This window comes from Stegodyphus dumicola, chromosome X2, assembly GCF_044657685.1.
Source record: "Stegodyphus dumicola isolate Sdum_Otavi_A_Nest chromosome X2, ASM4465768v1".
In the NCBI taxonomy this organism is placed as follows: Eukaryota; Metazoa; Arthropoda; class Arachnida; order Araneae; family Eresidae; genus Stegodyphus; species Stegodyphus dumicola.
In genome coordinates, this window is record NC_140781.1 from 184,042,725 (window position 1) to 184,102,525 (window position 59,801).

Sequence of the window (59,801 nt, forward strand, 5' to 3'; positions counted from 1 at the left end):
AAGTACACGTGTCCTGGTTGATCATAATATTGCTCGGCTTGTTTCCGCAGTTTTGTTATTCATACAAAGAAATCGTAGTTTTAATGATAGAACGGGAGAAGCAGCAGTCTGAAAAGGCAAGCAGAATGTGGTAAAAAAAAAAAAGATAGATACTTTATCTCGAAAGTTGGAATCCGTAGTGATTATGATCTTTCAGGAACAGGAAGTAATTCAATGGACTCAAAAGATCTATCTGTTCAATAAGTTGTTTTGTTTGAAGAGCTAAATGAATAAGTAAATAAATAAATCTTACATGTAAAGGAAAGTGTGAAGCTGATATCTTAGTGTTAAGCAGCCTGTAGTAGATTTCTCGAGAAGATAACATATTATAAAACTCCTTTTAATTGTTGATATTCGGAAAAAAAACTTAAGAATTTTGACAAAACTTAAATGTTGGTAAGCACTTCAAAAATTTAATAAGTGCAGGATCTGACAGAGAGTGCACGAATAAATTCATTAAGAAGCCGTCCTCTGATTTGTATTACGAACTACAAGTCAGTGCATAAAACTTCAGAAAATGACTTAGATAGCTGAATAATGTTATAGCATATAATTTCTAGAAATTGCAGTTTGTAAATCGAAAGAAAGAGAGAGCAATCCGAGAAAAGGTATAACATGAATATTACATGACCGTGTCCATTAAATGTTAGATAAAACTTTAAAGATGCACAATTTTGTAAGAAATGACTTGATACAGGTCATTTAAAATAATTGAGAGATTTAGTCGAATATCCTAAACTTCTAGAGCTTTAAGAGGCACCAACTTCGTGGGAATAAACAGAAAATAAGGTAAAAGGTAGAGAGACTTTGTTAGTTTTAAAAAAATAAACTAGATAACGATAGCTAACTAGCTACACTACACTTGATTTTTCAGTCAAACGAATTTTCGACTATCATAACGAATTCAAATAGGAACTTTATTCGGATAAATTAGACCTTCATTGACATTAATACAAATTATAGCATCTCTTGCTCATTATTACAAGAGGAAGATATGTAACAGCATTCCTCTTGCTAAGAGTGAATGAAAGGCAGGTAGCTCCAGTTGCAAAGCACTCAGTGACATCGGAAAGTAGAATATCCCCAGGGCTCGATTAAGACAGTTTGAGGATTGAGGCGCAGTGTTCTTTAGTAACCTTTAACACTCACTTTCCTTGCTTTAATGCGAGGAAAACAAAGTTATGGAAAATTAGAGCACGATTTTGGAACAGTCCGAAACACTGAGTCCTAAGCCTAGCCTTTTCAGGTATTTTATTCCTGAATATTATTCCTGTTTCGACTCCTGATCCAGTTGAAATTACTAAATGCAAAATTTTATTGTTTCGCCCTTTACTTTTTTAATCTTTTGAGTATATTTCTTATGTTGTGCTAATGACAATAATTACAATCATTTAGGCTTGGGAAGATATGAAAAAATGCTTCTGTTATTACAAAAACTCAATAAAATAATTATATCGTTAAGTCTTCCCCTTAGAAAGTCAGTTTTTTTTCCCGAGTAAAATTTCCCTTTCAAATGTATATGCATAATTAATTATTATTATAAATACTTTGAAACAGCAAGACTTTTTAAACTCTACAGTTTTCTCGTACATATAGTTACACTTAACATACTGCTGGAGATAATTTTGTTAGGCATTTGAATTTAAAGAAAAATTTTAAATGTCTAGAAATCGTGCACTCTGGGAGCACATACACACCTAGAACTATTAAAAAAGTAGCCTGCAGCGGAAGTTTCTGAAAACGTTAAAAATGGTAGCCAGCAGTTTATCATTTTAATGTACAGCTGTCATTAGAACCTGATTGATAAAATAGAAATAAGCAATAACAGGTTTCGGATGATGTATATTAATTGTTGTGTCGCATTTATGTTTTTATTGTCATCGTTTAAATTACGGGCGCCCTAATTACTGTATTGTTTGAATGTGAGATGCTCTTAATTTTAATCACTTCCTCTGAATCAAACACATTTATGTCCGCATATTCTGATTAAATCGTTTTATCACTGCATGATTAAGTGTAATGGTATATAACTTGATTTGCATCTTGCTGTCTTCTGAAAAAAATTTTTAAATTATATTGTTAGCTATTTAAACGGAAATGATTGCACTTATTAATAAGATTGATGATGTACGTTTATAGTTTTTAGAGAATAATTTTATTAGTCTCCAATCGTTGATTTGTAAACAGTGATACTCAGTAGATTTGCTTCCGGTTAAATAGAATATTTTTCTCTAAAATCCCATTTTCTTCAATGATATTGTAATGTCTACTTGTTTATCTTCTGATGTGACAGCTGAAGTACGTGTAAGAACGAAACAGGAGAAGAATAAAAGAACCCTATATTAAAACTCATAAAAATTCACAATGCTTCGACTTGATGCTAACAAACTTAGCCTCATTTGGGCGATAACTCAAATAACAAAAACTAAACTAAAAATTTGAAGATATTAACAAGCAGCAGAATTACTCTACGGGGCTCAAATAATCCTGTTACTTAAAACCGCGTCGAAGTGTAGTGACAGTAAAGTACGCCCTGTTACGCCCTTTCACCAGCAATAAAAACAGAACCAGAAGCTCACGCTACAAAGGTACAGCGCTTCCTCAAACTCTCTCTAACTTTCCCTTCTACAATTCAGTATTTAAACATTTTCTTCTCTCCGTTTTATCACTGTATCATTAAGTGTAATGGTATATAACTTGATTTGAATCTTGCTGTCTTCTGAAAAAAATTTTAAAATTATATTGTTTTAAATTATAATTTTAAAACAATATAATTTTGTTGTTATTAGCTATTTAAACGGAGTAGAATTTGCCTTTCTTCACATGCGCTACCAAATTTAAATATTATGGCACTGACAATTATTGGAATGAAGGCCTTTAGGAAATAAAGTAAACTTAAACTTTAAGTGGTTATTTAAAATAAATATCAATCCCTACAACAAAATTTTGCATTTTGATCAAGTGCGTTTAAGATAAGTAACTGTAATGAAAAGTGGAAGTCTGCTTTCGTAAGTTCGTAATAAATATGTAATTCGTCTAAATAAATGTTTTCGTATTCGTTTCATTTGCTTATTCGACTTACGATGTAAAACAGTCAAATAAAATACTCCCTAAAATTCAAGAAATAGGTAATACCAAAACTAAAAAGATTAATAAACATTTGGTACGAAAATGAGCATGTATTCCGCATTACTTCTAATTCAATGATTTTGAGTTATATAAACTAAAATTTGCACTTTAAGAAACTTTATGCTTTCCTTTCAAGGACTGCTATATATAATCTCAAAAATTAACGTATAATAAAGAAAAAGTTATAGGCACTTTAATTCAGGAGCAGGAGACGTGAAAAATGTGCAATGTCATAGCCAAGACCCAAATAGTTCCGGACCTTCCGTTTGCTAGCCGGTTGTGGTTAAAAGTCACACCACGAAGGCACACGGTATGAAGGCAGAAACTATAAAATTAAAAGTCTACGGGAAAGGCCAGAAGCCATTCGCAAAAGCCTGGTAGTTACGAATTGTTATCCACCAACTTTTAGATCGGGGGCCACTTGAAAAGTCAATGAGGCATTTTGATTTTGGAGCAAGATACGTAAAAAATGTGCAATGCCCTGGCCGGAACTCAAATTCTTGACTTTCCGACAGCTCACCAGACGTGCGTTTCAGTTACGTTACAATGTCATGCACTAAATAGGAAGAAAAATCTTAACCACCTAACTAAATAATTTATCTTCCTTTCTCATTTTATCAATTTTGGACGAATACACACTTCATGTAGTTTATGAGAATGATGTCATGAAATTTCTAATTACAAGCCTATATTATTCTTTATTTGACGTTCAAGCTGAATATTGAAAAAACAAAAACTGTTTACATTGAATCCTAAGATCTCCATATAAACTGCCAGCTTCAGCAGGAGCTTTAGATTGATAAAAAGGTCTATGACTACTGGGAAATTCCTATTCCTTTTCTTAAGTTTAAAATAGTTGCTTCTATCTTTTAATTACTCCAAACTTTTCTTTAATAATAAATTTAATTATTTTTTGAGTTCCTGCCAGATTTTGTTTCTTTATTAGGTTTTATTTATTTATTACGTTAGTATTACAACATACTTTTGCAAGCTTAGTGGTATACTTTGTAGAGCTGTAGGAAACATAAGTAATTAAAAAGCTTACTGAGAAAGAAATTATTTATGAACAATTTAAAAATTTATGAACAGACACAAAGCAATCATTTCAAGGGACAAACGTTAACCTTAATGAGATATTCACCGCAAAGGAAAAGGGTTTTGATTTCAGATTGGGAAGTTGCTATTCTTATACATTCCACACCTCGTTAGTATCTCGTTATAGAAATTTATGATATGTCCTTTTAGCTTAATTTACCGGAGCAAAAATAGCTATAAGAAATTTATCAATTATCTGAAATTTTTCCTTCTTGCAGTCGATATATTTCGTAAGAAGAAGGAGGCACACCGAAAACGTAATGAAAATTTAGGTAAAATTATAGAAAAAAGTTTTTTTAATTAAAAAATCGCTAATAATTATATTTGTAAAATAAACAAATTTTGCAATCAATAACTTGTCCTGCATTTCATCCACGTAATGTTGAAAATATTGCAATTAAACAATCTTATTGACAATAAAGACGGAAAATGCAATAAATTATGCGCATTTATGGTTTCTATAAGGTTGCAAAAAAAAAAAAACAAATTTATTGACGATATGCGTAAAACATAACAAGTGAATACCATGTTTCCCAGCTACAAACCCAAACCCTATAATCTGTAACACGGAGGGAAGTGCCATTATAAATTTATTTGATGTCATTATTACATGCAAATCAATGATAACTTAAAGTAGTTTACTATTATAGAATTTTTAATTCTGAAAATAGATCTGGGTGCATTAAAGTTTACCGTACATTTCGGGTACGGTAAACATACATTCCGATCTTGCAGTTGTATTAATGCTTCATTTAAATAAAAATTTTGCTAAATGCAGCTGCAGAGTGTATAAACAAATCATTTTTCGTTTAATTTCTTGCATTTTAAAATGTTATTTTCGCTACTAGTAACTGACCAGTTACTGTGCTATAGATTTAGTTCTAGAATACATAATACAGGATGAGATATTAGCATATACTCGAGGAACAAAACCGTTTTTATACAAGATTGAGCGCTCATTGTAACTAATTACTACGAATAGATAATTAAAATACACTAACGTGCACTAATTACCAGTTATAGTACTTTCGAAAGCAAGTCAATTTACCAATGTATTGCTTTGAGTAAGTAAATTCTTTGTGTTTTGTGTGATAAACGTTAGCCGTATTTAAATTTTCTGTACCCTTTGAAAGAGGAGAAAGGAGCACGCTCTATGAGTTTATAAGCCATAACAATTAAAATTAAATTAAGTAAATGTCTTCCATTTGGGAATCCAGTAGAATCAATCCTGATCAAGCAAACAGAAAACTGAAAATATATAAAGTACAATAAATACATGTCGCCGAAGACAACTAAACACGCTAGCTTTTAGGATCCGCCAAACCTAAACAGCTTATTTTACATGTTTTAAATTTTTTGTAATAATAATAATTTTGTAATAAATAAAAACTTCTATATCAAAAACTTTAAAATTTATTTTATCGCCTTTATAACTTGTACTTCTTATGACAAATAATTCAGTGCGATATATATTCCAAAATGTTTCCTTTCTTTACAAATAGAACAGGACATCCTTTGTACACTTTAAAGATATATCTTTTGTATGATAAACCCCTTAACGATTAAAACCCTTGAACATTTGAAGAAGTAATCGCAACTGAGTTTATAAAAACAGAGCTCGTAGAATTAAATTCAAATAATCCATAACACATAAGCAGGTCTCTGGGGTCTTAACAAAGCATGACTTTTTTCAGAGACAAAGACGCTTGCAGCAAAATCCCTTTCACTGAAAGATCAACAGAGATTTGCATGGGCATCGAATTCCCTAACCTAGATACCACTTACAAGAGCCAGTAATAATCCTACCAATCGCTGAGAGAAACGGCCGGTTTCGAGGCCGCTATAAAACAACTTCATTTGCACTCATGCGGCTCATTCATCCGTAGGACTGTGGAAAAGAATTCGTCATATTTTGAAGGTATGACTTTCTAATCAATTTCTTCTGATACATTTCTGTAACGCTGTTGTGCGGGATACATTTTTGGAAAGGATACTGAGAAGAAAGATACTTTTCATACGGTGACCACTTCATATCTTCGAGAGTTTCACAGATCTTTGCTAGTCGGGTTAATTGTGAGTAAAGAAAAAATTTCTGTATCACGTATTAATATTTTTACTGGTTTTAAAAGATTATAGGTCATATTTCCCTTTTAAAATTAGTTTTAAATGAAAAAGATAAAAAAAAAATTGGGAATATGAATAACTTTAATCCCCTGAGGGAAATTTTACCTTCGTTGCTTAATTCTTTTTATGGCTTTCTTTGTTTGAGTTCCTTTTTATTAAATGCCTTAATTTTACACGATGCCTTAATTTTACATTGATGCACTTACGTATAGGAAAGTAATTATTGATAGATTAGGTATATCAGGTATACATGTGTTGCGTATTAGAAGCTCAGTGCTTTCTTCTTCACCGTAATCGACCATGACAGCTTTGGATAAGGAAGTTACTTGTACTAATTCAGTATTTATTTTAAGTTATAGGCTTTGGTTTAGATTTAGTTTTACGTTACAATTCTACAGTTTCTGATTTAGATTTATGTTTACTGAATAAAAATAACTGCAGGGCCGCAAACCAAATTATAAGATGTAAAAGATTTAAATTTGAAAAGATAATCATTCAAAAACTGTTTTCACTGCTAATGATATTGAATTAGCAAGATTTAATAGAATGTGCCGAATACGTATCGCGAAAGAAAATCGTAAATTTGCTATCAAATTCTTATTATTTCATATTATTCCTAAATCTCATAATTTTATGATTAAGTAATTAATGCGTTATTGCAAAATTGGGTTTACATCATCTAACACATTTAAAGGGCTTTCTTACAGATGTTCACCCCGGATTGTAATGTTACTCATTTATTTAAGGTCATAGAAAAGAATTTTTTTAATTTAATTTTCAAGAAGGGATTTTTATGATTTAAATGTGTAATTACTATTTAACTATGGTTTCACAATACTGAAGCTATCGAGCTATCGACTTGACTTTAGTAAGTTTTTACATGAGAATGACAACTACGAATATGGAGCAAGTGAAGAGACAGTTATGTAGTACAGCTTAAAGAGTAGGCGTCTCTTTTCTTCAGAAACTGAGACTACTCGATCTTGATGAGTGTAGAGATATTATCCGGCGTTTCTAGATTGGCAGTAGCACATTTTAACAACAGATGTGAATAGTTTATAACTTCATGTAAGAATAAAACCCACGTATCCCAGTCTACAGATTAGTACTCTAAATATAGAGCTACGGAAGCAACTGACCTTACTTTCTTCAAATTTACTTTTCGTCACAGATGATCAGATATATGTACTGTCCTCTTAACTGAAATGCAAAGCAAGCGCTACCTCAATACCAGATTGACAGCCCTACCTTTAAAAAGTTTTACTTTGTTTGAGCATAATTAAAGGATGAACCTTGGACAAAACGGAACTCGAGTCCTCTTAACCCGGAAACAAAAGTTCTGACCATTGAATGTAGAATTTATTTTATTCTTATTTGATTTGCTTTTAAGAGTAGTTGTTGGTGGATTGTGAGTGAGCTACAAATGCACTCGTGAAATATTTTGGAAAACGGCACCTTACTGAGAAATTAGAAAATCAGGTACAAAGTATGACAAGTGATTGGATACCTTTTTAATGTGAAACTGAATATATCCTTATAAAGTGATAATCTAAAATTAAAATAATTATTTGTTTATTTTTTTGAAGCAATGGACTGAGGTACTGTAATAGAGATTTAAATAAAATTTCTCATTACAAGTGTGCATTTAAAGCACAATTGTTGCAAACAGATGTCATCATGCTGTTTTCTGATGAGGCTTTATAGCATGAAAATCACAATGTCTAAACTGGACTTAAGTAAGATCTCCATTTTAGTTGTTGTCTTTTCGCAGAATAGTAGTCGTAAAAAGTTCCCATCCATAAAAGGAGTGTGTTCGTAACTCTAAATGTAGCATATTTCTCGATCTTTAAGCAATACTCCATCATGTTAATTAAATTCTCTTCACTGGTTCCCCAAAGCTGGAGAAGCGCGAGGAAAGGATTTATAAATCTGCATCCTTGAGTTACATATATACGGTCCGTATTACCGCGTCCTTGAATAAAAAAGTATATATATACTTGTTCCTCTATCCTTAAGTTATATATGAAATGTAATTTCTCATACATTATTTGTTTTGTGCAGCCGGGGCAACAGGAATGAGACAAATTTTGGAATATAAAGTGGTAGGTTTATTTTAGCATCCATCTCGTAAGCGTTCTCCTCGTACCTTGAGCAGAAGCCATACTTATACATATGTGTACGTCACGAGGCTCCTCCAATCAGCGATATTAATTGAAATCACGAGGTGACGCTATCTTCTCATCAGGAGTGTTCTTAAGTACTTTATGTAATATGACAGATTTATGAGTTTGGCGATTTGGCGGGCGCCAACAGGTTAATATATTTTATACTAAAGAAAGGATTTCGCCAAAATTTAGGAACAGGGATGCAATTTAGGTAGAGAATCGGCAACACATTATTAAGCAATATTAATAGAATTTAATTTAATCAATTGCTTTAAAAATATCATTAGATATATATTAAGATGTTTTATGTATATATATATAACCTCTTTAATATTTGGTTGTCCTAATATTAGACCAGGTGACTTTAATTAAACGAGATCAAAGTGTTTATAAATAGGATTCTAAATTAAATTTTAAGTGGAATTTGAAAGAGAAATACGATTGGATTAAACTTGAAACTAATAAATAAAATTCCATTCTATCAGAAATTTTTAAAGTATTTTGAAGTATTATCACCTCATTTAAAAATGTACTAAGAAATTCATATTTATATATTATTATGGCCTTTTTGCAATGCTGCATAATCAGTATCTCGTAAGTATGGGAACATTTCAAATTTGCATTCCACTGTTGACACATATAAAATCGGGTTGTTTTTCCTTACTGCAATTTATAAACTTCTTAATTATCTTAAAATACTGAAGCGTTTTAATAAGCATGTTATCTTTGTAAAGTATCATTTAAGTTTCTAACCAATTACTTTATGTTAATATCATTTTCTATCGATCTCGTTGTTCCTATCGATCCTAACTGTTGGCTTTTACAAGCACGAATTGGTGCCGTTTGTTAAACTTTATTTGAATTAATAAAAGGGGCCTTACACCCTTTCCCTGTCTTTGTAGTTTTTACAAGACATAGTGATAATTCCCAGATGCCTAATTTTATGCAGCCTAAAAAGACTGGACTGTATATCTTTACTAACAAGAAAAGTTCGATGAAAAAATAGAAGAAATTATTATTTAATTTACCGGCTTTTTTTACTAGCTTTATTACTTTACCAGTTGACTGACATTTTATTTATAGAAGCGCTGCGATGAGACAGTGATCTACTTAATGTAAACTGCGTGTGCAAGTAATCTTGAAAATGCATATTCTTAATATACGTTATCAGCCACTATGCCCTTCCATGTTTTAATGGAATTTATATACGCAATTTTGAAGAGCAATACGAAGTGTTAATTGTTGCGTTGGGGTAATAAGTGTCGAAAAGATGGTTCTCTGTAATTACTTTTGCAGAACGAAAACATGTTGCAAAAGTGACAAAAAATATGCTATCAGCAGAATAATTAAGAATAGAGAATGAAAACAGGATTCAGTTCTATCAGTTTTTTAACTGCTAGATTATGTTATTCAAAGTACATAGACTGTGAGATAAAACTTTGGTCATCATGGTCTGATAACTGCCGAAAGAAAAATATTTCTTCCGAACTCGTGTAATTAATCTACTGAGAACGTAATTAAAAACCACTTACTTTTAGACCCACGAGACCTAAACCAGAAAAAGAATATACTTATGTGATGAGAAAAAAAAATAAATAATATATTCGTTGTAAATAGAACTGTAGCTTTACTGCTAATTTTAATTTTCCGTTTTCAATTTTGTACATATACAAATTAAAAGGATAAAATGCTATTAATTCTTAAGACGGATTTGTAATCTATTATAATATCTATTTTTTCCTAACAGGATATGCGAGAGTCTGAGACATATAAAAGCCAATGCACACACACACACACACACACACAAAAAAAAAAAAAAAAAAAAAATCAAAGAACAATAAACGAAATGTGCATCTATATCCAACCAATAAATTCATTCGATACAGTTGAAAGGCTATTGTGCTATCAATTGTAATTGTAGTTAGCGTTTACAATTACTGAATATAAGTTCTTTTTAGTCGCTAAGCACTGTACCATGCATAGTTTAAAACCAGTGATGGGCGAATGAAAACACCTAAGCTTAAGATAAAACGTGTATTTGCAAGGTTACCTAATATTATTTCATAAATAAAGGCTAATGTTTAGTAATTATTATATGATTCTAGTCAGCACTTTTTCTGTTAATCGCGTTTTGTACTTAATTTTTAAGTCTTTGACCATTAGGATTTTATCGTGCTATATTATTATTTATTAAAGTTTTTGATTAAAAATAGGCAAATGTAAAAAACTGCCAGGCGGTCCAAATATAACCAACAAATGCTCATGTTTTACCAAGCGTATAATTAAAAAAATATACTGCTATATCATTATTGTGAAAATATCACCATTTGAACTCCAGTTGAGGAAAAGACCCTATAAAGAACGCCCAATGCTATAGGTACATATCATTTATTTAAAATACTGTCCTGCTTACGTTATGAAAATTCTAGAAAAAAAATGCACATCTTACTTTCTAAGTGAAGAAATTACAGAAGATAATTTCGATTATTTTGTTAAGAATCTTTCCTTTTGCCAAATTCAAAGTTTCCGTGTTTCTGTCGTTAATGGACTTGTTTCCGCGCGGCTCATGTGCAACTTGAGAATAAGCCAGTTTTTTCCAAATGGTCTTTTACAATATCAGAGCTGTCAAATACAATAAGCTTAAAATGCTTTTCCTTGACAAATGTCTATTTTAAGATTCACTCTCACGTTTTGAATTACATATTTTATGTTTTTCCTTGATTTAAGATTCATTTAAACTCTGTACTGCTATCAATTAAAAAGCAGAAAAAAAAAGAACTTTTAAAAATTTTTTGAAAAAGAAACTCTGAAGTTTAGAACACTTAATGGTAAAGTACCAATAAGCAATCTAAACTACTTGTATTAGTAATCGACAAATTTTCAATATGGGCAACCATATTTACATAACTTAATTCGAGCGAATTTAGGCTTACGTGTGGAAAAAATCGTAAATAAATGTCTAATTAAGACTGCACGTACTTCGTTTTAGCCATCATTAATTTAACTAAAATGCTATTGATATTCGTAAGCGACTGTTGACGACAAGTTTCTTATATTTAGCTTGAATTCAAGAACAGGTTTTCTTTATTAATATTTCAATACTACGAAGCACTTAATGGCTACCTTTCAAAGAGAATAGAGGCCTTCTTGAAGGATTTATATTGGATGTAAACTGGCTCGTATTCTCGTATGAGAGAAATTATTAAAACATCCATAGAACCAAGGCGTGTTCCAAATCCTGGTCGAATTACGTTGTTACGTATGTTTGTATTATTCACTTAATCACTGGTGTGCCAATTTAAGGATAGGAGAAGTTTCGTTTTTTTGGGGGCATGTATATTGTTTGTGTTAATAATGATATGCAAGCACATTCATCAATGACAGCGCATAGCAGCCATTGATACTTTGAAGAATTTTTGTAGGGGCATGTATATTGTTTGTGTCAATAATGATATTTAAGCGCATTCATCAATGAGAGCGCATAACACCCATTGACACTTTGAAGAAGGGAACTGTAAATTTATAATAAACAATCTGAAAATTCAGTATCATTTGATTAAAATGACGCAAATACTGTATTAATGTGCAAACTTGTTTATATATAATGTAATCGACCGAACGCAACTCGATCAATAAAATTTAAGGATAATTTACACTTAGACCAATGTTGGTTTTATTTTATATGAAGATATTTTCGCACCTTGTAGAAAAACTCTTCTTTAAATAACAAACATCTAAATTATGAAACGCCATTCATGTTTTTATTTATTTACTTTCTATTCCGGTCTTGTGTTTAATGTTTCGTGTAATTCAGTTTTAGCTATTCAATCTTTAGCATATTTTAAAGCAAATTGCGCCAATTGTATATATCAGAATATAATTCCCATGAAACTGTATCATTAAGCTAAGGACCATTGATCGGGAGATGCATCAAGTGACTTGAACAGTTAGCTCTTAGTCAAAATGTTTTACACTTAATATGATCAATATTATTTTATAGTTTTAAGAATATTGAGAAATTTATGTGTTTTAAGTGTGCCACAGTGTAAACGTTTTATGCTATAATGTTGGAGCTATAAAGATAAATATGCTTCCATGCTCTTTGCCTTACTAGGGCCTTTGTTACCAGAAGGAACTTTAAAAAGCATAGGAATGAGCTACAAAACGTAGGTCGCGTGCAGCTAACGCAGAAAAGGAACAAACTCCTAAGTAGCAGAAAGAACTGAATGAAATTTTATTTCAGAATTTCTCCAAGTTGAAGCTGCGGCAGAAGACAGAATAAATCTCTCACAGCAAAACTTCAATTTTTCTAGAACAAAGCTGAATTTTATAGGTGATGACAAGTGTAACTCTAATAAAATGTTTACGAGTAAGAACTCATATATGGAACATTGCGCTGGTTTCCGGTGTAGCTGATTTTTAACGTCTCTTACAAGACATATACAATGTATATTTGTTCAAACTTTCACAATTCTGAAGACTGTATTAAAGATAGAAAGATGACATTGAAAGACAAAGAGAAATCTCACTTTCCTTTCTTAAGTTTTAAAACTAGATTATCACGTTTGACAGCGTAATTCGAAAGGAAGGTGCTTATGTTGCGGTAAGAAACATCACATTTTGTTATGTTAAAGTATCTGTCAAAAACCATCTGCTCTTCCTAAAAACGAGACACAGGCGCCAGAGATCAACTCTCAAAAATGTCAAACACTTGTCAATGTGTCGCAGTCTCCAAATGTAATGTTGCAAATGTTGGTGGTAATAATGCCAAAAGGCGCAAGGCAAGAACAATAATTCATTCTACGTATCAACGTTCGCATTTACTGAAAGTCACTGTTAAAGAGGTAGGATATGAAGCTCAAAGTTATGAATAACTTCAATAGTCACGTTTTGGCTGGAAATAGCAAAGGGGTTAGTTAACACGATGTAATCCATTGTTTTTAACCATGGAACTTATAATTGTAATTTTAAATTCTTTAATCAGCTTCACCTTCGACTGTGCCACCTTTAGCCCATAAAATTTACGCGAAAGAAATTTTAGATAATGATATTTCTATTGCTGATAGCAATCGAAGTCCGACTGAGGTACTTATTGGTGCCGACGTAGCAGGTAAACTCATGACAGGTTGGTTATGAGAGGCTATCGTGAATTCTTAGCTATTGAGACTAAAATGGGATGGATCTTAATAAGACAAACGGCGAAGGACAAATGGTTTATGGATATTAAATACTCTTGGTATTACTGATGCTTCTGTGCAACAAAAGCAACAGCTGAGCTTCATGAGACTACCAAAAGCATTTTTTAGAAACTATTAGTGTATATAATAGTATTTTTTGCCTTTACCCGGAAGAGATCATTATCTTTTGAAGAGTAATTATAATTTAACTCTAAAGAGGCTCAATACTATAGTAAAACGTCGGAAATCACAATCTCGGTGTGAAGAATACGAGGACGTGCTCAAACGTTTTCTGAAGGAAGAAATTGCAGATGAAGTTTGAGACAAGCAAAATGTTCTCGTTCATTATTTGACACATCGTCCAATCGTCAAAGAAACCAGAAAGATTAAAATTAGATCAGTCTTTGATGCTTGAGCTAAGGTGAAAGGATCATATAGCCTTAATGATTGTCTAGAGAAAACAGATCTTTCTGAGTAGATTCCACGCATTTTGACACGTTTTCGGGCTGAAAGGAAAGCGGTTATTGTTGATATGCGCAGAAGTAAATGTAATGTTGCAAATGTTGGTGGTAATAATGCCAAAAGGCGCAAGGCAAGAACAATAATTGATTCCACGTCTCAACGTTCGCATTTACTGAAAGTCACTGTTAAAGAGGTAGGATATGAAGCTCAAAGTTATGAATAACTTCAATAGTCACGTTTTGGCTGGAAATAGCAAAGGGGTTAGTTAACACGATGTAATCCATTGTTTTTAACCATGGAACTTATAATTGTAATTTTAAATTCTTTAATCAGCCTCACCTTCGAGACTGTGCCACCTTTAGCCCATAAAACGCGAAAGAAATTTTAGATAATGATATTTCTATTGCTGATAGCAATCGAAGTCCGACTGAGGTACTTATTGGTGCCGACGTAGCAGGTAAACTCATGACAGGTTGGTTATGAGAGGCTATCGTGAATTCTTAGTTATTGAGACTAAAATGGGATGGATCTTAATAAGACAAACGGCGAATGACAAAAGGTTTATGGATATTAAATACTCTTGGTATTACTGATGCTTACAAATAAGCATTTTACCTGCTGATAGAGATTATAAAGGATTTTATAGCATCACAGTATTGGAGATATAACTGAGTACAGACATTGTCGAGCGGTGTTTTGAGTATTATGCAGTTCCATTCCTTTTAGGTTCTGTTATTCGCTACCATCTGCAAACCTCCTAAAAGAAATACGATCTGGTAATTCACCATATCCTGAAATATTATTCAAAAGTTTCTTAAGAGTTTTTAAACTGACAATTGTGTTACTATTGCGCGAGTCAGATATGAATGCTTTCATGAAAGTTTCAGTTGAAGTAATGGCAGAGAGAAAATTTGAACTTAAAGCATGAGAGCTTATAGACCCTAAAGCTCTTTACGCAGGTGAGACAAACGTATTACGTAATGGGTTTGGTTTGGAATAAAAAATCTGTCAATCTACCTATAAATAGCAGTAACTTGAAAGAGCTGGGCCTAAAGAAATTACAAAAAACAACAATTCTTTCTGCTGCGTCATAAACTATTTGACACATATGTCCTGTGTCTTTGATTATACCTGTAAAATTGCTTCAGAAAATTTGTTGCCAAGTTGTTGCTTCAGAAGATTTTGAAAATGAAGTTAACTCGGGACGATGAATTAAATTCTGAAACAAAAATCTACTTTTTAAAATGAATGAAAGATTTTATTCATTTGAGGAATATTAACATTTGCCAAAGATGAAGGAAGACGTAGTAGGAAGGAAGAACTGAAGGAAGACGTAGAAGGAAGACTGAGTATTTTTCTGCATATTTTTTCTGTGCATTATTTCTACATATTTTATTAGCAAAGATGCATATGCTGCTATAGTATTTCTACGAACAGAGCAAATGTTTATGTTAAAGCTCGATTTTTGCAAGCCAAAAACAGAGCTACCGCTGTAGGAAAAGAAATTAGCATTGCTCTACTTGAATTACTCGTTGCAACTATTGCGTGTCGTCTGCTTCTGTACTAGCTGAATCGAAGTATGATGAAGTTTGCTTTTTGTGCAGAATCTTCTACTGTTATGGCATGGATCATAGGAAAATATGCGTGAGGAAGTTTCGTATACAATATAGCTGAAGAAATTAGAGAATTAACAAATAAATAGACGTGGAAACACATACTCTTATAAAACATCCAGCCGGTTTGTCTAGTAGAGGATGTTCTGCATAGTATTTCCTAAAATCGAAATAGTGGAAATAGGCAGCACTGGTTATATTTCCGTCGTCAAGAATGCCAAATGTTAACTTCGATACGGATGAAGAAAAAATTACTAGACATGGGAAAATGTCAGTGATTTCATCAGTTACAAAATATATGGTGACAGCAGGTTTTGACAGTAACGCTTTTGACTGGTATTACAAATATTTTTAAAAATATAGCAAAACTGTTAATCTCATTGCCTGGATTATTAGATTTTTGAAACACATATCCTAAAGAACTGCCACTCGAATCAAGAGAAATATTAAAAGCTAAAAGCGAATTTATGAAGTTGATTGAAACTGAAGGCTTTCTAAGTGATTGGGATAAGAGATTCAAAGATTTATGAGTTATTAAGAATGAAAATGGTTGTATCAGTCTAAACAACAAATTGAGAAAAATACTTAGTGAAGACTTTCAAATGCCAGAAGTTCTATCACATCATGAGGTCGTTAAAAGATTAATATTTTATCATCATATGAAACATTCTCATGCAGGAATACAGATTCTTCTAAAGACACTAAGAGATAGATTCTGGATTCTTGATGGTAGAACAACACTACAAGATATTTTCTCCTACTTCCAGCATGCCTTCGTGATCTAACTGTAGCACACTTGGCCAGGGAATTGCACATTTTTCACGTCTCCTGCTTCAAAATAACCTAATGACTCTATCCATTGTTTCGAAGTGTGTGATATGTAAAAGGCATCCTTCTATGAAATTGGACACTGACATTGCACTTTTGACAGAGAATAGAAAACGTGAAGCTTCTATTTTCGAAGTTTGTGGAATAGACCTTGCTCTCCCAATACACTTGAAAGAAAATTAGAAATCGTGGATTTGCCTGTTTACTTGTGTGTTTCCACGCTAACACCTTCTATCTTCTATTTAGTATTTTCTATCTCCACAGAAGCCTTCTTATTATATTGAAGATAGAAAGGAAAAATTATCTAATGTGATAATGACACAAACTTTGCTGGAGCTTCTAACTTGTTTCAATGCTCAGATTAGAATCGTACCTCTACTGATACATGTATTCACCAAACAGAGTGGATACTTAATCCACTTACTGCCTCATGGTGGGGTTGGTGGTGGGAGAGATTAATAGGAATAATTAAAAAAAATATTTTTTGTTATTCTTATCAATCTCTACGTTATGCTTTCTTGATGTACGGGGAAATGACAACAACGTCCTGTGACTGTGAGTCAGTTATCTGTTCACTTATGTCACTGAGAATGATGAACTTGTTCCTTTGAATCCTGAAACCTGAAACGATTTTGTAAGAATTCCAGACATATGGAACTCCAGATTGTGATGCGGTGGATTATAAAAGCTTACGCAGAAGGGCAAGATATAGGCAGCGTTTGCAAAACAAGAGCTAAAAAAGCTCTTGTTCAAAAATCAGAGACTAAACATGATCTCAAATAAATATTACGGATATTGTTTTAAATGAAACGACAGCTCTAAACGGATCAGTTGGGCCCTTGGAAAAATTATCCAGATCATGCCAAGAAAAGGTGAAGAGACTGGTTAGATTTACAAACTACACATGGACAGATAATTAGACCGATTCATTGTGTGTATCCATTAACAATATCTATCTCTAGTCCATCTTCTCAAAACGAGATCCGACTTCGGTTGGAGATAAGTCTAGAATATCGGACTATAAAACTGGAAATCCCGCACCAACGATAACCAGAATGGGATGAGTAATTAAGATACCCAAAAGACTGAATTTGTAACTTTAATATTAATACCCAGTTTTACATATTGTGTAAACTTTTGTTTGAGTTATTCTACCTATGTAAAGCGTATGCTTCATATTCGATGTAAGTATTACCAGTAATTTAACTTCATCATGTAAGTTAAGCTTTTGAGGTTAAATGTTAACTTAGATGGGAGGATGTCCGAAAAAGCCTGCACTTAATCCTGAGTAAGTAAAGAACATGGAGCGCAAACGAGAATATACATATTCCATGGTTAAATGATGAGTATATTGAAATCGTCTTGACAACTTCGATTGGCAACTTCGGTTGACTTCTTTTTTGTATTCTAAAATTAGTAGTAAGAGTCTGCATTCTGAGCTGAGTAAAACAGGGATATATTTACGAAAACGTGAGTGTGAATTTTACGCCGAATCCCTATTAATATGAGAATCATTTTAGTTTTGAGAATTTTGAGAATCGTTTATATTTTTGAACAAAATAAGTGCTCGAAGAGTGCCACTATAAATTCATTATTTAGTTATAAAAATTATCTTCTGACTCAAAATTCATTATTTAAGTGGATTATTTTTACCGTGACAGCTGACGTCTGCAATAAATTGTTTAATTATAATAAAATATACAACCTTTTAGATGTCATTAGAGATTCATTTGGTTTTTCGGAACCGGAAACGTGAAAAGTGAACATTGTCCATTTGGGAATTCAAAGCACGAGTCTCCTATTTGCGACCCGGACGTGCTAACCACTTTGCACAAGAAGAGTGGTAATTTCTACCAGTTTAAAATTTACTAAAACACGTAATCTTTTCAAGAAAAACATGTTATGGAAATTGTTATGTATTATTTTGTTGTGTACAATTATTACGTATCATTTTACTGTGCATAGGGAATTCTTAGTGTTTATCATAAGAGAACACTTAATTTTTTTTTTTTTTGTCATGGCACGGAGTAAGAAGTCAGTTAAAGGTTTAATGTAAAAGTAATTTTAATAATATTTATTTTTTTTCTACGTAACAAACATAAAACTGTCAAATTTGTATGTTTAAACACGAGTGAAAACAAGAACTATGAAACAGTTTATATTTGAAGTTACAATAAAAATTAACCCTCTTTTTTGAGAAAAATACTTCGTTTTACATTGCATTTCACTGATTTTGAAGTGATTATGAAATATGTAGATCTTTTTTGTTACGAATTAACTTTATAGAATAGATTTATACTTTGATTTCAAGGTATTTTTCGACAAAATGAAACAAAACAAGATGTTACAATATTTGCCTATTTTTTTATCATAAAAAAGCATTTAAAAGATAAAGTTTATTTAAATGCGCATAATTACTTAAAATATCCCACCTAGCTATTTTTAAAGTATTTGTAAAGTAAGAAAATAATTTTTAAAGAAAGACATTTTGTCCAGATGGAGAAGAGCTTACAATTTTAGTTAAAGTCTACTTTAGTTAAAAAGTACCTGTATTATTGATATAATTTATACTTATTCTTTTACACAAATAAAAACCCATTTCTTTTTTCTTTTAAGAAGAAAAAGGTTTTCTCTCTTTAGTTTTAAGCGGAATATAAAGTTAAATAATGTTAAAACGGTGCTAATAAAATGATTAATGCTTTCTAATAGCAGAATGCTTATATTATACCAATTCTTGCTTATGAAAAATGAACTTCGTAATAAGTTTTTGCGCATTATGTTTTATGTATGTTTTATTTAATTACTACGTCAAAAGATAAATAATCACAAAAGTTTCTCAATATTTCTTGATTGCATAGTGGTTTCCAAGATTTACCTTTTTGTGCAAAGCAAATAAGAGTTAAATTTCTTTTAGAAAATTCTTTACGAAGTTACCTTTTCCCTTAGTAGGTAGTTATGGTTTACATTCCCATGCTCATATAACCTAACTTTATCAGTGGAATTTCAATAGTGAATTCTTTTTTTAGCGAATGCTTCTTTCGAACAGCAATAATTATAATCTTTCCAAACATATGAGTTAAAAAATTAAATGCATAGAACTCAAAAGATTCGAATGGCAAAAAACACTAGACGTTTCGAGTTTTCAGCAAGATTGGTGCAAGATTGGTGAAATTCAAGGTTTCGAATGTCATGTCCTAATTAATTCCTTCTGAAATGAAAACAGTGGAAACATTGTCAAATGAATTGAGTTTGTTGTTTCCTTTCACAAAGAGGGTTCAAAACTCATGAGATTAATAATAGAAGTCAAAGTTAGGGCCCTTCCATCTGGTTTCCATGTTATGAAGAGTAAAAGCATTGGAAATCTGCTTAAGGTTTTCTATGACATATCAAAATATTAACCCTAGATTTTTATCTACAGTTATTTCAGTTTATTTTCTTGAAGCCATATATTAAAATAATAAGGGTAGTTATTATTGATACAGCATATATATGTAAGATATGCGTTCCTGCTGAAAGATATGCAACTATGACTTACTTCAAAGCTTTATAGAAATAAAAACAGCTTTCGTAGCTTCTAAAATTATAAACTAACGATATTTAACTAAAGGAGTATTAAACTGAATTCTTTATTGCAATACAATGAAACAGAAATTTTTTGAACCAGCACAAAAAAATTTCTTAATTTTTCATGAGTATCAGAAATTTTGTACATTGTTGATAATAAAAATGAAACCCAAAGGTAGCATTTTATATAAAATATCAGTTTTAGGCATATTTTTAAGTTTAAAAAATTCTTAATAAAGGAAAGTGTACCTGAGCTGAATAAATATCATAGACTTTTGTATGTTATTGTTTTCTAGGTCAGTTTTATCAAACTGTATTAATTATAAGGACATTGAATAGTTCTTTAACGTGAACTTTTTGGCACTATTTAAAAATGACATGGTTGTTAAATCTCAGAAAATCATACAATACTGCAACGATATTAAGCTGTTGAGAGTAAAAGCGAATGTAATATGACTTTTGCAGTTTCATCGTAATAAAATGTCTAAGAAAAGTTTATCTTCCTTCTTTCTCACATTTACTCTAGTTACTTTGGCATTTTCCTCGTTTCTTTGCAACTGTGTGCCTCCTGTCTTATCCATAAAATCTCTCTATTTAATTGCATTTGATTTGTCTTACGCTTTTCCAAAAACAATTCAAATATTTATCAGCATTACTGCAATATTACTTACCTCTAGAAAGCAATCATTTTATTCAAAATTTGCAATTCAGACTTCTGAATCTCAAAATTTTATTGCTACTGCAGATTTTATATTTGATTCATTCAATCATTTAATCAAAGCAGCTAAAAGTGTTTTATATTGGCACTTTGCATATTTCAAAGAAAATATATAACCTTATTCACAGACACAATCTGAACTTTTTCCTCGTGTCAAATGATTTCTACATAGATTTTAAACTTCCTCGAGTAAGAATAAATTTCCATAGATTACACTCTATTGTGAAAAGAAAAAAAATTAATAGTAGGTTTATTTTGCGGTTCAGTAGGTGTAATCTTGAATTCTTTCCGAAAAAGGGTGAAAAATAACATTTTTCTGGGGTGCAGATCTTGAAGTTCACTACCCTGAACAAAGATTTTGGTGTTCGGCAACAAGTCAATTAAAGTAGACAATAGTAAGAGAGAAATATCCATTAAACCTCTAGCTTTACCTGCTTCAATAAAGGAAAAAAGAAGTGTCTCTGCACATCTATTCACTCAAAGTAGGACGCTTCAATTATCACTCCTATTTCAGAAAAATCGGTGAAGCATTTCAGAAGAAAGTTTTTGAAATGTTAATCTGCTTCGTGTACTGGTCTCACGCAGCATATTTCTCCGTGAGACACTGAATTAAAAATGAGGAATTTTTCTCTTCTTCACTATCAAATGTTATCTACCAAGCAGACACGATTGTTTTTATTTTCTTCATTACACCAAGAAATCTGGTACATGAGTAGCATATTTTAAAAGCAGATCTATATAAATAACAAAATGTAAACTCATCAGTCATATTGTTTATATTCTAGTTTAGGAGGATTAATCGCTTTGACTTTGCAGAATTAAAAAAGACAATTAATTTTTAACATGCTATTTAATGCCTTAATGCCGCTTATCGTCATGCTAACTCCCTGAAAGTTAAAATACGGTATTATCCCCCTCCTTTCCGCATGCCTTCATGGTGTCATTGGAAGCATATTCGACGCGTATTCGAGAGGTTCAGGGCTCGAGTCCTGGATAAGAAGTGTAGAAGGCTCTGCACATTCTTCACGTCTCCTGCTTCAAAGTAACATAATGACTCTTCAAAATCTTAAAAACAAATTATTTTGCCTGTTTGCCTCAGTTCCGCAATCCCGATAGACAATGAATCCATATGCTCATCTTAGCGAACCCGTGTTCTTACCAAATCAGTAATCTAAATTCCTAAGCTTGACCCGGGTAAATTACATTTAATGATGAACGATTGATTAATTAATACGAAAGTAATGTGAGTAGATTCTCCAATTACAAGCGTTTCTGAATTTATTCTACCACTTTTCATTTCTTTTTGTTATGGTTTTTGGCGTCGTTTTGAAAGCTATGTAAGTTTTCGGGGTATATTCTTCCTCCTTCCGGCTTGCCTTCGTGGTGTAACGGTTAGCACACTCGGTGCGTATTCGAGATGTCCAGGTTCGAGTCCCGGCAAGGGCACTGCAGATTTTTCATGCCTTCTGTATAAAAATAACCTGGTAATTTTACAGTGGCACTAGAACTAAAAAGGTGGTGGATGACGATTCTTCAACACCAGGATTTGGCGATTGGGGCCCCTAATCCCCAGTCATCTTTTAAAAGGGGGAGTATATAAGGTATTTTCTCCCTTCTTTCTTCATACCTTCGTGGTGTAACGGTACCACACCAGAGAACCCTTGCGTATTTATTAGCATTATAAGGTATGTTTCCCGCCTTCTTAGCATGCCTTCGCCAGCACACTCGGCGCGTATACGAGAGGTCCAAATTCGAGTCCCGGCGAGGGCTTTGCTCATTTCCATGTCTCTTGATTCAAAATAAACCTAATGACTCTACAGTGGCGCCCGAACTAAAAGATGGTGGATGATGATTCTTCACCACCAGGATTTGGCGATTGGATCCCCTACTCCCCAGCCGCCCTTATTTTCTCCCTCCTTCCGACAAGCCTTCGTGATAAAACGGTAGCACACTCAGCGCGTATTCGAGAGGTCTCGGTTCCAGTCCCGCCGAGAGCGTTGCTCATTTTTCATGTTCCCACTTAAAAAATTCTAATTCCTCTACATTGGCTCCCGAACTAAAAATGGTGGTGGATGATGATTCTTCACTACCAGGATTAGACGATCGGTTCCCCTAATCCTCAGTCGCCCTTTAAAAGGGGGAGTATTTTCTCCCTCTTTCCAGCATGCCTTTGAGGTGTAATGGTTAACAAACTCGGCGAGTATTCGAGAAGTCCTGGTTCGAGTCTCGGCGAGAGCATTGCTCATTTTTCATGTCTCCTCGTTTGGAATAACCTAATGTCTCTACAAAATTATTCTCGCCGATCGTGGCTATCACTATTTTATTCTCTCTTATTTCCTTTAATATTTAACTTTCAGTAAATAATAAAAAATACATATTTCTTACTATTTTATAGTTTAATGAGCTGAATAAATTAACTAAGAAGATTATAATTTAAGTAAAAATAACATAGTGAACAAAATTAAATTAATAAAAAGCCTATATTTTTAGCATGCGCTTAAATATATAATAAACCCTTACTTCCCTGAAATGTCAAAAGTATCATTAGATTGATTTTTAATTCTTATGTACTCAAAGAGCTTAAGTTTCGCAATACTACTTCAGTCAGAGGTTGTATTTAAATCCAAAAGTAATTCAAACTTCTTAAGTAAGTTAGTACATTTTGTAATGACAATAATTAACGCTTATTAATCCAGGCGTATGGAAATTGAAAGTTATTGTGTTAGTTTACATAAGTCCTAAAATTTTCAGTCATTTTAGAATAAGATAATTTTTTTAATAAATATCTTTCAGCTAGTTTGGTTAAGTTAGAATGGTGAATATGTTTTTTTTTATTCGAATATGGCAAAGTATAGGAGGTTTATCTGTTTAAGGGTTGTAATCTGTTGAAAAAAATCCTAATTCCTCTATATTGGCGCCCGAACTAAATGGTGGATGATCATTTTTCGCCACCAGAATAAACCACGAAACTTATCCATGCAACCACTCAGTCGAAGTACCAGTATTCAAGATCTTAACCACTCTGCGATTGGTGGAATTGAATCTTCTACAACCGATAGCAGGATTGGTCATTTGTTAAGGTGAGCATTAGCTCTCAAATGCATTGTAAGAAGGAAGAATCCTAGATTAGGCTGCAGGAGCGCAGGACTACGAAGCGTCATTTTATCGGCAGCACTACAACATGGATATGCATCGAAGCCAATATGTATTACTCACAAGTCCCAGTTTTCGTTTCATCACTTCTCATCTGTTTTCCCACAAGCATCTGAATTCTTGCGAAAAAGACTATATTCTTTATTTTTCCTTTCCTTAGATTTCATTAAGCCTAAACTTTGTAGAAGCATAATTTAATTGAAATCTGATTTTATAGCTCATACAGAAGGACTGAAAAATCAAGCTAAATACGAGCAGTAAAAAAAAAATTATTGATCAAAGAAGGATGATAATGAATCGTGGTTAAGTGCCGCTTCAATCCAAGCGTATCTTATGCGAAGAAGGATTTAAAATCTATCAGCTAGCTTCATTCTCTTGCAAAAAGGAAAAGCAGAAGGTAAAGCAGGAAAAAATGCAGAAATAAGTTCAAATGTTACGCTTTCACTTTAAATGCAGTATGTTTATTTCCTTCTGCTTTTTCTGAATTAGAAAATTAAAAATAAAAGTACTAATTACGTACCGCATTAATCTGGAAACCACTAGTGCTTAAATGACTGTGTGCGAAGAGCTAAAAGTGGATTATCGGTCATAATCTTCAGGAGAAAGCAAAATAATATATGAAGTGCTGTATAATTCTCACGCCTTGTTCATTTGAAAACTCGATTTTATCCGTGCAGCGTGACAAGTTTTAATGCATTGCAAATTAATTAACTCTATACGTAAACGAATAAACACCACGATGTTGAGGCAGAACCACAACAGGCAGTGGCATAGCTAGAGTGGGGAGCAAGGGGGGACATCTGTTCCCCCGTGCAGTATCCATGGGGACTAAACTGATGTTACAAAATTTTAGAGTGACCATTCTTGGCATACAGAAGGAGGCGCAAAAGCTTCAGTTGTCCCCGAGCGCTGAAAACCTTAGCTACGGCTCTGCACACAGGTGGTAAAAGTTGTCAACATGGCTAATCAATGCTGCAGTGAATAATATATAATTACATTTGTTTTGATTAGTAATTATTATTAAGAAAAATGGATATCTGATTCTTAGAAATATTGTCACTGTGTGTTGAAAGTCTTAGGTGTAGAAGGCAGATATAAATGCAGGCAAATGCATTGCTGTTATTGTCTCTTTTGGATTTCCAAAACATCTGCCTATTCAATATTAAAAGAGAATCTGTTGGATTTTAGGGATACGTAGTTACAGGAACAGTATTTACTCCCGCAGAATGAATGGCTAGCACCATCAGATTCGGGAACGATGCGATATGTTATTGTTGTACATATTACTTTGTAAAGACCTTATTTTGTTCTAATTCTTATTTTATTTGTTCTTATTTTGTTTATTTGTTCTTATTTTGTTCTAATTTTTAGCTTAAGAAACTTTCCTTTCCCTTCTGATTTCACTTTCCTACCGGAATGTAAATTTAATGACGTGTATGCAAATGTAAGTGAGTTGGAAACAGTATTTAAGCAGCAGTTTTAAGAGTTAGTGGTAGAAGAGTTAGCTCTGAATTTATGTTGCTTGGTTGATTTAATAATCTTATAGTTGAGTAGTTGATTCTAGCCACTTTCGTTAGATTATATTGATATTCTAGGGTTCCGCTTTGCTGTATGCAACCGATTTAGTCGTTTAGATAAAGAAGGAGCCAGTCGCGTAGCTAATCTTAAATTTATTGTGATTGTACATCTTATTTTCTGTTCAAATTACTTAGCCACAAGTGTGGTTAATTGTGAGAGCCAAGTGAGTGCAATTTATTCAGTTCAGTTAAAATAAAAAAAAGGATATTAAAACCTTCGGTTACAGCCGAAATCATCACGGCAAAAACATCGCGGACGAAAACGTCGCGGAGAAAACAACGCAAGGCGAAAACGTCGTGCTACAAAACATCGTGGGAGACAACATCGCAAAGAGAAAACATCGCAGTTCTAAAACATCGTGGTACAAAACATCGTCGTCGAAAATAAAGCGGTTCAAAAACCTCGCAGTTTAAAAACATCGCCGTCGAAAATATCGTGGTAAAAAATAAAGTATCTACAAATCATCACATGACGATAACATCGCAGACATGCTTTTTTCAGGCTTTAATAACTGTAAACGGATATTCCCATAATGATTTGTGAGCGCAAGTGATGTAAGGAAGGATAATTTTTACTTTCACATTTTTTTATTAACTAATAAATTTTTGCTGAAAATATAAGAAGGAAACTTAAGCATAGAAAATTAAATGCAACTTAATAGATTATACTTTTTATGAAAAATTACCTGTAAAAACTTTATAAAAATGAGTTATTAATGGTCTTTGTTAGTTAACTATGTCGGTTTACAATTCTATAAGTTGCATTAATTTTCTATGCTTAAGTTTCCTTCTTATATTTTCAGCAAAAATTTATTAGTTAATAAAAAAATGTGAAAGTAAAAATTATCCTTCCTTACATCACTTGCGCTCACAAATCATTATGGGAATATCCATTTACAGTTATTAAAGCCTGAAAAAAAGCATGTCTGCGATGTTATCGTCATGCGATGATTTGTAGATACTTTATTTTTACCACGATATTTTCGACGACGATGTTTTTAAACTGCGAAGTTTTTGAACCGCTTTATTTTCGACGACGATGTTTTATACCACGATGTTTTAGAACTGTGATGTTTTCTCTTTCCGATGTTTTCTCCCACGATGTTTTTTAGCACGACGTTTTCGCCTTGCGTTGTTTTCTCCGCGACGTTTTCGTCCGCGATATTTTTGCCGCGATGTTATCGGCGGACACCAAACCTTCTTCTGCTGTCATCTGCTCTTTCAAGACCTAGCGACAATTCGCTAGAAGCGACCTAGCGAGACACACTAGAAGACTACAACTTCATTGCTTAACATATTTAAATATATCCATAAAATTGCTTAACATATTTAAATTATCCATTACATAGCTAGGCATACGCTATACTTTCACATCAAGTAAAATATTATGAAAATAAGTTAATACGTTTGCTTTCCCATATTAAATGAGCAATCAATAATGTTTCCATGCTTGTGTTTAGATACAGAACGCGATATTTACATGCAATATTTTAGATCAAAATTTTCGATCAAAAAACGTAAATTGCTAAATAATTTTGTCAAATTCACATTTGTGGATTTTTAGCAGCACGTTGTGCTTTAATTCTGTTGGCTGCAGTTTCTTTCAGATATACTATGTTTTGTGTATAATACAGTATTCTTCGTTTGTGTGGCATACTGGTTTGCATGTAATTCTCAAGAAGTACTCTCTTCACCTCTATTAGAAATATGAAATCTTTTCGTTCTATTCTTCCTTTTTGCCTGTATATATATCATCATGCATAACACAATGAAGATAATTTATTCCCTGCTAACAAAGCAAAATATTTATTTATAAATCGTTCCTTAATGAATACTAACTTGATAACAGCTATTTAAAGCTTAAAGTAATCTTATTTGACGAAAGTCGGGTCATCCAACGAAAAAAATAATGAGAACTCTTCAGTTGCAGTATTTAATATTGTCATTCTCTAAACGTCGAACGAAATACAAGAAACTGTATTAATCATTTCACTCACGCCGTGATACAAAATAACAATTATAATCAGTATTCAAACACATGGCAATTCAAAATTCCACGTCTTGTATAAGCGTTATTTGACAAAACAATTTGTTAATTTTAACAATTTTCAGTAGAGCAGTAATCAATAGTTTTTTTTAGCCTAGACCTTCTAGCCTCTATGCTTAGACATTAGTTACTTGTCAAGTGAAATATTATTGATATAGGATATTTCTGAAAGGAGGAGCGAAATTTACATGTTTTCCAGAGTATTATTTCTTACAATATAAACTCATATTATATGTCATATAAAAGGGAAAAAGTGAAGGTCTGTGACGTTAAAAAGGTAAGGGATTTCTTTTTCCGTAAGTCATTTTACAGCAAAATAATAACCACTTTCGTGCCACTCGGTTGCAATTATAGCTGCGAAACAGTCAAGGAATATAGGGTTACAATGATAGGCTGCTGAAAGTTTTGAGATACCAGGGGTGGCATATACTGGTAATCTTTGATGAACTTCTTAATATGAAGAAGAAAAGAAACGAAAAGAAAAGAAAAAAAAGACAGAAGTCACATCTAAAGATCTAGAACGACAACAGTGTAACACCTAACTCGTATCATTAGATTTGGATTTATTTGATTATGACAAAACACATTATGACAGTCTTCCTAAATGTCTCCAAGAAGGGCTTTCTTAGAGACGCTTTTAAGTGTTTACGTTGCACCATGAAAAAAAATCACGATAACTCCCATGACACTAGTTTATTCACAGGGATTCACACTTGCATCTGACTACAATCTTTCAACAGTTTTATCCACTTAATTTCTAGTGAACGCTGTTTCGTCCGACATGTTAAAAAACGTTTATTTTTGCTTATCATATTGAATGTAACCTAACACTATAAAATAACATTTCTTCTCTTTTCTTTCATGACATATATACACATATTTTAGCACAACATAAGAGTTTAAAGGAATAACATCTGCTATAGCGTCTCGAAACTCCTTATATTTCTCAAAGTTTGAAAGAAACCTTTCATATTATGATAGTAAATTTAATATTTGTAATGTTTTTGAATTCTTTAGTAATTATTATTGCTTACCTGTTAAAAACCGCTTTTATTGTTAATACAAAAGTTCCCAAGAAAGCGCTTGTGAAATATGACATCACCGGATATTTGTTTCCCGTGGAAAGTAGTTAGTGTGTTGTAGAACGTCGTGTATCTACATCTAGATCAAAACATGAACTATCTCGATATCCGAAAGTTTAAACTGTTATGTACTCTTAATTATTACCAAACAGCACCAAGGATACCCCCGTGAAGCTCCACGTTACACATAGTAAATTAATTTATATGTCTTATCAAATATGCTAATGTACACATATTTGCAAAGAAAAAGGATTTCTGTGTGACGTCTAAACTAGTTGTAGACTAAAATATTTGTAATGAAACAAGTAAATTAAGCAACCTAGGATGCAACTTTTTGAAAGCAAATAGCAACCTTTGCTTGAAATCACAATGGTCTACTACAGATTTGACATAGTTATCAAAACATCTGGATTTCATTTTTTTTCTAAACGGCGCATTTTATGCATAAACTTTTAAAATCTGTTTTGATAGATAAGGCGAATGTGCTTTGCATCTCAAAGGAAAACAAGGCAAATTCAATATATGAATAACTTTTGTCTGATTAATAAAATCGTAAAATAATTTTATGAAATTATTCTAGCTGGACTCATTAAAATCATTATTTTTTTAATTATAACTACCTTTCTGGTACAAGCAGCTAGTATTAAGAAATAAAGAATTTGAATGTGAATGTATCGCAGTGTGGAAAAATGGTGGTACCTAGAAACATGAAATTTTGAAAATGTGTAGTTCTGTACCCGGACTTGTGCACCTCAAACCCTGAAATTTGAATTTCAAATTTGTTTTTAATTTAGTTTACGTTCCGTGTGAACTTAATAAATATTTGGCTAACAAACTTGGGAATAATTTAAAAGCAATATGTTGCCACAGCTAGAAATGGAATGCTTTCCAGGATGTTGTCATTCCAAGGTGTTCGGCAGAGAGCGAGATATTTATCTTTCAAATCTTGTTCAACAAACTCACTGGCTCAAAGGTATTATATTTCCACTGCCTGAAATAATATACTTTTACCTTCCTTGCATCAATGTTTTGCCATTCGACAAATTATAAGATATTTAGCGTGTCTTTTATTCTACCTGTTGCTGATTAACAAACTAAGCTATATAAGGCGATAAATAAAGATTTTATTGCAATTTTTTACTTTCTTAATAATGCATCTGATTGACTTAAATAAAAATACATTTTATTTATCGATATAACTAATTAACAGTTGTAGTTGATAACTACTTTAATTAAAATTTGTATTCGAAATTTGTAAAAGAGCTTTTAACGACGTAAAATACTACTTGATATAGAATATATTTTAATTTTTATCGTCTTTTTCGCGACAAATCCTTCTTCGAGGATTCTTGTTACACTGTAACTGAGGACTGAGATGTAATTGTCGTGCCCAGCTTGATCCGTGTTAATGATTCGTATAGGAAATCTTCAATACCCATTTTGTATCTGCTATTGTATCTGATAGTATTGTCGTTAAGGTCTTTTATTGGAATTTTGTATATTTTTTGTGATGGTTCGTTGCATAGGTAGAGAAAAAATGAAATTTACAACAAAAATGTTATATATGATAGCTACAGAACTACCATTGTAACCTTTATCATCGAATACTTCAGTAAAATCAAACAAAAAAATTGGTATTTGACCTAATATCAATACTGAAAATATGCATTAAAAAATAAAATATACCATACCAAAACTAATACAGATACAGTTAAGAAGATTTGAAGTAAAGAAATGAGCGGATCCATATTTCATTCTCCGCATTTAATTGTTAGTCAATAAGATGCTTTTAGGCACTGAAAAATAAAATGCTTCAAAACTCCTTTTTATCTGTTCCAGTCCCTTTTTGAGTGTAATTAAAAGTAATTGTCATTACGAAATTTCATTGTATAACTTTTACGTCATTTAAAATTTAAAATCTCTGGAATCAAACTATTAATCAAATTAGTATTATAAAAACGTAACGCTGTTTATTCATTATTAAAATCATTAAATATTGTTATGAAATTACACTAATTAGACCACGTAAAATTACATTAGTAGAACTCATAAAATCACAGTATACTTTTTCTTTTATAATAGTTATTTAAAAGGCTGATGCTTAAGCTTTTATTAGCGTTATAAGCATTAACTAACCCTCAAACATTTGAAACTTGCATGGTTTATCGACAAAATTAAGGATAGTGGTTGAGAAAATGTTTTAATTTACTTAAAGAAACAGTTTCTTATCGTTTACGTGACGTACGCAGAGATGAGTTTTGACCTCTAATGATGCATTTTCATTTACCTTCTTAGTTGTTTACCAGATCATATTGAAAACTATGGGCAGCTTCTGAAAACATGCGCCGTTTCTATTTGCTCACCATTAGCTAAAATTTTGTATTTTCTGAATTAAACTTCCTTCCTCCGGAACTTCTGAATTAAACTTCCTTTCTTTCTTCAGAGTATTGATTTCTTGACATGTTTCAAAAGGTCACACACTGAAATGATATTTTGATATGTCGTGAGATATTGTAAACCTATTTCGTGAGATATTGTAAACCTATCACGAGGTTGGATTCGAAAATCCAACCTCGTGAATGTTACAATTAAATCCAACACGACTACAATCTTCAACAGACGACCACCTCTGAATGTGATCAATATTTCTGACAACACCATTAAATAATAGTACAAAATATCACTGATAGTCTTCTGCGAAGTAACCATCTTCATAAAAAACCGAAATTATCTGGAGATACTTATAGGGAAGTTCCAAGTCTTATGCTTATTATTTCCATAGTAATTATATGCTGACAACCTATTGCACTGTATCTAGTTATCAACCACAAGCGAAAAAAAATATTCCATTTTATTCCCCAGAATCTTAAATATTTAAATTGCGCAATGCTTTCTTGTCCTTTTCTGTTGTGAATTATCTCGCATAATCCGATCCTAATAGTGCTAAACTTTTTGAATACCTACTACTTCTCTATAGGACTGATATCAATCTCTGGGAACTCCGGTTCTTATCTCTACGGTACCTGATTTACTGTTATTGTACGTTAAGAAGCTCCTTTGATAAATTTCACATGAAACAGATAGTACAAAAGACATTCTTTTTTAAAGACAATGGTCTATTTTATCGATCAGAAATGCGGTTGAGAAATATGTCTTCGCCTTTTCTGAACTCGCAATAAGAACGAGAAGAGAAAAATGGAAATGAGTGCTTTCATCCGCTCTTTTACATTGCCTTTATCTTAGCAAACAGGTTAAATCTGCAGCTGAAAGCGTGAGAAAATCCGATGCTCTCAATGTATGTTTTTAAAGCTTTGAAAAGGAAAATATTCACATTATTACTACAAAAATGCATTATTAATTTATGCTTTCCTATTAAAAAAGGATTGTATGCAAAATTACAAAAGGAAATTACAACCTACTGATAAAAATTTGTCAAAATTTCAAAATTCTCGCTTCTAAAGAATGCTTATTGATTAACCAATCAGGCGTCCATAATTAATAAGAAAAGAGTTTTTCAAACCATATTCAGTGCAGTCTGTTTAAATTGTAAGTATTGCTTCAATAAATAGCACCATTATAAGGAATTATTTATAAATACAAACGAAATTTAAACAAAAATTTCACATGCAAGTGTTGGAAAAATGAGTAAAAATAGGTTTTGAAATAAAATTAAGAGACTCAATTTTTATAGCTTACTAGGTTATGTTATCATCCCCCTCTCCAGCACAGCTGTTACGAAGGATTTCACACTAGAATTTAAAACATTAATTAAACTTGAGGGAATTACTTCTGCTCCTACGTTAACTTAGATTTTAAGTCTTGAAAATTTCTAGAAGTTTTTCATGCTTGGCAGTAACTCATTTCGTAGGCCAGAGGAGGTTTCTGTAAAATTTATATCTGAAGATTTATCTAGCTACTTTATTCGGTGAATGTGCAAAATATGCAACCATTTCATAAATTCAGTATATTTTTCTGATGATAGATTTTTATCTTGAATTTAAGAAAAATCAAGTCAAATGCACTCTTGAAATATTTTAAGACTTCATCTCGCTGTGGCTTGGTTGTTATTGTGGATTCCGAGCAGGGATGCGTTATAATTTATCATACTACCTTCCCAAGTCATGACAAGTTCATAGACCTCCTAAGAAACCGATTCTGAATTTCTCGTTTTAATAGATAATACAGCACTAGGAACTAGTGTTTAAAGTGAAGCTTATCTGGTCTGTATACATGACACCACTCCACAGTTATAAAATATGAAATTAAAGAGACACAAATTATAGGTTTTTCTTTTTGAAAAGGTCTTTCTTATGAACCTTTCGGCATAACGTTTTTTTTATACAGAGGTTTAAATAGCAGATACAATTCTTGCCAATCGACTGCACATTGCGACATGGCCGGAATAGATAAATATCAGTCATCGGTAGAAGCATTCATTTTCTTCGCCATCAACTAACTCTTCTAACAAAAGTTCCAATGCTCGTAAATTATTTACGCACATTTAACGGCTTGTATTAAACTACTCATACATTTCTCCAATAAGTCTTGAATGCTTTGCCTCTAAACGGTTTTCCAGCGATGGTTTGGATTGAATGGATGACATGTATCCATTTAACAAACTTTTAATTGTTTAATCCGTAATATGAAGTGTCCTCTTTTAAAAACAACTTTTAATTAGTCGAAACAGCAACCTTATTTTGGCGTAAATTTTAAACAAAACTAAATAATTTTAGAAAAAAACTTTTAGTTATATTTCAAATGTATGTCTAAATAAGGTTCCTGTTAGCCTAATTTTAAGTTTTCCATTTGCGCCTTTCTCTTCCTATTTTACAACAGCTTTATTAATAAACCGAGTCTTCGGCAGTAAACTGAAATTTTCGTAGGTCAAAATTTGTATATTTACACAGATAGATTTCTTTGAAGTATTTTCACATCCATAAGTATCTCCTCAATTCGCTTACAATTTTAGTAAACCCCTTTTCACAATCATTTTTCAAACAGCTTAATTTACGATTCATTTTAATTTTGGGGGGTCCAATAAAGACTTTAGACGTTTTTTAGAATGTTAACGTAAATTGCGATTGTATAACACTTTCCAAATTTATCATGAATTTTAATTATCGTCTGCACAAGCTTTGTTCTTTTTTCTTTTACGGACTTCAAGAAAAGAGATAATAGTTTGACTCTTCTTTTCAAATTTTACTCTGATGTTTTCACGGTGTATTCGTTAAAAATAATATATTTGTTTTGATTATGTTTTCCAGCCTGTACAAATTTAGCTAAAACATCAGAATTTATATTTTTGATGGTTACTTGCCATTTAATCGAACTTGAATTTAATTAATCATAATAGTGATAGCATCTGTAGTTTCATAATTTAGACGTGTAGAGTAAACATTTGCAAGAAATTAAAATTCTACGCTCTAAAATATTTACATTATTGAATGCTGCATCAATCTTTAGGATTAAAGATTTTAAGCTTTTATGTTTAACGGTATATAAGAGTGTTTATTCAAAGTTTCAATAGTTCAGTTAGAAAATGATTCGATTATATCGATATGAGGAAGGATCGAAGTAATAAATATATAAGGTATTTGCTGAGATTTTTAAACTGTTATTAATAATATGCAATGACTAATGACTGAAGAAGTATAATACAGGAAAACCTACTTTAAGCAGAAGACAAAGAAAAAAATTATGGAACAATGCCTAGTTTTTTTTTTTTTTTTTTTTTTTTTTTTTTTTCCCAATCTAGCTTCAACATTTAGAATAAACTTTTGTAAACATTTAATGTTTCTTTAATGCATATAAAAATCTAAGGTTCTCGAAAAATGATCTCGCATATTTATCTTTTGATATGAAATACATGAAAATATCTAATTGAAGAGCTAGTGTTTTCTGTCCGAAAATTCAATAGTAAATTTACAGTGAATATGCACACATTAGGTCCACAACTGGTTTCACTGTTTTTAAAATGATATCTGTCTTTTTGTGTGTATGCAGGCGACAATGTTTCGTTGGCTATAATACTTAAATGGAACTTCTGAAAACCTCGATATTTAAGCTTTCTACATTTATATAAAGAGTTGCTTAAATTTTTGGTAAGCTAGACAACCAGAAGTGGTGCTTTACAGGAAGTCCATAACAGTCTTTTTTGGACAACTGGAAGTGATACTTTGCCTGAACCACATAACAGATTTTAATGAAAACCTACTTTAAGATACGATCCATAATTTTCCTATTTTTGAGTTTAAGATTTTTATATTCATAGAAACAACATGTTAGATTTGGGCTAAAATTGATAAACTGGAAGTAATATTCTATTAAAATTCTGAACAAACTTTCGTAAAAAATGTATAATGGAGTAATCCAAAATTTCTCAGACTTGGTATTTAAAATTGGCATGTGCTTGAGAACAATATATTACATTTATAAGCATTAAATGTATTCTCGGGATTATCTAAATGCAACGAAAATAAGCTTATTACCGAGAAAAGTTTTCCTTATGAGCAATTAAATGCATTATCCTCACACCTAAATTTTGTGTTCATTCCTCTTTTGTGGAACTTATTCATTTTTCATTTAACAGAATGCTGTCGTCAAATATTAACACTATGTATTATTTTTATTGAAATAATATAGAACTTATAGATTATATAGCGAATATAAAAATTAATGTATGGTAACACTGTACATCCTATCCGGGATTCTAATGATATGCTGTTTTTAAAAACACAGTCATTAATTGTTACATCATTAATTTGTAAATCCAAAATATTATACGACCAGAGAATATACCATGATCGATACGATATTTTCAAATCAGAACATAACAAAAATGAGTACATGAGCACGTATAGATATCATTGCTCATTGTGTGGGAGAAGAGGCTAATAAAATTAGTACTCTTTATAGTTAACATTGAGCTAAAAAATTCATAACAAATTAAATTTTAAACCGAAAGGGGTTGTTTACTTAAAACTTGTTGTTACTCCGCCAATTCCATGCTAAGGAATGGAATTAGCTTGATGTCATGTGCTGGCCCCCGAACCTATCTTATACAGAAGAAAATTCTGCGCGAAAATGTGGTTGAGAAATCTGTATGAAACCTCTGTAATGCTATATAATATTATGTTTATGTTAGTTCAAACAGTAAATCTATTCAAAATGTTTCCTGTTTCGGAAGATTTTAATTTTGAAATAACTCAAGATTTTAGTTTTGCCTCGTTTAATGTGTACGTACTAACATCACTTCATTAAAATGCTTACATTGTTTAACTGTAAATTTTAACAATTTATAATAATTTTGTAAAAATGGGACATTTTAGGCTTCTATGTGTACATACGTGCTAAAATGATATTACTTAATTTACTTCTCCATATTCTTTCGAAGAGTATATTTTATTGTACCCAAAGTATATGGTTTTAATGTTCAGAAATAGCTTTCCTCGTTTCAAAATTCAAAGATCACTGTGTCTTTTCAGGTATCCCATGACCAAACTAACAGATAGTTGAACCAATGATGTCGAGGCGGATGAATCTCCTAGTTTTATTTGGTAAGGGAAATTTTTATTCGTATTTTGAAGACTAGAAGCTTCTGTAAAAACTTGTTTACTGTTTTCTTCCATGATTCTCACAGAAGTTTATCTATTTTTAAGTGTAAGTGGATAGTATCCATTAACCATTAACATTTATTCCGCTTCTTTAAACATTTCCACATGCTTCATGGGAAATATTTTTCAAAATATCCTTCAAAGGTGTTAATAATTCTTTCTTCTACTCTTGTACTTGTTTTCTTCGATTCTTTCGATTTTCTTTCTTCGATTGATTCTCACAGAAGTTTATCTATTTTTAAGTGTAAGTGGATAGTATCCATTAACCATTAACATTTATTCCGCTTCTTTAAATATTTCCACATGCTTCATGGGAAATATTTTTCAAAATATCCTTCAAAGGTGATAATGATTCTTTCTTCTACTCTTGTATTTGTTTTCTTCGAATAAACAGCCCCATAGTCCTATCCTCAACAGGATATTAATCATTACCAAGTGAATAAACCAGATATTGTTATAATGAATCGAAGAGAGAAATTTCTTTCCTTCTTCGTGTACCTTACACATAAATAAATTTCTTCACTTTTGGATAACTGCTTTCTGGGTGCTTATTTTCCTTTTTTTGCTAAATATTGTATGATTTAATAGTTTAACGATGTTTATGATAAATGCCATGCCGAGCTACATTTTAAATATTCCACCATGAAACGAGTTAATAAATAGTCCGTTAAGAAAATTGCTTTGCCAAATCAAATAAATCTGTTTACTTAACATATTTCCACCCATAATCCATGAGTATGTGCAGTATATTTGCCTTTACTTTAATCTTTAAATTGATTTATTTATTATAATTACATTTGAATAATACATTTACTTCATTCACGAAATAAAATATATCAAACTAACAAAGTACTTAAATATACTGTGATCCAAAACTTTGTATGGCTTACAAGGAATCGCATGGATGAAACGTTGAAATACGCTTTGGCTACGATAATCGGGTATAGATTCTATTTCTTACTAATTGCATGGATGGGTTTCCCATCTGTAATTCAAACACAGTTTCTGTAGGAAATTCATGAAGGCATCTTTTATCTTAGGCATATAACCGTCGTTTGCTTTTCCCCAAGTAACGAATCCAAAATCTTTCGCAATATCTTTACTGAACTAATTATTAGAAACTCAAACTAAAATTTTTAAAAAAAATGTGAATGTTACTTAAGTACGTATTCACATCTAGATGTATAGCTTGAGTGACTAACTTACGAACGGACCTCGGCTGGTCTTAGTTATTCCCATACTCTCAGTCTACTGTTTCCACAGTCATAAATGAAGTCTCCAATACATTTACCACTTATGAGTGTCTAAGTCCAACATGTTTAGCCTCTATAATTTATCCTCGTTGGATGGACGTTGGATCGCGCTGTTTATTCATAATTACCATTAGTTCTAATTGGTCATCAGCAGCTCTCAATAGGTAAATCAGCTCGCCATATATTTTATTGATGTACGTGTTGAAGGTTCTATATGATAAAGAATAGTCAGCCAATTGATAATGCATGGAATTTTAAATTCATCTAACTTCAGCTAACTTTTCCTTTTGATATTTTATTACTTATTTTGAGAAATTAAATTCTGCTGAAATTGCAGGATTCTACTTTTAAATTTGCCTCATGAAACTGTGATATTATCCTGTATATTTTTAGTCTATTTTGCTGATTTTCAAAAGCACGTTAATTTTATATTTTTGAAATACACCTGCGAAATGTTGCACAGAAGTATCAATTAGAATTGATCATAGGTTGCTAAATACGATAGAAGGATGTTTCACTTAAAATATGCGAACACTTTCGGCAAAATATTTTTAACGCAAAGTTAATGCGCTTGAGATAGTTTGTGGATATTCACTTTTTCATAATGCACTATTTATAAGCATTCATCAAGAAATAAAAAACTTTATTTTCTTACAGAAGCCGATTTACATTCTATGGAAAATATAACTGCTTAAAAAATGGTCTGTAATAAAATACATTCTGTACATTTTCTTTCTTTTTGCAGCACTGGTAACAGCTGGGTTTTCAAAAGAGACCCCTAAAAAGGTAAGAGCACTATTTTTACTCTCGATCACTGCATTTAAATTTGAAATTTTAGAATTTTAATATTACTTACTTAATTATTATTACTTAATTAATTAATTTTAATATTTCATATTCATATATGGAAATTGGCAACAAGCAGTGTCTTAAGTTAATCTTATGTTACGCATTAAGTTAGTTCTACATTAAAGTGAATTCATTACAAATGCATTTAAGTTCGTAATGCCCCTTCGATATCTTAACCTTAAGAAACTTTCTCACGTGTTAGTGTCATCCACTGGAGGTACAAACGAATGTCTTACAGGTCAGTTATAAACCAATATTAAGACCAGTACTTCAAAGAAAATTTCGGCGAAGTTAATGGGAACATGTCCTTATCGCTTTAGGTACGTAAATGTGGCTGCATAAAATTATCGAAAATTTCCTTATTACTTCTCATTGAACCAAAAAAGAAGCGCAGGCTTACGTTGTTGCTTAAAAAAAGTATTTAATAAGCGATTATTGGAATTGAATTAAATATAATTAATTGGAATTGAATAATTATTGGAATTGAATTCGATTAAATATAATTTCTATTTATATAGCGTGTATTTGTTTGCGCAGGTTGTATGCATTGCAGGTAATTAAACAAATCCTCATTTAATTTCACTTCAGATGTTGTGATTCATCCTTTAAATTATAAATCATACTCGAAGTTTAAAAATATTAGTATCATAATTGAGGCCCGGTGGCGCAGTGGCTAGCGTAGCAGCACCACAGGTCCGGGGTTCGATCCCCGGGCTGGGAAAGGCTGACTCACCCTTTCAACCCTTTAAGTGGGTCGAAAAAATGAGTACCAAGTTCGCTTGGAAACTAAACACCGGGGGCCCGACGACAAGCTGACCACTTGACCAGGGCATATGCTCATGAACCGCGGAGCCCACGGTTTAGAAAGCAGATATCAGGGCACTGCCGACCATGACTCTCTAAGTCCTCTGAGTTTAGTTTTTTAGTTTAGTATTATAATTAAAATACTTCTATTACTACACGGAGCAGATATCCTATGAATTAATTTGCATATTACTTTTGTTAAGAGCCATAAGCTCATTTTACTTTTTCATTGATTTAGAACCCGGGTGTACAGAATTCGGATTGCGGGTTGTATATTGCCTTCAGAACCCACTGATATGGAATGTGACGTAAAACCAAAAAATGAATAAAGTGTGAATGCGCAAGTGACCTTAAAAATTTTTCTTGACAGATTTTTAATGAATGTGACTGCATATTAAATTGAACTGAATATGCGGACTTAAAGCTAGAACAATTGAAAATTATTATTTTAAAACATGACAGCGTTCGAAACAAAATTGAATAAAGTGATGTAACAATGATAGCAGGCAACAATGACAGCCATTCTTAACGAAACTTTTGGTATAAAGTTCACGATTTCCACAACCTGTAACTGAATTTTCGGATCGTTTGCTCTCTTATTATCAGTTGACTTCAAACTTAACTTATTAGCAAATGCAATGCACAAAATTCAAATCAAATACACAACATAAAAATGATTTAAGTGGACTTTTTAAATTTTTATTTGCATAAAAGAATTTATTACATGACAGAAAATTACTGGTAATTTAGGAACATGGTGTTCAAGCCTTCTGTCGCTGGAAGAATAAATATTTATGCAAAACGCTTTTTGGTTGAAATATATAAAAATGTAAAACAAGAACAAACGATTTTAGAACGATATTTTGAATACACTCTTTCTTAGTCGGTACCAAGTTTATCAGATGAAAAAAGTAGGTTTTAAAAAACAGACGTAATATTTTCAATAAGTATGCCACCATACGTTTTCTGTTAATAAATAACTTTTGCTTTTAAAGTAACAATATAGACAATATAACAGACAGACAATATAGTAATACAGATTATGTGTTAATAAATATGAAAATCTTTTTGCAGCTCTTGAGATATTTTTGTTAAGCCGTTCAATAATTTGTCTTTTTGTTGGAACCTGTATCCCATACGTTTTGAAAGATAATAACCTAAATTCACCCATGCCTTGTTTTAAGTTATTTAATGTTAATATGTTTGTGGGAGTCAAAAGAAGTATGTCGTAAATGCATTACCAGATTGAGAAATTTCCCATTCTGTCGTTCGAAAATTTATAAGTATAAAATTTATGTATATTAAAATGATTGATCATATTTCAAATGACTTTACGTCTGAAATTTGTAAACACAGAAAGGCAAGTAATCAATATGAAAGCGAAAATGCTGCTTTTTAATTTCATTTTTGTGTGATTATTTTTTTTATAACATGAGCAATGAAAAGACGATAAAATTATACAGGCTATGTTAAAATAATTGATCCGATCTGCAGCAATGAATTTATAGCAGTTACCCGATGACCCCATTTTTTTTTCTACACTACAGCCTCATGTGGACGACAGGCGAGCTATTATACTTAAGCTGCTATTGCATGTTCTCTGGAGGAAACAACTAATGTCTGTACGCCACGGCCAAGGTCCGGGAGGACATATTACATGGACATATAAGGCACTTGAAGGAAACATTGAAATACTTTGTTGCTTCAAGTGAACAGTATATCATAAGTTTAAAAGTTGCACTGCATGAATTTGAAGATTATTTAATCAATTTCATAGAATCACTTACTGAACCATATATTATAGAAACTTTTCATAGATCGTATGCAAGCATCAAAATAATAATTTACAAAAATATGTGCATACTATTTACAAATCAACGGTTTAGACAACGTGAAGAAAATATAGGAGCTTCAGGATTAAACGTTATGTGAGACTGTGCATCGCAATAGACAGTCCAGAATAATATGCTGTGCGAAAGGCCTAAATATTATCAGCATTAGCATTAATATATGCAGTTACGAGAGCTTTTCTTTTAACCTTTTTCACTTTCCACTTATAGAGCTCTCTAGGTCTGAAGATTATTTTCAGAGGGTTCTGAGAGATACTTGTCCTGCATTAAGATGCACTCATACAATTAATATCTCAAATTGCCTACTTTACCTGAGGAGCACTTGGTCCGAGTCTCTAAGGCCAAACATATGTAGATGCAGAGTACATCTATGCAAACATATGCAGTTGTAGAGCAGTGCTTAGTGTACAGTTGGGTCAGCATGGACCTTTCTAGCTTTAGGGTTAGACTAGTGGAAATAGTCATGTGTGATAGGCCCAGGTATCTCTGTATCCCACTGCCTTTGCCAGCTGTTGTCGCTTTAAGTTTTCTTTTCACTACTTTTTGGAATATGTTCAGTAACTGGGAATGTGCATGCTATTGCTACCTTTGCCAAATTCTCCGCCTTATCATTTTTTCTTTTCACACGCATAGCTCTTAGGTCACCGTCTCTTCTATAGTGCACTGTGTTACTTTAAAAACTTTACTTTCTATGTTACTTTAGAAATACCTTTGAGATGCGTTTTCTTGAATTGCCAAATGATTTCGAAATCTTTCCTGTTACTACAAAAACTATAAAAAAGGAAAGGCCAGACCAAGAATTTGATTATGATCTCTGCACTTTTCTGTGTAACTAAATGAAGTAAAATAAAACACTCACAGTAAAACTTGGGAAGTGTTTCGTTCATTTCATGTATTATGTCTGCTTACGTGAGATGGAAATTAAAAAAAAAATTAAAAAAAAACTTGAAGTAAGTCAATCGTTTCGAATCCCTCCTTCTATAAATGCCCTTTTTATATGGATACACAAATATGAAATGAAGTTAAATTAAAGTAATGTTTCATAAGTGGAAAGTGCTTTATATAATAATATGCTAGTTTTAATTTATACCTTAAATCGAATTTTTTTGCTTGTATCTTAATTCAGGTAAACTGCGAGATGTTTTATTTCAAGCCATATGCATATTTTAACAAAAAAATGTATAGTAGTCTCAGAATACTTTTAATGGATTTGGGCTTCCAATAGCATTATTATTTTTATTAATCATTTTGAATTCCATAATTTATAATAAAAATTACATTCTGGTAAACTAATTTTAGAACTAATAAGCCTGGAATTTAATTCTGGGAATTAACTTAAATTCTCTAATATTCTTATTACATTTATTAACGTGTGGGCATAGAAATGAGTGACTAACATGAAATTTTTAATTTAAACTCTATGAAATGTAACTTCGTAATTTTGCTATATAATCCAACAACAGTTCAAGCATTTTAACAATTGAAAAACTTTCAACCCTCATAATTATATTCAAAGTTTCTAAAATTTTTATACAAATTGCTGAATTCCAGTGCAGCGCAAATTATTAATTTCTTAAATGGGTTCGAAATGAATTTGAAAATCAGGTACAGATTAAAAATGTACTATATGTTTATTTACTCATTTCACATCAGATTCTATTTATATTCTGTTTTCATTCTACGTTGCAATACGACATGTTCTAAAAAGTCCTTATACCGCAGTTATTTTCGTAACGTTATTGGTAAAAATATATTTCCATTTGAATGATGCAAATGTTATTGTTTTAGCAAATTTGTATTATAAAACAAAATTGTAAAAATTACAAAATCTGATTTTTATCCGATTTCTAGATTTATATACTTATATTTCAGAAAATTTTATACTCATTACAAAAAATACGATACAAAATATTTGACTGGCATACGGCAAAACCTGACATATTTTGACATACAAAAAACATATTTTGTTTCAAAATTTTGCGCTTTTGGCCGTCATTTCAATTTTCATTGAAGAATCGGTTAATAATTAAATTCGAGTTTGATTAATTCCTTTAGAAAAGTGCAATATTTACATTTGTACACAGCAAAAAGTACTATATAACCTTATGAAAAGACTTCTAATTTTTGGAATGGTTGCCAGAGTTTCATCAAGTTGGACTTCTACTTCCACCCCAATTTTGAGAGAATGCACCTTGGCCGATGAACCGGGGGTCTCCCACCTCTCTCTCCTTCCATCAAACCACACGAGAGGACTTTCAGCTAGCCATATATTTGGAGTGTCTCCGTGCCGCAAAGACACTATGCATTAACATCTATGTCCTCATCGGGATTCGAGGCCGGGACCTTCGATATGGCAGCCGTTATCCCGTCTGAGGAGAAAAACTTCTGATGTTAATAGATTAAGTGACAAGCATAAAGTCAATCCATAGCATTATTTACATAAATTAAAAGTGAAAACTATTTCTTGTTAAAGGAACGTTTTAAATGACTTTTGGATTATGATTATAAAATAATAAAACTCACTGAGAATATTAATAACGTAGTTTTAGTATTTGAAACGTTCGAAATTGGATTCGTCTGAAAGTTTTTACGGCAAACCATGTGTAATTATAATATGAAATAATAATATTATATATTATAATTAGGTATTACCAATGGCGTAATATAATATTATAACATTGGTAAATCACAAAAGATTGTCACTAAATCATATTATAGGAAACGACATCAAACTCAAGTTAGTCTAATTTTATGTTTTAACAGACCCCTCAAGGCAAGCTTTAAATAGCCGCAAGTATTCTAAATTTTTAAGTTAATTATCTCGGTCAATTTTTGTCTTACGGAAGTCAAAAACTTTTGTATTATATTTTTCACAATAAGTGTAAACTCTTACTAAACAGAACTATAAGGACCTGAGGAATTTTTTAAAAGTTAAATTTCGTAATATTTACAGAATTAACTTTTTAAGAATCTGAACACACGAATGCGGGTGTAATTTAAAATATTTTTGGAATTGAAAGTTTATATCTACGGAAACAATGAGAAAATAAAGGCCGTGTAAGAAATTTTGTGGACACAATGGGAATTTTCAGTAAAGCAGTAAAGATCAGTCAGTTTTAATCATGTAAATTTTTAGTATGCGAACCCATTTTAAAAGAATGTTATTTTTTCAGGCATTAATCATAACTGTTGATGAATCAAAACCGGAAGAAAGTGATGTTATTATTTCAGACTTACAAGTCGAAGAACAGTCATCCTCGCCTACATATAGAACAAGTGTACGAGCATATTCGCCAAATATTTTTCATAAAGCGCCAGTTGATAAACAACTAGGATATATCCTTTTGAGCCCAGAAGATTTTAAAAATATCCAGACTGATAATGGGGTTACCGTAGAGAAACCAAAATACATCACATATCCAGTTTCTGCGGAAGTCTATGACAGTTCAAAAGGTGATTATTTACCCACTCGAGGTGCATATTCCTCGAATCCTGGATATCCAACACCAGTTCGAACTAAATATCCATCTCAGCCGGCTCCACCTCTGTCATCGTTTTCGGCACATAATGCTAGCCAGTATAATAACGGTGGTTCAAGAGTACCAGATATATCAAGCGAATATACAAATCCTGAATATAATCCATCAAGTAGGTACAATAAAGACACCGTTTCCGATGGCAGTTTAAGAAACTCTCCTCCAAATTACGATAATAAATATCGGTATGGGAGCTACAAACCATTTAATAGCTATCCTTCCTCTCAAACGTTTTCATATGGACAATCTCAAGAAGATAATGGGTATCATCAGAAGCCAAGAGACATCCCTACACCACATTCCTCTTATGTGGAAACTGGTGACTTCAAAAATTCTCCAAATCCTGAATATTACTCTAAATCTACTTCTTCTATCCCATATTCTAACGATCAGAAAGAATATAATCCGCCAAAATCCGTAACATACGGTCCAAGATATGAATCAAAATATAATTATGTTGACCAACCAAAGTCGCACTATAAAAGCGGACCGAAGTATCCCAGTTCATCTCCCTCATATGGAACTCTTCCTCACAGTTCATATGAAAGTTCAAGAGGTATTTATGATGATAAACCGGACACGTATAGTACGGCATACAGAGATCCTTATCCTAAAGATACCTATGCTCCAACATCTTCCTATAAGGAGAAAACGTACCCTGCTCATAGCGAATCCTACAGGGGTTCATCTAAGCCTTATACTTACGGAGCATTATCTGATCCTTATCTGACAAAACAAAATTCTTATAACTCCCGTCCCTCATACAACACTTATCCCAACACAGATTCACTAAATGATGGAAGCCTGAAATATAGAACCTCACCCAAACCGTATTTATATGATGCCCCCAAATCTTCCTATCATGAAGAAGGTGAACCTAATTCTTATGAAACACCTACATCACATAACAGTGAACCAAAATATCCTGTTTCGGCACACAGGAGCCGTTATATAACACCATCTTATGAAGGATATCCAACATCATACGATTCTCATGATCCTCATTATCATAGTAAGCCAGCTTCACATACTTCGTATGATGAGCCTACTAAGAATTTCCCTGATACTCCATTGCCTGAAACTTACGGCAGTCATTATCCCGATACTACGAACAAGCAACATTTACCAGATAGTGTAGAGAAATCATATCATTCGAATCCTGTTTCATCTAAATCTCCCACTTTTTACAGACAGTCAACTAGTCCAGAAGATTTGCCACAATATTATCAGTCTAGTAACAGATCTTCATACCCAACTTATTCTTCGGATCAATATGGTTCAACACCTACAGGACATTATAGCTACTCAGATCCTTCACAACCAGCATCATATAACGATGCAGAACATATTAAGCTAACTCCGGAAGATGCAACGCCTTCATCGTACTCAAACAAGAAATCTGCAAAAACAGCTTCCAAAAATTCACTAAGTTCTTCATCGCTCCCTTACAGTCATGCCCATAGGGATACTTTAGATTTACCTGATCACCATTCTGCCAAAAAAAATTATAAACCATCAAGACCAGCTCCTCTTTATGATGAATACGAACAGCCTAGATACCCACCGTTGCCACCATATACAAAAAGCAGTGCTGAAAAAACCACCTATAACGATGACTATGATGATCACAGTAAAGAACGTACTAATAGCTATACAAGTGGGGAAGATAGTTATCCACCGAAATCTCATTCCTCTGGTTACGTATCGGAGTCTTATAATCCTACCTACAATAAAGATCAACATCAATCTTACTATCCAGCATCTACTGAATCCAGTCATTATTACGATCATGATCATTCATCCGAAGAAGCTGGTGTTAATATTCCCAAAATTTATACAAAATCAGTAACAAAATCAAAATCATACGTTGTGTCCCCAGATGAATCGTCGAAAGAAAGTGGTTATGCAAAAGATTATTCTTCAGAAGCCCCATATAGTCCCAGAAGTTATTCATCAAAAGACTCATATAAGCCAACTAATAAGAAAACGCGAGTTTATACGACAGGTTCTTCCACTAACTCAAGCCCACACAGCTACGGTGAAGCACCAAGATCATCCGATACGTATGCACCTTCGAAACCTCCTCATGACATAAAAAATTTTAAGTACTACACTCGTAATGATAATCCTGGAGAACCAGCATCTCTTATAAGAGAAACGTTGCCACCAAAGAGAGTAGAAGGTGTAGTATACAGATCTCGTAAAAGGTATTATGATTTACCTAAAATCCAAAAGCCGGGAAGTTATTTATCCTACATTCCTAAGACAGCACCAGCCTTTGACTACAAGGCTTACGAAACCGCTCCTAAGAAAAACTTGACAAAGGTTATCCCACCAAAGACCGATTTCAAATTTAAGTATAGTCCTATGAATGCAGAAACCAGTTATAGAGAAGAAAACCTTTCAGACAGTTACGAAGATTACGAAGATTCTAATCTTGCTGCTATTCCCGGAGAAGCTGGTAAAGATTACCCAGTTTTGAAAGAAATACCACATATCCGGTTTTCCTGTGACAGTAAGGCGCCTGGATTTTATGCTGATGTTGAACACAGGTGCCAGGTGAGTAATAAATATCGTGCTATATCAAATACTATTTCTTTTACATTGAACATCTTTTTAAAATATTTTGACAAAAATACGCAAGTCTACTCTCGCAAAATATAAAGCATGTAGAAATTTTACTCATTCTTTAGATAATTTATCTAAAAAAGGATGTGTAAAAAATAAACATTGTAAAAAAACTATTTTTGACTTGCAAGGAAATCCTCCTTGTAAGTTCCTTGCCATATTAAGCTACTTTGTAAAATCCTCCGCATTAACCGATTAACCGCCCCGACGCATATAACTTACAGACCTTTTTCAACATTTAGACTTACGTTCTAAATCTTTATTGAAACTTTAGGCACAGCGTTCTTTCGTTCAGATTCTCTGCCACGTGGCTTCAAAATTTATGTTCATATATACTATCGGAATTGTAATCTGACTCACTTTTGTCTTCAGAACTATTGCCAAACAAAATTCCAAGGCACCATCAGAAGTTATCTGGTTCCTTCTTCCAATAGTTGTTTTGCGAAAAGTGAGCATCTCAGGGGAAAAGGAATATTTGTTCTTTCGAGGAACTAACCAGAAAAAAGCCCGAAAAAGCAGTGGCCTAAAACCGTAGTGAAATTAACCTGCTACTTGTCTTTAATGCAGACAACCAGAATAAAGCCCGAAGGAAACATTGGCCTAAAACTTCTGGAGAAACTAATCTGCTAGCTGCCTTTAACGCAGACAATACCATCACAATGCAGACAATACCATTCTATTGTCAAAAAATATTCCAGTGAATTGACGAGTATAGTCGTCCATGGCATGAAAACGCATAACTTTTAAGGTGAATATATTAGTTCACTGCAGTAAGCAGGTTAAATCTTTTCCTGCAATTAAATGTACAGAAATGCCTATTTTCTTCGAATAATTATAATTTTTTCTTTTATAAGCCAACAATTGTTTTTAGATCCTCCATGCTGCTTCTGCAGTACATAATATTCCATCTCGGAATTTTACAGATTTTTTTCCTACTGCTGTTGGACTTCTGTCCTCTTCATTTTGCAACTTGTAAGAGTTTTGCGATGTCTATAAGCTTGTTTTAATGTCATGCCGGAAATGAGTTGTCTCTTTAGTCTGAAACAAAGACAAGTCTTCAGAAGGTTAAAACAATCTTTTTATTTAATTTATTCTTAAATGAACAGAATGCATTACTTCCGCGACAGACGAACCTCCGCTACTTGCGAGTATTTAAATTAACACAGGATAAAGTTTAATTCAAGCGTTGATAACGTAATCTGAGGCTGTACATACATCATATTACTTAAACTGTCTCAAGTCTATCGGCGCATATATTAAACTCAAGCTCTAGCAAGATGCTAAAACCGGAATAATTTTGGCAGAGTTAACGATAATAAATAATAACAAGAAGAGGCTGTCAGACGCTCTAGCTCTAACCCTCGGCTTAAATACATAATAACTAATTTGCATTCTGCTGAGGACTACGGAAAGAAGTTATAGTAAAGGTTACTCATAATTAACATAAAATCTCAGAAACATCTAAAAATAGTATGAATTTTTCAAACAAAAATAGTTTTTAAATAGCAAGTTTTATTTAGTAAAGTCTTAGAATTCTATGAATAATTTTTTCTCAGAAATTATAAATGATAAATTAATATGATAAAGGGATTAAAATCTATTGTTGCCGCCTTTTCATTCAACAAACGCAGTTCAAAATCTGTATTTTTTAAATGAAAAACGAGAGCATTGATATTTTACAGATCTTTAATAAAGAACAAAAAAGTCTTCCTGATTTTAAATAATTAATGAGGCATATTTTCTTTGAAAAGAAGGGGTCACCCCCGAATAAATAGCATATCTATTCAATTTTTTTAATTTTGGCATTTACTTCCACCTAAGCACTGAGAACATCTAACACCGGTTAAGACATACGTGGTAACAAATTAGAATATAATAGCAGCATAAAAAATTACACTTATTTTTAAACCATAGCCAGTTTTAGATCAATCAGTTAGTTAAACAAAATTAATTTAACTCTTTGCATATGTAGAGGGAATACATTTTAAAGTTAATTTATTTTAAATTGTAAATTGCCTCATTAATTAATGCCTCATTGATTAATGACTTAATCTACTCTCAACTCAGTGTTCTATATTAGGCCTTTTTCGTAAAGGTTGAACTTTTTTCCCTTAATGATTTTGTTATTCCTAAAACATGTATCCATGCATAGTTCAAAAATTTCTTAAAAGTCGTTAAATTTTAAAACCTAATTCATGCACATTAATAAATTAATTTAGTAACATAATATGTCCTTTTTTCAGTGAAATTCGAACTGCTCTTTTTCATTTGAAAATTAATTTTAGAAATTAATTTATAATAAAAATGTATTATGAATCATCCCTATTTTTCTTTTACTTCACGAATTACGGAAATTATTGTTAGGCGTTGCGAAGAGTTGTTGCACAGGGAAAAATATGTAATTTCAGAGAATTTATTTTAGATGCGATTTATTAAATTTATGAATATTGTTCTTCATTCATCACTGAAAGCACGTAGAGGTAACTGAAAATTTTGTCATTCTTCAGGAAAATGAAACGTTTCCAAAGACTTACTTCAGTTGATTCTTTCAATCCACATTTGCTTCAGTCGGTTGCTTGTTGCATATATCAGTTGATTAATTGATGCATAATTTAGACGATTCATTACTTCATTAAGAAAGTTAATGCTTTATTTAGAGGAAGGCTCTAGTTCTATCGTTTCATTATTTAGAGTTAAGATATAAGCAATGAATAGTGTTGGTGTTTATTTAATGCTCGAAACATTTTAGTGAATTATTTCTGAATTTTATGAAACAAAGCAACATGTTTTGCTCTAAAGTCATTTCAAATGAACTGTCAGTGGCTTCTTATGTTGTAAAATATGTGCAATCTTAATAATTATTCATTTATTTGGAAATATCTGGTTTTTGATACTTAAGCGAATAGCAGCCGTGCTTTCCAATACTTTCGGGAGAATGAGTTAAAACTACATATTAAGTTTTCTGCACGTATTTAAATATTTTTTGTCCATAGGTTGTCCAAAGTCACAAACAGAACATACTGGGGAATGTCTGAGTATAATGTGAAGGAGATAGGCGATTGAGGCAATCATGTCCAGTCAAAAGACGGAATAATGCCAAAACTGCAGCATGAGGAGAATCAGAGATATTATATCCTTTGCCCACGGGATATTGCCAAAACCTTCTAGCTTTTACTCACAAATCTGAGTCATGAATCTTGCTAAATTCCATTTTTATCAATCTCCTTGTAAAATTTAAATTCATAAAACTTCTGGATTTTTGCGATTTCCTTTCTTTTTCAGTGTGGACTCACATTTCCCTATGCTTCACAATTAAATGGCGTGATAATTAACTCACTAAGACTTGATCACTAACCTATAACGAATAAAAATAAGTAAAATTAATATCGTTTATGAAAATTGCATTAAATATTTTGAAATGATTAATTGTTTTATAAATACTTATGCGAAAATTATAATTTCTGAAATACATTCTGACAGCTCTATACATTAAGAAACTTGGTTGCAGAATTACTTACCATCCGTAGTTGACTGCAACAATTTGCCTAACAAACGAAATTACATATAGAATATCAAATAGTAGTCATTCGCATACGCGAATAACTTTTTCGTTTTAAAATCACTATCGCAGAGCATTGATGACTTGTTCTGTGATACGTGTACAGTGAAAAGCATGGAGTTATAGTAACGCTAGTGCGAAGCAATTTCTTTGGCAAAATTCATTCATTAAGACATTTCTTCTTAGGGAGATATTGCTCATACACTTTGTCAGAATCAGTTAACCATCCAACCAATAAAAGAAGACAGGAGAAACAATAGACAAATCACTTGGATGCACAGAGTTCTGCTCAGTTTCTTACATTTAGGTTCTTAGTTCTTCTGTAAACTTTTTTTTATCTTTGAATCCCTTGAAATGCATGAAACACAGCCACCAAGGACCGGGGTAATCTGATTGTTACATGTAATTCCCTTGTATATGACTTTTACCTGAAATTTTATTTATAAATCTTTGCTATCTGTTACTTTACAACAGACACTTCGGGGTAATTTTTCCTCGTCCAGGCTTGCCTCATAACCATAGTACCTACAGCTGCGGCAAATGTCGAGACCCTGTTTTTTTCCTCCCCTTCATTTTGGTTTATTGCGTTTTGCTTCATAAAAAGGGCACGCATGAAGACTGACTTGAACAGTAGTCTCAAATGAGGTGAAGAAAAATAAGTGCTGCGTGGTAATCGAGACATACAATTGCGATAGTTATTGACAAAGAGTAAAAAGAACTTAAAGAATATATTTTAAAGTAATCATTATTGAAAGGACAGATAATTTTTATATAAGCTGTCATTATATTTCGTTTTACATTTTTGCAGGTTTATCACCAATGTAGCGACAAGGGACGTGTACAGAGTTTCCTTTGCCCGAATGGAACCATCTTCAATCAAGAAACATTTGTCTGCGAATGGTGGCACAATGTAGACTGCGAGAAATCCGAGAAGCATTATGGAAAGAACAAAGACTTGTATAAACCAAATGTGCCAGAGAAAGGGAAAGTGAAACAATCTTCGCGCCAAAAGAAGAAAATCCTCCGTAATCCACCTTATTATTCTGATGATCATCAAGGATACGAAAAAGGTAGAGATGATGATGACAGTACTACAAACAAAGAAGACGGACGAAAAAGGCGAAGCAAAATAACTTACGCCTGAACACAGAGATAACTATGCCATGCATGGTTTGTTATTTGATAAATGTCAGTTCTGGTAACAAACTCTACAGAGTGAAATTAAGGAATTGTTCCTGTGTTATTGGAACTACGCTGAAATCATTTCTCATGCTTTCTTAACGAGCTGAAGCAAATAGCTCTATTTAATAACAGTAACGCTTAACTAGTTACAGTTTTTGAAGAACTGTTTGTTATTGTGTGTTTAAATCACAGAGAAAGAGATTCAAAGGATTCGTATCTGGTGTTAGTTACGATGATTAATTCCTTTCAGGACGAATTACATCACCAGTTTTATTTGCCATGAAATTAGCTGCCAATGTAACCATTTTCTTGGATGCATTTAACAAAAGAAATTATTTTGTTGTATCCATTAGTGAAATTTTGTAAGATATTTCATTGGTAATAGTAGCTATATCATCCTTTGCAAAAGTGAGAAAATGATTGATTTCAAGTGTTTCAGATTTTGCACAGTACATTTAGAATGTAAAAAAGCAAAGGAAAGACTTTTATAAAGAGATACAAAATAATTGACTTACATTTAAAAAAAGTTAAATAACTTATCAACAGAAATTAATAGTTATAAAACAGATTAATCTAAAATATGAAACTATCTTAATTTATATAAACCTCGAATTTTATTTCTGCATGTCCAGCGAGATAACAATATTTAAAAAAGTTCCTCTTAGTGTAATAAGAATTTAATTTCCGTCAAACATTACATCATATAAATGATTTTTATCATCAGCATTAAGTCACCAATTTCTTGCTTGCATCTGGCATATGATAATCTGCAAAAGTGTTTAACGGATTCTGTCCACTAAAGAACTTTTATTCATGATAAAATTGGAAATGGAGGAATTCCTACCTTGCCATATTCTTGTTCTGTGTAGATAAGATATTTTTATGCATTAAAATAAATATTTAAATGCACGTGTTTCAGGTCTTTTATTTTATACAGGAAGAGAAACATTTTTCGAGTGCTAAGCATTATAGCTAAGCGTTAAACTATATTTTTTATTTAACGATATTTAAGGGAAATTCTAACATAATATTCATAAAAATATCACTTGTTTTTTCCATGATACTTAAATAGCAATACATAACTGTCTCGCCCACTTGATTACAGAATCGAAACAGCAGTGCGTATTTTGTTTTACAAACAAAGGAATAACTCCATTCAGTAATCAAGCGTCAAAACATGTTTTTGAAATCCAGGGTTTTTTAGCAATTTTCTTAAAAAAAGGATGGTTACATAAAGTTGGTTTCAATTTGCAAGCATCGTTTAACTCATAAGAAAATTGATAAAATAAAATATTGAATTAAAAATGTTTCAATGTTAATATTTCGTAACGTAATGCTTAAAAATGTTAATTAAAAATGTTCTATACTCTGATAGATTCTTCAAAATAGTAAACAGATTCTAATGAAATCTAAAGAACCTGCACAATAATTATTTTTAATGATACAGTTTCACTTTATTACTTCTTAAGCAATAAATAAGTAAAGCATTAATTGTCTTAGGCATCCTAAAGTGTAAGCCATTATGTAAATAAATTCCTCCGATTTTATTTTAATACTTAAGAGTTCAAACTCAAATTCTGAAAGACAGATTTGGAGAATATCTAAAACGACAAAAACGGACTCTAGAAATTTCTGGTACATCAACACATATAATTGTAAATAAATAAACGTTTATTTGCAAAAAAGGTCTGTTTGAGTAGATGAGTTCATAACTTCATACTTTCCAGTTAATAATTTACATAAAGAGTAGACAAATTTTTAGTCCAAAGGGGCTTTGTCCCTGAAAGACTATTGTTTTCGTTTTGTGTTGAATCACTATAAATATCCGTTTCACTCTTCAAACTGTTGCTACCAAATGTTAGAGTCCTGCAATATATTTGAAGAGATTAAGTAATGAAAAATCTGCATAAATGTAGGTATATTTCTCCCATTGTGATAAAACAACGGTACCTAGAGCCATCGAATTTTGAATGACGTAATCCTCCTTCGAATATGGGCATGTGGAAGACCAAATTTGAAATTTGTAATTTGTTTTATTATCGATTTCATATTTGTAAAACTTTAACGAATTCTTGAGTAACAAACTCAACGATTTAAAAGCAAACAATGGCAACACTCTACGGAGGGGGGGGGGGGGGACCTTTTTATCTCCAGCGCGCGGAACTGTGTATTGGAAATACTAAAGATAAGCTCATTTTAAAATTATTTTGCAACATTGCTATTGAACTGAATTTCATGGTTTAAGTGCAAAGAACATGATATTTAATAAATAAAGGTAACTCACAAAACGTTAAAAAAACGCCTCTTTGGACGTAATTTAAAATCTGAAACCTTTCAGATTTTTTTCAAGGGTTATTTTGGATAGTTTTAAGAATTGAACCCTTTAACCGGGATAGAGGCTAGCGACGCTGACTGCCGTAACGAACCGCTGGGGTTCGAATCCCGTAAAAGGCATGGGTGTTTGTAAATGTGTAGCGTCTGTGCAGCATGGGAGCACTTTAAATACGCGTCAAGCTGAAAGTCCTCTGGAGAGTTAATGGTAGGGAAAGAGGGGTGGGAGACATTTGGACTTGTCCCCTCCCGGGTTACTCTCCATCGAAACTGGGGGCCGATCTGAGCCAAGTCGTACTGTCAATCAAATGTACTGATCTGAGCCAAGTCGTCTATATGGTGCTCAAAGTTCTTGCCAACGACAGCAGCAATCTTACACTTCTTCCCACGATGAATTTCGTGGGCTTGTTCTGATGTTACTGTCAGATGAGTGAGATAAATCACAGAAATAACAACAACAGCAGTTTTAAGCATTGTAGAGACGATTAAATTATAATTTTGAGTATTATTTTCATGTGACTCAATTTGAAAGTTTATATTCCTAGACGTCAAATCGGTTAAGGAACATTAATATTCTCTGCCAGTGCTGAACTGTAGAGAGATTTCTAAGTATTACATCTTTGGAAATAAATGTCTTCACACTGAATGGCACTGATAAATACTAAAATTAATTCATTCGCATACGGATCTGACTAAGCATACTCATTACTTGAAAGGCACTTAAAGGAAGTTTATAAATGTCAAGAGAAGAATCCAATTCTTCACTTGACATTTATTTTCGTTCATTACACTGCATATTGATAAATATGTATTGAAAGTAAAGTGGAAACTCCTCAACTGCACTAAAATTGAGAGTAGAATTTAAAATGTGGAAATCGTTCTTGTAATTACAAAAAATGTCTAAAATGCTCTTATGAAACTTTAATTTTATATTTTCTTTGGGAAAATATGTCCGCGTCAGATTCACATAGGAAATAAAATTTGCTTTCATTTTATAACTCTACATAGCAAGTATATAAACGTGCTTCGTCTAACAGAACTATACACTAAAAATGTTTCTGCATTTTGATTAAATCTTGGTATACTTGAAACGAACGGTACTTCATATTTCAGTTCTTAAATGTACTTATGGCAAAATGTATAAAATGTATATACTCTGTTATTAAAAGTATCTTTAATACATGGGCCACGTGAAGATAGATTTGGGCCAGAAGATTGCAGTTTGCTGGCTGATGACTTACACCATACGTATATTTAATTATTTCCTTCAGTACTAAGAAATCGCAACATCGAAATATGTTCATCACAGATATGTAAAACTTTGGTACAATGAACGTCATCCCTCTTGTATAACAGTTTACAACTCATAAAAGTTTTCGTAACTGGGCTACTGAGTTGTAACTCGTCTTCTCTGATTGTCCCCAAGCACTTTTAACAGGTATTAAGATTTTGCTTCAATTATCTTTTAAATATACTCACTTTACAACAACTCAGTAATAAATTGAGGCCTGCAAAATCAAGAACTCTCTTCAGCTGAAAAAATAAGAACTACTGCTCTTATCAATAATTATACATTTTCAGTTGCTTGATTTTCTTATTTTGATACAAGACTGTGAAAGCTCTCTCTGTTGCATAATATATATATATATTCCATTTTTCTAACATATGGAAACCTATGAAGGCGTTTAAGGTGAGATATCGTTTCCAGACTTGTAAACAACAGCCACTGTTCTCTCAAGAGAAAGCTTTAGCTCTTAAATTAAAAAAAAGAGTTAAATATTGAGACACTTTGATTCTTCCATTTGAAATAATGACTAGAGTCAGTATGTAAATAAAATCTTGAATAAATAAAAAGGGTATTCCTTTAACTCTAGAAACCATGTTCCTTTACAGAAGTCGGAACTGTGTTTGCAGCGATACAAGGTTAAGGAAATAATATCAAAGAGGTCAATATTAGGGTCAAATTAGAAAGCTTGTGTTATAGTCTAACCCAAAAGTTAGGCAGTAATAGAACTCGTCAATAAAATTCAAAGATAGTTTAACGTTGTAATAAATTAATTGAGAAAAAAATGTAAAACTTTAAAAAAATCTGAAAGCTTTCAGATTTTACATTACGCCCAAAGGGACGTTTTCTTAACCTTTCGTGTGTTACCTTTATTTATTAAATGTTTTTTTGCACTTAAAACGATAAAATTCAATTCAACAGCGATATCTCAAAATAATTTTAAAACCAGCATATCTTTAGAATTTCCGATACACGGTCTCGCGCGCTGGAGATAATTTTCTTCCCGTGCAGTTTTGCCATTGCTTGCTTTGGAATCGTTGCGTTTGTTAATCAAAAATTCGTTAACGTTTCACAAAATATGAAATAGGTAATAAAACAAATTCCAAATTTGGGCTTCCAGATGCCCATATTCGGGTGGAAACGTACCGTTATGCAAAATTTGATGCCTGTAGGTACCGTTATTTTATCACAATGCGAGAAACATACACACAGTTATGCAGATTCTTCATTATTTAATTTCTTTAAATATAATACAGGACTCTAATATTTGGTGGCAGCAATTTGAAAAGTGAACCGACATTTATAGTGAATCAAAGCAAACTGCCAAAACGAAATTAATAGCCCTTCTAGGCTAACACCCTTTGGGCTAATAATGGAAAAATTTCATTGCAAGAAACAAAGTTCCTAAAAACTACAGTTTAAAAGTATTTATTTATAAAATAGAGAAAAATGTAGTGTTTCAAAAGTTATATGTTCATGAATATTTATTCGAATTATGCTTTTTTCGTGAAGAACTCCATCCATCAGCAATATTTAGTGTTTACGATATCTGCAGGCATTTCTGACTAATAATATTTTGAAACCTCACAAAAACTGTCATCATCAACTGTCAGTTAACCAACTTGGATGTTTGCTAGCATTTAAGGGAAAAAAATGCATGCTTTTGCGCAGTGCACCATTTGCTCGTAACGGAGAGTAAATTTGTAAATGCATAAATAAACCCTCAGAGAGATAATCTTAACGATTACTTAACAGTGGCCTTTGTATTCGTTTCATACTTCGGGAAAATGACATACGTAATCTTTTCGCTTTATTATCCCATAAGAAGTACGATATCAGGCTTAGAACTCACGAACACTAATGTGTGCGTATATATATATATATATATATATATATATATATGCATACATACATATATGTAAACACAAGATATTTATAAAACGGTTTATACGTCTATAATACCTTTAAACATCTTGTGTTTAAATGTTGCTGAATTTGTTACTCAAAAATTCGTTAAAGCTTTACAAAATATGAAATCAATAAAAACAAATTCCAAATTTCAAATATGGGCTTCCACATGCCCATATTCGCAGTAGGATTACGTCATTCAAAATTCGATGGCTCTATGTACCGTTGTTTTATCACAATGTGAAAAATAGACATACATTTATGCAGATTTTTAATTATTTAATTTCTTTAAATATAATGTAGGACTCATTTGATGGCAACTGTTTGAAAAGTGAAACGGACATTTATAGTGATTCAACGCAAAATCGCAAAACGAAAACAATAGTCCTTTAGGGACAAAGCCCCTTTGGATTAATTATTTACAGATTAATTCATTTGCAATTTTTAATTGTTAATAACTCTGCATAGGTTTTGATTATTAATCCCTTATTGCATTATCTTCCTTCTAGGTTACTTTTTTTGTTTCTTAATTTTATTCAGAAGTTCAGAAGTTACGCACGGGTCTGGGTCATAATCCCGACAGCCGAAATCCCGACAAGCCAGAATCCCGACATTCCGACTGTCCAAAACCCCGACAGGGCCAAAATTCCGACAACCCAAAGTCCTGACACGGTCGAAATCCCGACAGGGTCAAAATCCCGACAAGCCAGAATCTCGACAGGGTCAGAATCTCGAGTGTCCAGAATCCCGACTGTCCAAAATCCCGACAAGTTAATATCTAAATACAAACACTCAATTTAGCTTAATAAAATACGATTTTTAACTAACTATTACATATTACTAATTAAAAGTTTAAATCAAAAAATCTTAAAAATTATGTCATTACTTAAAATAATTTTTAACAAATTGAAATGACCGTTAAAATTTGAAATGAAGATTTATAAAATTCTTTTTATTAAGAAAAAGAAAACATCACTTACAGCAAACGACATATTTACAGTGACACATTGTGAGCGATAGCACGAAGATATTCCATCACAGGTCGATTATCACGATCGTCCACAACAGTCATAATTCTTCTTTCTCTGTCATCATCTACCTTTCTACGTTTTCGTTGTTGTTCTCCGCGAAGAATGCATTCAACTTGGCATTCCACATGCTCCTGTTCTTTTTGAAATCCTTCTATTATGTTATAAACGCCAACATGGCCCGTCCATTTAAGGTCTCCCATCTTCTGTGCCAATCCTCGACAGCATTTTGAGTGCGCGGAGCATTTATAGCTGCCTTTTCTAGATCACTAATGATCCTTCTATTATGTTATAAACGCCAACATGGCCCGTCCATTTAAGGTCTCCCATCTTCTGTGCCAATCCTCGACAGCATTTTGAGTGCGCGGAGCATTTATAGCTGCCTTTTCTAGATCACTAATGATTCTAGATGGCCTCAGTGCAATATTATTTTCTTCAGCGAAATCAATTAAATCTTGGAATAATCTTTTGCAATTTTCTTCAGATTTGCTAATCATCAAAGCATATACTAGTTGCAGCTGTGGAAGTATGTTAAGGGGTCATTAGGCCTTATTGGGATTTCGCCCGTGTCGGTATTTTGACCCTGTCGGGATATTGGACAATCGGGATTTCGACCCTGTCGGGATTTCGACCCTGTCGGGATTTTGGTTTGTCGGGATTTTGACCCTGTCGGGATTTTGGCTTGTCGGGATTCCGTCTGTCGGGATTCCGTCTGTCGGGATTCTGGCTTGTCGGGATTTTGGCTGTCGGGATTATGTCCGGATACCGTTACGCACATGTGGTTCACTATTAGTCAAAAGGATACGAATGTAGGTCGCAAAGCCAAAATGTTTTAAGAAATACTGCTTCGAAATATTGATAACCGAAACTCAGCAGATCATTCAGCAGCAGCTAAATGACGCGTCGCTGTTTGGCGAAATTACTAGTCATAAAATAATGTTAGTCCTTCTAGACTTTGCTCTATTTACTGAACACAAAATCGGCATAAAATATACTTTGCAAATATAATATTTCATTTTATGCAAGCTATTTGCTTTTACCTTTGTTTTTCTGACTGCTGATGCAGGAAAACTGCAAAATATTTGGGAATGGAATTTGTTTTTCTATGTTTTCAGTATCAATTTATTCAGACACTAAGAGTTTACCATAAAATTCTCAGGCTATCGTGAAAGCATTATCCTCCATAAAGTATCCGCCTATGA

The 59,801-nt window shown here is 32.4% G+C and overlaps 1 protein-coding gene across 2 annotated transcripts; it reads left to right on the forward strand.

The window, feature by feature from the left end:
- Positions 1–6,130: 6,130 nt before the first annotated feature.
- Positions 6,131–52,956, forward strand: LOC118187998 (uncharacterized). 2 transcript variants are annotated; one of them, XM_035358324.2, is made up of 5 exons: positions 6,131–6,181; positions 36,258–36,329; positions 38,385–38,425; positions 44,316–47,237; positions 51,674–52,956. In XM_035358324.2, exons 2-5 carry the CDS (start codon positions 36,293–36,295, stop codon positions 52,007–52,009), a joined length of 3,336 nt encoding a protein of 1,111 aa, XP_035214215.1. In that variant the 5' UTR covers positions 6,131–6,181; positions 36,258–36,292; the 3' UTR covers positions 52,010–52,956. The 2 variants fall into 2 exon arrangements, with proteins under 2 accessions (XP_035214215.1, XP_035214214.1); XM_035358323.2 differs by having other exon boundaries at positions 6,146–6,336.
- The last annotated feature ends 6,845 nt before the right edge of the window (positions 52,957–59,801 follow it).

Excerpts from the sequence above, each read along its gene's own strand:
- LOC118187998 (XM_035358324.2), top strand. The coding sequence starts at position 36,293 with ATGATGTCGAGGCGGATGAATCTCCTAGTTTTATTTG. Across the intron at positions 38,426-44,315 it reads CAAAAGAGACCCCTAAAAAG|GCATTAATCATAACTGTTGA; the intron begins GTAAGAGCACTA and ends TTATTTTTTCAG. Across the intron at positions 47,238-51,673 it reads ATGTTGAACACAGGTGCCAG|GTTTATCACCAATGTAGCGA; the intron begins GTGAGTAATAAA and ends ACATTTTTGCAG.